Source organism: Nothoprocta perdicaria, unplaced genomic scaffold (genome assembly GCF_003342845.1).
Source record: "Nothoprocta perdicaria isolate Ctin4 unplaced genomic scaffold, notPer1 scaffold_0, whole genome shotgun sequence".
Taxonomy (NCBI): domain Eukaryota; kingdom Metazoa; phylum Chordata; class Aves; order Tinamiformes; family Tinamidae; genus Nothoprocta; species Nothoprocta perdicaria.
Genome location: NW_020454092.1, coordinates 942,945 through 1,008,522, shown reverse-complemented (window position 1 = coordinate 1,008,522; position 65,578 = coordinate 942,945). Strand labels below are relative to the sequence as shown.

Genomic DNA, 65,578 nt, shown 5'->3' with positions numbered 1-65,578 from the left:
GGCCGCTCCCTCGGGCACGGGCGCCACGTGCGGGGCCGCGCGCAGGCCGCGGGGCCGCGCGCAGCGGGGACCTGGCCCCCCCCCCCACACACACACACACGTTGCTGCCTCCGGGGCCGGAGGGCGCCCCGAGCCCCAGGGCGGCGTCGCGAGCCCGGGCGCCGGAGCCGCGTGCGGACAGAGCCGCCCCTGCACCCCCCGTTCACCCCTGTGCGCCCCGCAGCCCCCCCGGCGCGCCCAGGAACGCGGGGCGCGGGGGTGCCGGGTCCAGAACAAAGCCTTTTAATTTATAAGGGCACCTAAGGATGGTGATACCTTTGATTACTTAAAAATACCGTGGCTGGCAGGTCTGTACTATTGTGCAAACACAAGTCTTCTCCTCAGCAGGCACGGAAGTCATTTTACAGTTGCCGCGTGGATAAATCCTGGTCATCTACTAACCTATTTTATTGGGAATTTGCGAGGAGCAGGAGCAGATTCCTGAGACTGGGCTGCAGACCTGCTTGCAGCATGGGAACCACCAGCTCTTTCTCCTCCTTTTTAAGCGACATCTGTCAAATTATCTAAGATCTTCACCTCCCACAAGTATACCTCATAGCTGCATTTTTTTTTCTGAAGAAAAAACAGTGTGTTTACTTGCTAACTAGATTTGTTACAGAACATATATTTAGTTACAGATCAACTTTTTTTTTTCTCTCTTAGCAGAGAAGTGAGAGTATTCTGATGTTTTGGCCAAGACATGTTTGGCTTTTTAAGGGCTTTATCAAGGAGAAGATTTTTGAGGCTTTACCTATGCAAATTACACCCAGAAATTACTAGTATTCAGACATGAAGTGAAACAGCACCAGTTCACTCTGAATATTGATGTGCAATATTCATATTTAGCAGCTGGCACAGAAACTTCTAGCGAGGTTAAAAATAAAACAAACTCACAGTCCCACAATCCATACCATGGCACGAGCGAACATGTTCCTTGTTCCCTGATGAGTCGCTCCTCCTGCGGCAACGCTGCTCCTGAAATATGCCAAGCGAGGAGCAACACGTTAAGGAAATCCAGTGCCTCTGGAATGCTCGTTTGCATTCGCTTCAGACAAGCCCCTGCTCCCCCACAAGAGCGTACATAGACAAGCTTTGTTTGTGATACTTGTGCTTATATATATTTAATATACAGCTTAAGTATTCCAGGAATTCTGCAGTTTCTGCAAAGTGCCATCCATTAGCACTAAGGAAAATGACGGGATCTTGAGGACAGCAAGGGGGTGGCTGGGGGAGCAGGAAGCGAGCGCGTTCGCACCGCGGGGCTCCCCACGAGAGGGCTCGTAACGCGGCACCCGGGCCGGCTGAGGCGCTCGGGCAGCTCTGCGACACGTGCACAGCAGCTCGGGGGGCCGCAGAGCCCCTGTCTGCCCGTCGGAACATGGCAGCGGAACCGCAGCCCGTGCTCGTGTGAGGGGCTGATGCAGTTTGAAAGCAGGGTGTGAGTTATATCCTGACTCCAGATAAGACAGTCTACATGGCTTTTAGAAACAGGAAATAATCATATTTCATAGGAAACATACTTTTTAAAGGTTTTAGAGCTGACAGTGATTTACAGAAGCTCTTCATTTGCAGAACCATATTGCTCTAGTTTAATGATATCATGGCAAGTGAGAAGAAAAGCTTCTTTAACACCTTTTAGAAATGTTTATCCATGTTCTAAAAGACTTACCTTATTACAAGGCATCACAAATGCAAAAAAAAAAAAAAAAAAAATGCTTGTCAAAGTCATTGGCAATGTCCTGTCCCATTTTACACTAGTGTCCAGGCAGATAACCTCTTATGCACAGTGGTGAGCAATCAGCTCACTGTTACTCATGCAAATTTAAAAAAAACTAAATCAAATTCTCAAATAGCACTGAAGAAGTATTACTCTTTTATTGCTTATTTAAAATAATAAATACTTTTTTTTTTTCTTGGCCCTGTAGTTTCCAGGAGCAGAATAGTCTGCTACCAATATTTCCTGTGCCATCCTCACATATCATCAATGTTGTCCCTAACTTGGAATGTTATTTCAGTGGATGGCACTGGATAATAAAGAAGATGGTGTCACATACATACAAGGGAAATCTAAATTCTAAGGTAAACTCAAGGAAGATTTAGTTTTGCTAATTGCTAAAGAAGAGGATCTTAAAATCAGAACAAGGAGGAGTGAAGTGCTTATGTGCTATTCTCACATTAGAGGATGCCCAATGGAAGTTACCAAAGGCTCACCCCAGCACTGACCCTCAAAGCAAGGATCCTTGAAGAACAGAAAAGCATTATGAAATTTCATTATTCTAAAGACAAAAAAAGCCAAACAACAAACATTTGGAAACAAAATGGTGCAAACTGTGAACTCTCTCAGTAGAATTACTGTGTGTGTGTAACTCTCACTATTGTAACATCACAATCACAACCTGTAAATCTTTAAAAAGTAACAGGAGTGAAAAGAAGGAGTCAAAAGTAGGAGACAGGAAGGTAAAGAACTTAAGGAAGGGACTGTCAGGCCGCACAGGGAAAATAAGTGAGATTTCTGCTGGGGTTTTAGTCTCTAGAGCTATTCACGTTGCATCTGCAGAACAAACAGTGCAGTCAAGTTAAATGTAATTTAAAAAAAAAATTTTACATAGATTCTTTACAGAACAAAGAGACATAATTTCAATCATAAATTATGATAAAATACAAAGTATATCCCAAATGTTCTCAGGGAAGAATATTCTTTGTTCTTGGGACCAATTACAGAGGAATATTTTTCCCTGTTCTTAGACCTTCACCTTCACTGCTCTCAAGCACCAAGTAGAATTTGGTTTCCTCAGTTGCTATGCTGATACACCAGCATACATACCATGCAGACCAATTTTATACATATGTATATGCATAAATGTATGTCTATGCACACATATACACACCCACTCATACCTACCACATACACAGGACATACAAACACCCCATTACTACGTCCACACCAGCAGCCATCTGCTTTAATTTCATGGAAGAAAAAGATATTTTCCTAAAGCAGACATGCCAGTACAACAACTTGAATAGCAAATGCCTACATCACTTCATCATTAAAAGGATGTGTTTTTGACAGTTCTAGGTTAGATTGAATGTAGTATTCTGGAAAAGCATTGTTTGGGAGAAGAAAATAGTGCTTCCTGTCCTGGGGAATGCTGGAAGTCTGTAGCTCAAATGCTGTGTCCTTCCCATCCCTGAGCAGCCGAGCGCCCCAAGGACCGTCCCCACACCGCACGGACGTGCTCCTGCCCCGCAAGGCCCAACCAGCTCGAATCTTCCAGGCTGCGTCCTGGCATTCAGGAGACTAAAAATGCAGATTTGGCAGGAGCACAAAGTAGAGTGCCAAGCGACTTGTGACAGCAAATACATTACTGTGATAGAACACTGCCCCAGATTGTTAATGCCTTTCACACCCGATTCTCACAGTGGATTTCCGTTTTGGAGCAAGTAGGAATACTGTGCTAACCTTAATTTTTAGGTTTAGTTGAACTTTTCTAAAACAGATTCAAAATAATGATATTTTTATAAGGAGGAGATGTTATTCAGATCTTGATTAAATTAATTTTGAGGCTCAGTGAATCAGAGCTGTCTCCCTGAACCACATAGTGCACTACATGCTTCCTGCATTTTTTAATATAGCACTTGATAGACAACTCTGAATTAAAAGGTAACAAAAATATACATAAATAATATACCAGCAGAACTATCTTCTTTAAATATACCAGTATAGGAAAATGACAAGAAGCACAAATTAAAAAAATGGTATCACATTAAGCCTACTTTGAAGAAATAGACACAAATAGCACGTAAGCAAAGACCTATTTTTATCTGTGTAATTGTCATAAACTGTATTTATCATCTACCTTTCATATCATCAGCAGCAGTCAGATCTAGTGATCCAACCCTGCTAGGATTAGTTCTACACCAAATCTCCAAGAACCCTGCCAATAGCCTCCCTTCAAACCCAACACAAATATTAAACTCCTTGTCCTCCTGCCACAGAAGTGTTTCTCTTAACTTCAGTTTCCCTGCTCTAATCCACAAAAAAAAAGCCTCTTTTACAATCCTTTCTTGTGTGTCATTTAATAAAAATAATTTGGCTTTAAATGTTCTCTGGTGAAGAAAAACCTAATCCTCATGGATGCTACATACATTTTTTTATTCTCCCACCTGTTTGTTTTCATTTTCTCCTAATTCTTTTCTTCCTGCATCCCTAGCAAGCTACTTGTCTGCTACTCTCTCCAATTTTTCCTGCACTTAGACTACTCCTTTTATAATGCTGCTCTCAGGTAAACAGTCCCCTCTGTCGGGCTTCTTCTCTGTTGTTTTGTTTTAGGCTCATACTTTTCCATATATCTTTCATACTTGTGTCTCACTCTTTACACCCAGTATCTCCTTTCCTGAAGCATCTGTCTCGCCTAGAGCTTATTTTGTTGCCTTTGATTTCAAGCCATTAGAGACGGACAATGTTTGTTGAGAGCCATGTGATTTCTAATGGTAATGGTCTTGAAGCTTTATGCAGACAAAAGTCATATTGACTTAGTTTCCCCCCGCAAAAATTTTCTTGGGTAAGGACTTCAAATTATGGCCAAATAAAATCAACGATAGGTCTGTCAGATAACAAAACTTTATATATTAAAATGACAGCATCTTCAGATTCAGCGTGTGTTTCCTTACAGATTTAGCTCAGTTGGTCTGCCACTTTTTTTTCAGGATGCCCCTGTGCCAGGAATAGGGGAACTGCTTGATCTGATTTGACAGCCACCCAGTCCAGTGTCTTGTCCCTGCTTCTGTCCAGAGATGTCATATCCTTCCCAGAGAAAGCTAACAACCCCATAGTCAGCAAATCCAGGACAATCTTTCTTCCTTTATCCTCCCCCCACAACAAGGTCCCCTGGCAATACCTGAAGGTACTGAAAATAAATTTTATTTCAGAGAGTTGAGGAGGTGATAAGGGAAAATGCTATTATATCTAACAGATATAATAGATAATATATTATCTAGCTTAATCATAGTATTAACTGATAAAATGGAAGGTTATATGTCTGATCACAACAGTAAAATTAATGAAGATAAAGAAGGCATGGAATAGCAGAAAGATGGGACTTCAAAAAGCAGATTTTAGTTGGCTTAGGAAATGAATGGGTGGGCAGATATTTTGGAAGAAATTCAGAAGGAAAAAGGAGCATAGGAGAGCTGACAGTTACTAAAAGAGGCACATTAAAGGCACAACAGCAGATTATCCTGATGGAAAGGAAGCACCAAGAGATAGCAGCAGGCTTCATCGGGAGCTCCTTAACTACCTGAAAAACAAGAATGAATCATACGAAAAAGTGGAAACAAGAACAGATGACTAAGGGCAAGTTTAAAGGAATAGTCACATGGGGATCAAGTCAAGAAGGCTAAGAGACAAAATGAGTTAAACTTGGAAAAGGCATGAAAGTCAATAAAAGATTATATACATACAGACATACATACACAGAGTAGATATAGCAGGAAGACAGTGGAAGGTTCCTATTCATTACATAGTACAAAAAACTGCAAGTAACAGATGTCACAGAGAAGACTAAAATATTCAATGCTCTTTTCTGCTTAATGTGTCTACCAAAAAAAAAAAAAAAGAAAAAATACTTACTATCAGATATGCAAAGCTATTACTTTTAACAAAGGTCAAGAAGCACACACCAAGAAAGGGAGGGAATGGGTTAAACGATATTAAGAAATGACAGACAGTTTCAGATCTTGCTGACTAGAAAGCACAGTTGAGATAAAGTGTAGCATGGATAAACCTGCTTCCCTGTAGCCTTATGTCTCCTGCTCAGCTTAGCTCATAGTGAAAGCTCTCACTGAGATTTATACGGGATATTCATAAGAAGATCCATCCATATGAATTTTCCTGTACTAAATATCATGGTTTCATTCATACTGAATTCTCTCCTGCCATGGAGGACTCCCTCTGCACATGCTTTTTTTCAGAAAGCCTGTAGCAATGTGATACCTTTGAGACCCTACTATCTAGTCCAATGTGGCTGGAAAGCAACTAACCAATTCAGAAGTTATGGTGCAGCCTGACAGGCAAGTACATAGTGTGATCACATAAATGGTGGTCCCATCAGGAAACAGGCTAAACATTACCCTGGAGTGCTTAAGAAGAAAGAAAAAAGAAAAAAACAAAACCAAAAAAACAACCTCTGAATGATGATTCATGCTTTGCAAATTCACAGCATTTACAAGGAAGATCCTAGAGGACTGGAAAGGATGAAAATACACCTCATGTTTTTGGAGTTAAGAGTTCAATTGACCTACATTTCATATATAATTCATCCATCTCTGAAAGATACAATCATAGGCTATTAGGCAGTTAGTGTATTAGGCAGTTAGCATGATGCGATAATAATGATAAAAGAGAATTAAGCAATAAGACATTAGGATGTAATCATTATTGCAACAAACCAGCCTAATTTCCTTCTTAGGGTAACAGGCTATTGAAGAAGAAGGAAGCAGTAAATACAATATCTGTGCTTTAGCAAAGCTTTTGGTTTTGGTCTCTCTAATTTTGCCTGCAGTAAAATATAAAAAAAAAGATGCAGACGAAATCAAGTAACAGTTGACACACAAGTGGTTAAATATTTTTCCCATGAGACATTTATCACAGTTTCCTGAAAAATCAGAATGGCACTGCAGTTACCATCCTTCAGGGCTTTCTCTTGGGTCTTATTCTATTCAATCTTCCATTTAACAGCTGGTTAATAGAACGGGGAGTAAACTTGTTAAAATTTGCAGAAAATCTGGAAAGGTTTACAGACACATTACAACACAGATCAGAATTCAAAACATCTATATAAAGTTAGACTGTTAAGTTAACACGCTCAAATTACAGATACCATGACAAACAATAAAGCAGAACCTATCAACATAATAGCGTGACAGTTTCACAGGGCTACAGCATTACAGAAAAGGATATGAAGGCTAGAATGGATATCAAATATGAGTCAACAGCATGATGATGCTGCAAAAAGCCATTTCTCATTCCAGGATGTAGTAAGAAGTGAGCATTATATGAGATGCAGGACCTAATTATTTTGCAATCTGCACTGCTACCGAGACCTCAACTGAAGCATTCTGAAAAATTTTAGGCAACACATTCCAAGAAAAATTTTAAAAAGTTTGGATAGAGTTGAAATAAAATCAACAAGAATGATAAGCTGTTTTGAAAATACAGTTTATAAGGAAAGGCTGAAGGAATGGGGTTTGGTTAGTTTAGAAAAAAAAATACCGAGAGGATAATATGTATTTTCAAAGACATCACACAATAGGCAATGATCAACAGTTCTTTGTACCCACCTGAATTTTAATGCCTAATTGGCTTAATTTGCAGAAAAGAAGAGTAGATTAAAAAAAAAGGAAAAAGAAAAAAAACCCCACAAAACTCTTTCAACCTTAAGTCTAGATTAGATGGAATGGATTTATGGAAGTTGTGGAATCCCCTTCATTTGTGGTTTTTAACAGCAGCCTACACAAACATCAGTCAGGGATGACCTAGTTACCCATTTCCTGCCTGGGAACAAGGATAGACTAGATGATCATTGAATGATCATTTAAGATCTTTTCCTGCCTCTCTACTTTTTTTGCCCTCTGTAACAATTTCTGGACTAGAGGACCTGTTTCCTCTAAAGCGGTTGCTACAGGTAAAGCAGTACAACTGTTGTGTGCAGTCAAGGCCTTAAAAAAACCCAATCTCCATTTAAAATAAGAAATAATTAGGAAAAAAGAACATTGAGTTTAGCAACTTTAAAATACAAACATGAAGAACACAGAAAGAGATTTCTTAATGACAAGCACTATCAGTACTTTTTTTACCCATCTTGCACTTAGATGCTCTTGCAAATCTTTCATCCCATACTCACTGTACTCTGTTAATAGTGGTGTCAGAGTTAACTGTTATGTAATCAGAATGAACAAAAAATCACAGTGCTGTCCTGAATTTAACTAAAGAAAACTCTGTCATTGATTAATTACTTGTTTTTTAAAATCCAGATCTATTGACCAAAAACAGCCACTAAAATATCAAATGAGCTGTTGAATTCCTTTAAAATCACCAAGGCAGTAAGAGGTAATTTTAAAAATTCTTAATTTTAATCTGGTCTTATTTGAACAGAAAAATTATTTCTGTTTCTTCGCAACAAAGAGAGATGATACATGAAATGCAGAAAAACAACTCATAGGGAAACGAAGAATGAAGCTCTGTCAGCACCCTCGGATTGTGATGATACCATAAACCACATGAGAACTTTTCTCCTGTGCTTAGGATGCTGCCATCAGAAACCTTCAATGTTTATCCATGGTAGCCTCAGGTATTGCTGTTTTCAGTACTTAGATAACATCAAGCTACGCACATGCACAGAGGTACAAAGTGTCGAGCTATAGTTACAGTTGAGCTGCTCACGCTTTCATCCTGAGAGCTAATGCAAACTCTTTTAAAGAAAAAAGAATAACATTTGAGTCTTCATGCCTACTGTTAAAGTTCTAGATGATTTCTAAGGGTTAATTTAAAAAAATCTTTTTTATTTCTTTTTCCACTTTTTTTATAAATGCCAAGAGGGCCTCTTCTAATTACCCAACCATAAAATAAAGATTCTGTTCCAGTAACATTTTCAAATATTTGTTTAAAATTACTTTCCTAGAACTCGGTAATGGTTATGTTTTGAGAGTTTACAAAATATACCACAGCATAATAGTTTTTGATGTGTTGCAACCAATGAAACAAAGAAAAGGATCCTATTCCATAGACTTGGCCAAAGATGGATAAAAGGAAACAAATCAGTTAAACACAGACATTAGTTCAAAATATGAGATGTGTGACCATGAGCTATACATAACGTATCCCATATTGCCCCAAAACAAATCCGATCCAGCACTTGATAGTACTATGAATCATTAGAACCAAACTAACCAGTAATTTATCCAAGTTCAATGCAATTCTTACGTTTGGGTCTCTCATTTTGGTAGACAGGCATGTTTACTTCTGAATATATTTAATTCTGAGTGCTGCTGGCTGAGGACAACTTAAGAAGTAACCTAAAAAAGCAGTAAGACGAGAAAGCAACGTGTCCACCTCTTCAGTTGAGAGGTGGGAATATTTGTAAGGCAACCAAGGAACTAATTAGTTGTAATTTCCAGTCTTAATACACAATTGGAGGCAGGAGTTTTACAATGCACAAACATGAGTTTTACTGGAACACTGACATATATCAACTTCACCAACAATTTTCTGCATGCCAAAGGGTATGCCTTTTTTTTTTTTTTTTTTTTTCCTTCTTATCTCAACCTTGTTTAAAGCTCACGGAAGGTATAGACTATCTAATGTAAGAATTAGTGTAACTGTTTGGGAAATATTGAGAAGCAAGTACAATGATTGTGCCTTAAATAACAAGTCCTTACTCAAAAAAACAAATACACACAAGAAATTTTTCAGACTGTACTCACAGAATGGAAGTTTGCTTTTGTGGTAAGGTGTACGCAGAATTGCTTCTTTTAAAATCAGCTCAAATTGGGATCGAATTTTAGATCTTCCCATCTTTCCACCCCTCTGCAATAATGCTGCATATAGAGTGAATGGCATCACAGGGGAATTTGGTTTTATCGCATCTCTTTTTTTTTTTTTTTTTCCACCGAATTGTATTCCCAGACTGTTCCCAGCAGCTGTTCATCTAATTCATCAGCAAGAACCATAGAATACATTCAACGAGATTATATTGCTTCACTCTGCCCCTTTGGAGAAGCAGAGGAAAAGCAGAGAGTAGGAGAGGTAAGAATGCAATACACGAGCGCATAGGAAAATACAAAATTCCCACAGGCCAGCAACACAGCTAGCCCTTAGTTATAGGCACAGCCCCACAAACTGCCCTTTGATGTGTCAATTGAAACCTAGCTTTCCACATGGTTCCATTTTCTTCTCAGCACAAGGGACACTCGCTGCTCTTGAGAAAGAAAAAAAAACTAAATGCTTGTCATACAGCTTTTCCTTGCTTACTTCAGGAACAAAGAGTCAAGACAGGCATTTAGAAAGCATCCAAGAGGGTATATAGAAACTAAAGATTAGATAAACAAATAAAAATGCTCATGTATCTGCATATGAGAGTAAGACAATTCCCTGACATCTTTCCCTCTCCTGTGCTCCAGCATGGACAAAAGACAGTGTCAAGCCTGCTAGGCCTCCTCCCTGTCTTTTCTATGGCAGCCTTCAGGGAGCATAAGGCTTGTGAGTACCACAACAAGCAGGCACTCTGTAGTTCAAGTGAATCCATTCTTCTGGGGTATAATCAAAGGCTAAATCAAAATCAGGTCACAAGTTAAAGACTCAAACTGCAAAGCAACCCAGATAATAACAGCAGATATTAAAACATGCTACAGTATGCAGAAATGACATCGACTTTTCCCAGCACTTTATGAAAGAGGCACATAGATCAAACCAAACTCATTCATCTCTTGCTTGTAATCTGCTCAATGGCTGTCCAGCAGTGTTTCACAGAAGTATTAACAATCATAAAAAATAGACATGGACAAGGATTCCATCCATCCTTCAGTCCATGAAGATTTTTGTTACATTTTCCAAATATATAACAGTATCAAATTCCATATTGAGTAGAAGTGGGTTTTAGTAGGTGAATCTGCAGCCCGGTAAGTTCTCAGTACCCTCCAGCATTCTTCTTTATGGTCTGGCAGTGTTAGCTTTTATCTTTTTTTTTTTTTTCTGCATTTTCTCTTTAACCTATTTTTCCAAATACTGTCCACTAAAAACAAATACTTGAATTTGCAGAATAGTTTATTGTCCCTACTAACTTCTGTAAGGTAAGCAGGTGCTGTCTTGACCCACCTTTAAAGCTAGTCTACAGTTTTAAATTTTATTGCATAATTCTTAGAAAAATTTTAAAGTCCTTCTGATTTACTCCATTCATGTAACCAAAAATATTATGTTACCTCTTAACTCAAGGTTGTTCTTTTCACAAACAATTCACATTTCTTGCATTGTAAGCATCACTCTCAGTATATAGATATTGTTACATATCTTGAATATGCTCTGTTGCTGCTTGTGCATTTGTGCATTGTGCTCTGTTGTAGATGTGCATTTTAAGTCCTTCATTACAACCTTATTTTAAGATACTCTCTATTTCCCATTATGTTATATTTCAATCCCTCTTTTTTTTTTTTTTTAGCTTGTCTCCAATCTGTTGCCCCCATTCTGGTAAGGAAGTGTCTATAACTGAATGTTTTCAGTCCGATCTGATGTATGCCAGGAGGAATTTGGTATCATAGTTTACATATTAGAGAAAAAGATAGAAATTGCATCCTCAGCAAGATTGATTAAGGGACAGCTTGAATCCATAAAGGCTAAAGAAAACACACGTAAGAATAGGAAAAATCAATCTTTTACACATCTTAAAATAAGCCACATGCTGGAGACATTGGCCAAATACTGGCTCACTAGTTAGAAAAGCACTAGCATGAAATGAGGTAATTAAGTGGTCAATGTACCCAGCTAAAAATCTATGGATAGTGACCTGTAACTTTGCAAAGAAGATCTCTGCCCAGTCTTGAACAATACTTCTCCTTTGCTTTGAGCCTCCTACAGAACTGCGTCACCTCACATAGCTGTCTTGCTTCTTTGTGTTTTGATATACTTTTTTTCAGTTTATATTGGAAAGTTATTTAATAATCATCTCTTTCTTCCTTTTTTAAGTACTTTCAGCCATGTGCAGACATGCCTTCAAGAGTTTTCCTATTTGCACTCAAGGATGCTTAAGCTTCTCAGGGTGGATCACAACAAAGAAATTCCAAGGTCAGTTTCAGTACCAGTCTTATTTTACTACTTACAGTGAGAAGAGTTTGCTAAAACAGACAGCAGTCTCAGGACAATTGATCTTAAATGTGCAATCAAAGCAGGAAAAACTAGGACTAACATGTCAGCCCCGCCTTTAAAAGAAAAGACCACACAGTGCACCGAAGCTGCCACTACAGCTGTTATTGCCACGTGCGTGTTCAAGTTCAGCAGAAGGTGATCTCTGTTGCTTTGGCAGGAGGGACCCAGATACTATTCAGAAGAAGAACAAGTGCTTCCATGTCATCAATCCAGTTGAATCCAGCTGAGACAAGCAATCAGAAGTATAAAGTAGAGATCCAATTTCATAGGGAGAGGCTGAATTACATTTTGGACTGCCCTGCACAAGTATCTGGGGAGCTGCAGGAAATTACTATGCGCTACAATTTTATCTACAGGATACCTTCTCGTGCAAGCATCTCAAGTTTTTTCTTAGCTGATACCTAAACAGCCCTATCAGAAAAGACAGTATGCTAGTTTTATTTGGAAGAGATTGAGCAACAGTTTTCAATCCATGATGTGTAGGCAACACACTGCCCAACAGCAGTCGGTGACACTGCATGTGTCCACAGCATGCTACCTACCGAGCAGTGGGTCAGGGAAAGCTGGGATCCAGGCATGGCTCCCTAGCTCCTGAGAGGGAGGATACCTCACAGATGTGTGTCCACAACAGTATCTGCTTTAAAAAAGGCCTGTGGAGAGGATAGAGCCAGACAGAGCCACATGATGAGAGCTGAAAAATCAGACTGAAAGGCCTTAAAAAGTCATTCAGCTATAAATTATATGATTTATTAATAAAAATCAAATAAAGTCTACCACATCAGACATTCTTTTCAGAGTTTTTTAAAAAAAGTTTTTTTAAAAAAATGTTCTGCAAAGAACTCTAACTCATCCTGAGCCTATCTCACCCAGGTATGAAGAAAATAGCTGGTGACTAAATTAATACACTGCTCTACAGGATGCTTGAAGTAGCTATTATTGGCTGTGGATGTCATTCAGTGTGATCCTCTTTCTATGCAGTGCATTGATGATGTGCTGGCAGAGACTCTATTTTATGCATTAGCTTTCCCAGGAAAGCACAGCTGCACCTTAGGGGTAAAATTCAGATCCTACTGAAGTCAGTTGCAAAAATCTCATTGTTATAAATAGGGCTAAAATTTCACTTTAGGAGTTATTGTATGGAGAGATGTACTAATCCTTTCTTCCTCCTCTGTCTCCCTAGGGAAAACTTATTCTCACTTTTGCAAAATCTTATCTAATACTCAGTGCAGACACATGAAAGAGCATATCTATCACTCCTGACCACTAAAAGACAATGCTTCTCATTTTTTGTCTCCCAAAGACAGGTTCACTGTTCATATTCAACTGTCACAGAAAGAAGCCAAAAAAATGCCTATGTTAAGTGATAGGATTCAGTCAGGTTTAAGCAGCCTAGCTGCTTAGGAGAATATAGCATGTTATCAGATAAACCTAGTGTGTGGAGGTATTTGTTATTCATGTATTTAATGAAGCTCACAGAATCCAGAAGCAGACAGATTATTTGTTTCACTGCAATCAAAACTTTACCTTAAACCACTAAAATCAGTCATAAAGCCCACACAGACAACTCTCTATACAATTTCAATTTTTTTCATTAAAAATCCTACCCAATTTTACAATGAGACAGTTCGACTTCTAGTAGCAAGGACAAGTGCCTAATGGCAGACAGTCCCTTTGGCTGTCAGCACTCTAAAAACTTAAGTAATGTGCACACCTTTTTAAAGGAGACTACCTGCTTCCTATAATAATAGTCCTTCATGAGATGACATCTGTCATCATGATTTGTATGACACCCACTTCCATACCATAAATTCTCAATGGTAGTTGCACTCTGGATAATAAATGTACCTCATTTGTGCCATCCACTTTTGTGCCAGTTCTTCCATTTTTCTAGTCACTATTTTGATCTTTTTGTTGATAGTGTCATAGTATTCTAAGAATTCATATGCTAAGTTATTATAAAGTAAAAAAAAATCCCAAAGAAATTGTAAAATCCTCTGCATATCTTCTTCAAAATCAAGTTTTTAGATCTTCAGTGATAGAGAGTAATGTATGGTTACATACATATTCACATATTCATTATTTATAAGAAAACAATATTAAAGAAATACCCCTTTTCTGAAGCTTCTAGACAGAGTCCAACCATTCCTAAAGGAAACTCTGCTCTTACACAATCAGGTTTTGCTTTTACTGTGGAAGGATCCATTGCTGTAGATGGCACGTGTTTTACTTCTGAGCTTTGGCAGATCTCTTAAATTCTCCAAGATTCAGTCCTGGGGCACTTAGAGAAAATAGACTGAGACACTGATGTTGATTATTGTTTTTTCAAAGGCCACAGCAAAGAACAGAAGACAAATGGCTGTATCCTGTACCTCTGAGAAAATGCAGCATTGGTTTACATTAGCTGCAAGTCTTTAGTACCAGAGTTATTGCTATGCAAGTTATCATATTGCTGTAACCCAGCCACAAGCTGACAAAAAAGTGACAGAGATGAGATTATTATTCACCAGGATGGGACAATTTCTTAGTCAGACTCACATCCAATTACAGTTAAGTGGCTGTACTGAGTTCCAGGATTACTGATATGCCCTTTTTGCTGATGTGACAGGTACGAAATATCCAGGTTGTTTGAGAAACCTCTATTTATGGTTTAGGAGGCTTTATGGTTTTAGGACCACAGTTCTAGTGGTCCTGCATGATGGCAGTTATCCATGGCTGTCGGCCCTGATGTTCAAGAATGACCTACTGCTTGGTGGATAGCGTTTTGGGGTGGGATTCAGCATTTTGAAAGCAAAGTCTACAAGGGCTTGAAGGCTTTTACAGCAGCTAACACTTTTCAGTACTGTCATTCTGAACTCCAGCCCTTTTCTGGTGACCTTTATCTGCAGGGTCATGAAAGAAAGTCTATCTGGGGACCAGGAAGCCCCTGACTAAGGTAGCAAATGTCCAGAGTAACCCAGGAGATGCTGGGCTCTGGCTCAACAAAACAATTGCACTTGCATTGCAAAGTTCCCATAAAGAGAAAGTGACTGCGGAGTTCACATAAACAAAAAAGGTTTTTACAACTTTTCAGGATCACAGCTTAACCGTCATCTTCCCTTAACACAAGCAAGTAGCTATTGCTATAATAGACTCAGAATGCTACTTACAATCTGATGTGTCTAGTGCTGGGTATATTTAGTAGAATGTTAAAGCTCTAATGCTGTTAATGACTATGGGTATTTTCCCACAAAGTACTTCCCAAATATCATCACAAGCTGGATTCATATCTCATTTCAGCAGGATCTTGCTTTCGGACAAAGATAAAAAAAAAAAAAAAAAAAAAAAAAAAAANAAAAAAAAAAAAAAAGTTGTAAAACACTACAGGTCTCAAGCACCTTGCAAGATACTATCTGGTCCATAAAGACTTTGTATAAGATACTTGAGAGATCTACACGGAAATGCTGAAACTGAAAGGGATTGGAATAGGCAGATTATATATAGGTCCCACATCACGGGCAGCTAGATTTCTCTTACCCTTCAGATAGATATACAGTTTTTGGTGTGACTTGCAGGGCAAAACTTCTGATCACTACCTATAAGAAAAATTTACTGTAAACATATACTGTACGCCAGAGGGGAAAAAAATGAGCACAGACCACATTCACACCAACCCCCCTGGTGCCCGAGTGCTCTCATTTTCAAAATATGTTTGTTCAGTAACATGAGCTTTGTTTCAAGTTTGACAAGTCAGTAGAATCAAGATGAGGGGAGGCTTGCTAAATACTCCATGCACTTGTCCTCTTTTCAATTTCTCAAGGGAATTAAAAAGGTAGTGAGTTTTTCCTCCTTTGGCATCATGCTCGGCTCTCATAGATTACTGAAATAAGGACTTATGAGTGCTGTTTCAAACATGTTCTTGCACATAGGAACAATGCTAACTCCTGTCACTCCCCACATCCAAATGCAATTGTTGTGAAAATCGCTCCTAAAGGACCAGGGAATTTGTGTCATTTAGTTCAAAGAATTTACCACCCCTATTATACTAAACACAAATGTAATATAGCCAAGCCAAATTCCAAAGGTTAGTGTTCCATTTAGGCAAAGTACTGGGGATGCAAAAGCTGTACAGCATTTATAGGAATCTTAACACAGATTCAATAAACCAATTGAATGGGAAAAGAACATCCTTTCTAAATGCAAATTATTCAGGTGAGATTTGAGTTCCTTAAAGGTTACTCTTCAGTTCCCTTTCTCTGTCTAATAAATGAGAACACAGTCCAGCTTAGCATCTTTTTTTTTTTTTTTTTTTCCAGAATTCTTTGTATTAAGTCATCCTGCTGCTTCTATTATAGACCTTTTCTACAAGGAGCAGATACAAGCTCTGGCTGCTTCTGTCCTGTGACTGCTGAACACCAACATTAATCTTCTACCAAAGCACCTCTGAGAAGAACTGAAAAACTAATTTTAAAAAGTAGTCCTGACGATGCAGCAAAGTACATGCTTACTGAAGCTGCCAGATTGTCTCTTTCCTTTTCATGTAGCCAAAACATTCCACATTTTACTATCTGAAAGAGTAAAACCACAAATATCAAGAACTTGCAGAAAATGTGGCCCAACAATACACTGTATTAAATTGGTCAAAGTGTCAGCAGATCTACCTGAGCAAGTGTACACAATAGCTTCAGACCTGAGTATTAAATATCTTTATGACAAAGTCTTACCTCAAGAGACGTTGGTGGCAGAACTTTCGATGGGTTCATCTACTCTTAAGTAGTATTTGTTATATCTTGAGCCTGGTTATTAGGAATCATGCAAAACAGCTATTGTATTTAAAACATGTCAGATTAGAGATGCTCTACAGGAGGGACTACATTTGTGCATAATTTAAATGCTCTATAATAGCAGCCACAGACTAGGAAGCTGTTGTCCTCTTTGCCATTGTTTTTTGGCAGTTTTGTGTAATGCCCCTTTTTGGCACTGGCACATTTGCTAGAGAAATTACAAGCATATTTCATACTGATAGACAGTTTGCGCTTGTTATATAAATCTACTTTCATCAAAGCTCACAAAGCAAGATCTTCCAAATTAACAGAGATGACAGACTTTGGAGCTTTCAGATCAATAGAAAAGACCAAAATAAAATGGCAGAAAATTCCACAAAAATCAAATGAAATTATGGGGAATTCTTACTGATGCCTGACTGCAGATATCTTACTGTTACAGACAAGGAAACCATTTTCACTGCAGAAAAAAAGCACTAGTGGTTAAATAGATATGGAAAATAATTTGCATTTTCCATGTTTCTTTTTATACAAGGATGAAACACAGCAACTGATCATGCAGTGTTAGATTTTAGGCCTGAGTCGTGGCTAGATATCAGATAATCACTAAGTCAGATTCCATATCTCCTTCTCATCTCAGCTGCATTCTTTGTTTTTAAAGTTGCATTAAGGTCTTATCGATAATCTATTAATGATAGCACACATGAAATAGGTAGTGTTTTAAAAGTTGTGGGTGTAAAATAGACAAATAACAGTGTGAAGTTCAATTTAAAGAAAAAAAAAAAACAGACATATTCCGTTTTTGATCTTGTGCAAAGCCAGCATCTGAAATAAAGGCAATTACAATAAAGATTGAGAGTGGTAACAAAGTCCCAAATAACTACCTTCAGCATATCACCCATAACTCAAAGTAGGACTCAGGCTTTTCCAAAGGATTTTAGAAAGTCCCACTATAGAGAGCTGGATAACATAGTATTTTTGTGTTTTTTCCTAGTGGAAGAAATCATGACTACTACTGCAGAAATTCACCCATAAGTCAAGTATTAGGCATTTGTCTTTTAGAATCCAGTATCTTGACTCAATCTCCAGGCTGCTGAGATGCTCTGAGAGTTCAGCAGGTGTTCACAGAAGTGAACAGGCTAGAAGTCAGGCTAGGGGCAGACTATTTCTATTTTAAGGCAAGTGTCAGTCAAACCTTGGCCTAATCGAAGGGTCTGGTTAGCACCCTGCTGTAATATTTGCAAGAAACCCCACTTTATTGTAAAACTCTCTTACTTATGTCTTACAATAGATGGAAGGAAGCTGATCAGACAGGTTTTGAGTTAGAAGCAAATAAAAAATACACATTACAAATTTTAACATAAGTTTCTAACTCGTTGTGGTTTTGCAACTCACATATGGCTGACTAACTTTTAAAACCACAAACTTTGCATGTTGTGAGTTCTCATGGAAAATGAGGGCACAGTCTCATCTTGAAGCTCACATCTCATAAGAGAAATGACTTCTTTTTCAGCAAACCAATCTGCAGCAGGTGAACTGCCATGGCACAAAACGGCTGCACGCGTGATGTGATGGCTCGTCCTTCAAAGCTCACCACACCACCCTGCTTTCTGCACCCACTAAAACTCCTCTCTCCAGCTCTTTTCCTTGCAAAAACTAGCTCCTGAAAGACAATGTGCATATTTGGGATTAAAACTTGAAAGTTTTTGGAAAACACTATCTTCCTTCAAAGCAATCTTTCTCCTTGTTGCTATTCAGCTGCTGGATAGGCACCCCTGAATGCCAGACCATGCAGAGCAGAGGAGCAGCCTGCCCGAGCACGGAGGTGACTTCCCACCTGCTGCAGCGACTGTGTTTAGTCGCGCTGCCATAACTAGTAACCTAACAGCATCACTGTGTTTCCCCTCCTCTCACGTGCGGAAGTACTGAGAAAACATTCCTTGATCTAGGATTCATACAGGAGGCACAGAATATTGTAATAACAAACCACCGAAGCTCCAATGTGAAATTTCATTGTTTACAAAGAAATTCCTACTGAAAAACTCTGTATTATACAAATTTATCTATATTGAATACAAAAAGAAGCCAGTTTCTTTTTTTTGTAATTCTAATTTCCTGACATGGCATTTTCAGTGGAAAATAAAGTCCAAGCTTAGCAAAGTTCCAAACCGTGGGCAGAAGTACAGATATATATTAAAAAAAAATTAAAAACAAAACAAAACAAAAAAAAAACTCTGGATTTTGCTACTGGATTTTGCTGTAATTTATCAACTGCAAATAGAAAGTTAATACAAGCTTCCTCTGATCATATTTATTTAGAGGACTGATAATCATCAGGCAGCCTGCCACAAACTCAGGCTTTTCAACCCCTGAAGACAACAGCTGCAACCCAATCAGATAGCTGGAATTCACCCGTCATGGGGTTATAACCTTTTCAGAAAACAAATCTTACCTAAGTCTTCTTCCTTGACTTAGGTACTCTTCTGCTCCCTCCCTAAAGGTGTATTTGTTCCATCTCTTCTGGATAAAGTGAGAGCACATGAGTCCTCCTGCAAGAGTTTTGATGCTTGCTAAGAGACTGTAACCTGCCACTCTCCTATAGCTTTTATTTTCTTCATTTTTGTTACACTAAATAATAGTAGTTTGTCACAGAATCGATGATTTTCAGGCACAAGTAAGGTTATGATAGGAGCACTGTTAAGAGTGAAATCATTCAGGTCACCAAAGTTTCCCAAATTGGGGCTTTGAAAGTTCACCTCTATATTTAAAAACCTAAAACCAGATGGCCAACTTTCCTGATGACTCAGCAACCAGACCAACTGCAGAAGAATACGGATGCTCAGGCCCCATACATAAAAGTGCTTAGAAAATCCAAACATGAAAGTTACGGCTTATATTCTTCCAGACCAAAATCTGAAAGTTCATTAATATTCTTCCATTTACTTCTGATGCCATAGTATTATTGGTTTTAAGAAGAACGTGCAGCCTGGACTCTAGTTGGATGCCTGCCAATTCTACCTCCCCTACCTCCCAGACTACTGATATTCCCTATGTTCTCAAATATCTATCTATCTATCTATCTATAGATATCTGTTTATCTAAGCCCTTAGGGCTTCTCTTTGGCAAGATTTTGGCAAGAACTTTTTAATAAAAATTCAGGAGGCACTGAAATATTTGGCAGTACTCTCATATAGATTAAAAAAAAAAGGCCGCTCTAGGCTCTCTTGGGGAAGGTTTGCAAGTTCATTGCTGATCTCACCTAGTAAGCGGTGGATGAAAAGCAAGAAGCCTGAAGCTGTCCTTGCTCATGTAGTTACATGTGGAGATTTTATGTTTTTTTTTTTTTGTTTTTTTCCACTTTCTGAATACAAAAAGTAATACTTAACACATTCTACTTAAGAATCTCCAAAAGCTGTTTAATACAACTTGAAAAGTAAGAATAGCTGGAAATAAGAATGTGAAAATGATAAAGTATCACAGACTACATCTCCCCTAAAAAAAAAAAAAAAAAACACCCTAATATTTTTTAGGTAAATTACTTAGATTTCTAGACAGACTGCACCACTCGATCTCCAGATGGAAGAGAAATCTTATGATTTCTCTTAAGATTTTCCTCTGGCTATTCAAAGGGCTGTGAAGTTTAGGAATAGACATATTTCCTCACAAATGCTTTTTCAAGCATTTGAATGAGAACTACATAGGAAAATGAATAACTTAAATAGTTTTATGGTGAATCACATATCTTAATCAATTGGGCTCATTTAGTTACCTGTCAGGTTTCATAATAGTACCCATTACTGAAAGTTGTAGGATAAAAAAGCCTGACAATTCGACGTTAAAATATAAACACAAAAAATGAGGATCTCAAACCAAAAATAATTTCATCCCTTAAAGCAAAATAACAAAAGTAGTAAACCTATTGTCTCTGTGCAAGTGACTTTCTTTCATTTTTCTTTCATATTTAACCTTGAGACCTTTTACTAAACATTAATTGTTTCAAAGCAAAGCAAATATTTACTGTTTCTGATACACTGCCTCAAGCCAATTGATGTAAGAAGAAAAGAGCATGGTTTGGTAATTTGTTAAATATCTTAAAAGATGTAATAATACTTATATGTTTTGCAGAATTATCTGCCATGTCTTCCTTTTTCATTTATCTTATTCGTTATTAAAATAAATACATACAAAACAAAAAGAAACCAAAAGCAAAATTCTTACAGAATATATCAACTGACTCCTTGTAAATCTCAATAAAATAAAATACAGACTTACTGCCAGTACAATTTTGTTTTTCCCTCTTGTATAAGCAAGCTGAGGTCGTTTCCAATTTAAAATAGACCTTACTTCATATTGTAGGTACCATCATTGAGTATTTATTCAACTCACTAATATTTGTTCTTAAGTAAAAAGATAAAGTATTTAATTTGTCTAGAATGACATCATTAGCAGATTTGTTACCATTTTTCCTTATTTAAAACAAGTCATGCTAAATGGTAATCACAGCTTTGGCACACTTTCTCTTATTAGCACAAACTTCTTTAGTTGTTAGATTACAAAAATTCAGAAAGAATTAAGTGATTGATTTTGAACGATACTGAACTAAGCTTTGGGCTGAGGTTAGTCCCACTGTAAACAGGCTTTGTATTGGTATCATAGAGAATTACTCCCATTTATGCCAGGGATTAATGTGCCAGGGTCTCTCTCTGTGAACTTGCAGTTACAGATGCAGCAGCTTCTAGCTACTGTTATTTTCTCCTCATTTTAAATAAATGCTTAATAAAGGTTGCAGGGGCTGTTCGCAGGGATGGAGATCAAACCCAGGTGAATGCAGAAGATTCAGCTCAGCTCCACATCGGAGCAAAAAATCATTTCGCAGCAGGGTCTTCACCCACATGCAAGTGCTGGAGTGCAAACCTCCTCCTGGAAATGCCTCACATTGTCTTTTCATTTCTCCTCCCACCGTTCTTTCTCATCCTCCTCTCACTGCTGAGCATAATCTGTGTCAGTGGAAACTATGCCGCCCGATTCCTCAGAATGACATCTGATTACTGTGCTTAATAGCGTACGTAGCAAACAGAGCCATTAAAAGGGGCAACGCTTTCCATAGCGCTGAATAAAAGACTAGTAGTAAGTTCGGATTCCTTAGCCCATCTGCTAAACCCTGCACTGCACAATGACCCTTTTATTCAAGTTCAAAGATGTGGCTCCTCCATTTAAAGAGCACTTGTTATTTGGGAGGAAATGGAGGCCAGAATGTGCCTGACACCGAAGAAAGAGAAAATGAATATTGGCTCTGCAGCAGAGCCCTCCTATACAGCCAGCCTGACCTAAGCATAATTAATCAATTGCTTGTTCTTTTAGCAAACCAATTCTTTCTATTCCTTAGCTGTTAGCTACTCCAAATGTACAGTGATATCATCCTAAGGCAAAAGTGTGCTAAAACTCATGCAAAGCACTGAATTTGTCATTCTCAGTGAAATAGTAACTTCTGTATGATTGTTACAGATCATTACACATTGTCACAGCAATTACTATTTTCCTTTTTTTTTCTCTTATTTCTACTTAGTTCAGTAAAACTTGCCTACTAGACCAATTTTGCATTCAGCTTTATTCTCCAGCAATATCATCTGAAAACGTGCCCATTATGTTTTCAGTTGCTCGCTGCTTCTTCACTGCTGCAGCAGGCAAGGTCCAGTTGGCTAACATGAGAGCTACAAAGATTCGTCATGCAGGTAACAGGTTTAATATCCTTGACGCAGTACATCATACCTTGAAGAATACCCTAAATTTCCAGGCCTTGGGTTGGGTACCCCTCTGTAACTCTGAAAGTCTGGGGCCTTCTGTTGTTTAAAAAAAAAAAAAAAAAAAAAAAAAGAAAAAGAAAAAAAAAGAAAGAGACTCCGACTTTAAATTGTTGTAGTCCCACATGAGGCCAATGGACTGTTCAGGCATGTTTTCCTTCTAAGTTGTATTTCTACTTTATAGAAAAATCATTTAATTCTGTTGAACAGATGCAAGTATAACAAACAGAGACTGGGAGGCACTTCAATGTGATGATCTGCAGCTATGGTCTTGATTTAGATGGGACATCAGAACATACAGAGTAAATTTAACTGTCCTACCTTGACTGCAAATAATCAGAGTGCAGAGATTTCCTTATTTTTGTGTATTTGCCTCTCAGGTTGGGATTGTAGCTTCTGTCACTTCAAAGTTCTGCCTGAAAGAAGGTAAAAACGTTTTTCCCTAAGGAAAAAGCAAAAGCAGGTGTATCATAAACCCACCTTCACTGTTCTAAACACATGTGCACAGCACATATAAATGAAAACAAATGAAACATTCCATCTTTGCAATAAATAGAAATATATTATGTATATACGGATGAAAGACAAATCCTACAATATTACACTAAGATGCTAAAGTACAGCACCACTTGTGAGATACAGCCTTCGAAAGAACATTTTCCCTCTCAAATCCTTACCCCTATTTGTTTGTCAGAGTTTCACCCTATTTTTATAACAGATCAGTGCCCCTTTCCCTAACACATCCTTCATTTTATTTAAATGGTTCCTAGGCCTAATGAAAACTCTTAATATTATATAATGTGTATATTTACACATTCTTTCCAATGCTATTTAACCATCAATTAAAAGAAAGAATGATTGACAGAGGAAGTGTCTCCTAATATCGCTGCCTTTACACATAATATACCTTAGCATATATTGGGCTTAAAATAATAAAAAAGGTGAATATCACTATATTGAGCATCTATACAATTCATTTCATTCATATAGAAAGAGAAAGAAATCTGTTTTACACAGAAGGAAAAATCCTACATCCTACAAACAACCTCGCCAGCAATCTTTACTGCAAATGCTCATGTCTATAGTGGAAACTGCTTAATCATCCACTGTGCATAGGAAAAAGAGAAATGGGAGCTGTCACAGTGTCACACAGAGTGCAGCAAAGCAGTGGCTGAAGATCACACCATGAATCACAACAAAGTAGTAAAATCTATGTTGAATGATTTCTGTTGAAGCTTAATACAAATTTCAGGATTGTTTGTTCCATGTTTCTATGGGTTAGAGAAGAAACATTTTAACATGGCTTATTGAATAGATACTTCAGAACTAGAATAAAAAAAGACAATCACTTTGTTTACTATAAAACTGTTTTCTGCACATGCTTAAAAATTCCACGAGACAGAAGAATCCTTGGTCTGAACTACAGCTACCATTTTCACATATCCCTATGCATAAACTCAATTCAATAACTGTGGAACATGGGCAAGAAGTACACTCTAATGGTAAAAACAAGCCAAAGCCAGTGAAGACAAAACTTAATTCTAACATGATCATTTTTCTACAATTGCTATTTTTAATCACAATTCTGCTTTGCAAGCATAGGAAGTCATGGTGAAACAACATAAAAAAGTTTCCTGGTTCCATTTAAGAGCCCATCCATATATCTTATATAAAAACAAGTAATTTCAGAATTTGTAAGTAAAATTTAACATTCTTCTAAACCAAGCACATTTTGCCTGTAATATCCCAATTTTTCTTTTTATATGTTAATAAACAGTAAGTCATTTTAAAAAGTGCATTTTCAATATGATTGTTTCATGTGCTTTTATTTCTCTTATTTCAATTTTACTGGTTCTTCTTTTGGCAATATTATAGCTCTGTTTTTCTCAGGTAGCACAGATTATTTAAAAATAATTAAAGAAACATACCCTTCATTAAGCTTTTCAAAAAAACAGAATTCCACAAAGCTAAAAAGATGGAAAGTCCTCTCTAGTTCAACCTCCTATTGGGAAAGAAAATATGTCTTCTTCTTTTCCCCCTTTATCAAGTTTGCAACTCTTCAGACTAGTTACAAATTCTCTTTACAGTGGATAGTCTACAGTCCTACAAATAGCAGCTGAACTTACCACTTCTAAAAGGGGCACAATTTATACAACACAAACTGTAAGGTATGGAACATAGAGCATCAATTTTGTTCAAGGACAGAGGAGAATTGGTTTCTTGTGATGTCACATTTTTGTTTAATTAACGTAGCACATTAAAATCCTCTCAAAATCAATATATCAGTGTGAGAATAAAAGTAAACAGAATTTTATTTTATTATGGAAAATCTACATCACACAGAGATAAGATTTTACAACACTCGAGAAGCTACCTCCATTATCAACCCCTGACAAAATTATATAGCTGAATATGCTTTGCATTAGGCTCAGAGTTATGTATATCAAAAAGCATATTTAATAGCATAGGGTAGCAACTTCTTTAAAATATAAGCAGAAATTTATTTACATTTCCCTTGCAGATTCTACAGTATCCTAAAATTAGAGCTTTAAAAAATACTGTGATGTTTTAATCTTTAATCTGATTTACACCATAAATGTTCCTAAACGTTTTAATTCATAAAATAGTATCTTACTCTAGTGGAAGTTTGGAAAGCAGCAGAAACACAAGTCCTGCCCTCAAAGACTCCTTTTTGCACCCGACTTCATGTAAGGCATTTGATTTTATGGAAAATAAGCAGGTCCTTCATTCTGCCAAAGGTGATGAAGATACTTAAGCATTCAAATGTACATTTTTCTTCCTTCTGGAAGACAATCACTTACACTTATCTTAATAGTTAACAATTGGCAAAAAAATGGGTTGTCAATTGTGATGTGCTTATCCTTCAGATTAAAAGTGGTTTTGAGAATGACACTCAAAACAGCATGTTCTAAATTATATGTGTTCTATATCCTTGTTAAAGTAACACAGACACCTGTTTCTTGTACTATCTTCCTTGTGGTTTAGTGATTTTAAAATTAGATTAAAAAAAAAGATATGGCATGTTTCAATACCTGCTGAAGTGTCTCAATATCACAGTCAACCTCTCAAAACAGTGTTTGCATTTTGTTTTTCTCCTTAAAAGCATCTGAAATATTAGTGCATTCTCATCTTCTTACTATCTCTCCATAGCATCAGTAGAAGATGATGGTGTCCTGTTTCTAAAACTCAAACCCTGAAGAAATCCATTTTTGGTATTTTCAGGTCTATGTAAATACCAAAAATATCTCAGCTGCCATGTATATAGTCATTATAGCACTGATCACACTATCCCGTAACAACAAAGACGCTGAATTGCGCTTTTTGATCTTCCCTCTAGTGTCTCTGATTAAATATCATGAAAACTAACATTTCTATTCATCCAGACAAATGGTGAACTATTTGATTTAGGCATTCTTTTCTGATTTCCTATATGATACGATGTTCATTCAACAACTTAGGATACTTTAAACATAATGTATGTGTTACCTGTTGCACACACTCCAGTTTGGCATGTTTCTTTTGAGCTTGTACGTGGAAAGTAGAGACTTCAGAGAAATAAGCCAGTCACACTGCAAAATGGTAATCACTAATCTGGAACCACACATACACCACATGCAGCTGGCATGAAATAATAATTTTAATGTAAATCAGATTCTGTCAAAACTTTCCTTCTGCTGAATGTAGAAAGTAATGGTTTGTGTTTATGCACCAAAATATTTCCTCCAAAAGAGGAAATACAGTGGTTAAAGGAGACACAACTCAAAAATTAAGCCAGCAACCCTTGTTGTGTAAATGAGAACATATATCCTCATTCTCCAAAATTCTGAAAGAAATGTAATCAGTATAATACTTGTTAACACATCACAAATTTCAACAAGAAACTGGATACATTCTAATTTTTATTAAGCATTCATATTCAAGGCAGTAAAATAGTTCAAGGTCATAGTTTTGAGCAGATTAATGTATGTCCCTTTATATAAAGCAGAAGTTAGAAAAGCAACTTTTTCAAGATCATTTTCAAATACATACATTTATAAAACATCAAGGAAGGGTTCTTAGTTCAATAGTTTTCTCCTTTTCAGTAGCCAATACAAGATTTATAGTGAACATACATACTCAAATTTGCTTCCATTTCTGGAGGTTATGGTATATTTAACCATACGGGTCCTTTTTGGTTGTTTCTTCAGGATTATTCAGAGGCAGCAGCAATGGTTTCTGGAACTTGCTCTGTATCCAGACTCGCTGCATTTTGACTTTTTTCTTTCTGTTGACTTGTAATCGCCGATCAACTAAATTTTGTACTTCAGTTAATCCAGCCAAGCTGAACATGCTCCATACCTCATCTGTTTTTTCATATGAAGAATTATAATAATTTAAGGAAAATTGCAGAATAGAATGTAGTAATTAACAACCTGCAGTTCATTCAAAGATGAAACTAATTCTATTTTACTATTTGAAAGATCATGAAAATGACAGGAAAAAAATTTCTGTTAATAAATCCACTTTCCTAGTTTTCAGGTATATTACAGAAGAAATGTCATGCTGAGACCCAAAGCACATAGGTTATTATTTATGGCATTTATAGATCTCTCTCTTAGACGATTCAGCTAAGCTAGGGTTGAGGAAAACAAACACACACCACTCGGTCATTGTTTTCATATTATCAATTTAAAATACAATAAAAAATACTGATTTAATCTGCCAATCCACACATCTATGACAATGTAATTATCTCATTTACAGTCACAACTGAACACCTTTTAAAGTTTCTCTTTCATTAGTACATATAGAACATCTTTTCAAAAATTGAGAAGGCTCTTAGAATTAAAGTGGTTTCCTAGACATGTCCTAGATCCTCTTTCTCACCTCTAAAATTACCCTAGCTGTGAGAAATTCTGATCCATCTCAATTATTTACAGTCTAGTTTACAGAAAAGTAGTGTAAAGCTAACTTTTACAACTTTCAGCTGCTGGCTGTCAGACTAAGCTGACCGTCAACAGAACCAGGTGAGTAGAAGAGAAAAGGGCAATAATCATCCATGGCCAAGAACTGAGCTTAGCTCCCAGAGAAAGGGCAGCCACATGTATATAGCCAGGGCTTATCAACATGGCAGACAAATATCAGGCCCTGACCATTATTTTTCCAGGCCTGTTTGTCTGAATTTTAAAAATACTTCAACAGTATTTGATAATCTCACAAGATGTTTAAACAAAGAGAAATTCTGGCAGTAGCTGCAAGCAATCCTGTAGATCCTCAGATCTAACAAATGATGTCATTGACAACAACCAAGAAAAAGTTATGAACCTATAAAAAGCTTCTTGTTAAATCAAGATGGCAATTTCATGGCACCTTAACCAGGAGAAGGCAACATGCAAGACACAACTGCACCAGGTAAACCTGAAGATAAACAAAATTCAGTCCAAGAAATTTAACACTAATTCAGATTTGGTGTTGCTTACTGGCAAAAAAAAAGAAAAAAAAAAGGCAAAAAAATTTACTCTGGCTTATTATTTATACCTAGAAATTTAGAATCAAAGTAGATGTACATTGCTGGTCAGATTTTGTGTTCTCCTTAGGGCTCTGCTATTGTGATTTTCTAAGCTCACAGATCTGATGTAATTATGCTGTTATAAGGAAAATGCGTCTTGCCAAATAGAGACAAAAAACAACTAAATAAAAATTATTTATTTATAGTAACTCTAGCTGCTCCTTTCTGACCTCAACCATTCTATAATTCTGTGTAATTCTGTGAAGACAGACAGATAAAGAAACAATATTGTCTGAAAATGGAAACACAAGAGCTTTGGGCTTTTTAAAAGCAGAAAATAGGAGAAGAAAAAAACTTTAAAATTCTGTTTTAATATGAGCTTTTGTAACTCAAATCATCTTGGGAAACAGTCAACACTTTCTATAAAACTAAATCATTTCATACCTTTGGTAAAGAAATAAACTCTGGTTCCATCTCCTCGTACATAAAAATTTTCTGACAAGCAATGACCTAGGAAATTAAAAGAGTAAAAAGGCAAGCCATGTTTTCAAAGAGAGTTTAAATTAAATAGTAAAATATAAAAACATTCAGTAGTTACCTTTTTTAAAACGAAGTTGAGACATATCATATCTTCCATAATCTCGAAATAACAACATTCCTCCAGGTTTCAGTAGTTTAGCCAACCTATTTACAACTCTTTGCATCCTTAGAAAATAGAGGGAATAGTAGTGAAATTTCCAAAGAAGACTGTTTAACATTTTTTTCCCCCTAGATGTTTGGAATATACACAGATTTCTGAAATCAAGATGAGAATGTGTGTTTATTTTTACTACGGAAAGCCGAGATACCGCAAACCCAGTTCAAACCCTTCCTTCCTCAGAGAAGTAGAAGGGCAGAGTGAGAGATGTGGAAGCAGGGGGAGGGTAATTTAATGGATAAGTAAGGTAGGCTGCTGTATCTGAAAAGAACTAGAGAAAATAAATTCCTCCTTAAATATGCAAGATCAGCATTACTGCATAACAAGCTCCTGCATCTTAGTCAGCTTTCTCCCATTTGGTACTTATCTAACAGCAATGCAGACATCCTACCTTGATGTTTATGGGACTGAATTAGGAGATTATTCAATATATACTTTTGGAGCATGAGATCTCTTGTTTTTCATGCATGATATTGGCAACAAAAGAAAAAAAGATAGTTCCACATAAGAATAATGGACCGGTCAAGAAAATGCATAGCACTACACACTTTGCCTACACAAACATAAGTTTGGGGCAAAAACAATGCACAGAAATTGAAGTGCTGTGAGAAATCTGGTCTTTTAGGATTAAATCACACTAACCACAAAGCATGAGGAAAGTTTAATATCTTTCAAATTCTGAGACCAACTTTAAGAGGGGACTTATCAGAAGACAAGTGTGTTACCTTTTAGATACAAAACCAATCACAGGAGCCCAAAGAGAAACCACTAGGTAACAGTGGTGCAGATCACAGCTGCGCATCTCTTACACATGTTTTCCAGGTCTCCTAAATACATATATTTGAAGTTTGCCACCATCACTCTCAGTTTTCTTTTCCAATATCCTTCATTCCAAAATTCCGGTATTTGAATATTAAGCAACAAGGGGCTGGATTACACTTTTCTTTATAATTTTAATTCTGGATGATTTTATCACACAAATGAATTACACGGGTATTTCTACACAGGTATTTGCAAAAACAGTGATGTCAGCCTTTGGCTGTTAACACAGGGAGAAACATAGACAAATACTTTTATTCTCAAATAATTAACAGAAAAAGACCCACAGAAGTTTAGATAGAACATCTGATTACTGCTTCTCCCAGCAAAGGGATTCAATGAATGCGTCTCTATTGTCTAATTTCCTCCTGGCTGCATCACTGTAGTTACAGAGATCTGAGATCTACTGCTTGTTTTTTTTTTTTACTTTTTTTTTTTTTTYTTTTTTTTTTTYTTTTTTTTTAAATCTGGACCCAGGCATTGCATGACTCATACGCTCATCTCTGAACAAACAGGAAGGAGCAATATCCTATATGGGATAGATTTTTTTCTGTAAAGCTAATCATTAATAACGCAAGCAGGCAGGCAAACAAGCCTCAGATTTAGGCAAATAGTGCTCTCTTTGCCAAGCCCATTTTAATGATATTCTTAAAGCAATAAATGCCCTATCATACACAGGGAACACATTTCCCTTCTTAAGGTCTAGTTAAAGAAAGAGTCAAGTAGTTTAATTTACATGTGGTCTTTCACACTTTCCCCATTAAAAAGTGTATTTTCAAAACTAGCTAGCTTTAACCACCATGAAGTTTAGTTCATTAGACATTGCCAAGCATTTAGTAATAAAGCTAATAGCTCTCAACATAATACTATGCAAGCAAATTAGATTAACTTTTCCTAATCCAAATAAACCAAAACACACACAGAACTGTGTAGCTTAAGAGGCCATCTTATATACATCTATGGGGGGCTTAATCAGCAACCTAAATCTTTATCAATATATTGTAAGATATTAAAACAAGAATGTTTGCTTTTGATCACTAAGAATAATTTCCTTTTGAAGGGCTAGCAGTCAGTTTCTGGATTTGTAATTTTCTTGAAGCACTGTCAGTTTGAATAGGAATGTGTTTTGTTAGAAACCAATTTTATTGGTTTAATTTGGAGACAGGAGGTTTCCTAATTAAGTAGTCTGACCAGCTTGTCTTTCTAGCCTGAAAATGGGAAACAGCATTTAAAATACCTTGTTTTATATACATCATATCTTACTAAATAATAAATTAAAGATTCATCATCTTCCTTTGATATTCTTGAAAATCTTTAGTGATAAAAGAGATTTAACCTATTTGCTTTGCCCTTTAGTCTTCATTTACCTGTCAGGATGAATAGCAGAGAGCACAAAGACAAGGAGAATGACATCCAGGATCTCATCAGGAAAAGGATAGGGTAAAGCATCATCACACACATCATGAACAAAGGCAAAACACCAGGCTGAACTGTAGGACGAATGTGACTGTCAGGAAAAAGATGAAAAGAGGCCCAGAGATAACAGTAGTAGTTAATACGTTTACTATGACTCAAGAAACTTTTTTTCCTTCAATTATTGAGTATTGTAAAACATTTCATACAAAAGCCTATTCTGACTGGTATCTTGCTCAAGCTGAGACGCAAGCTCACTGATGGTATTCATTCCTCCCTTGTACAGAGTAAGACTTTGTTCTTTGGAATACTGAAAACTTCAGTTGAAAGTTGTCAAAGCCATCATGTTCTTTTTCATAAAGATGGCTTCCTGGCAGCCTCCTGAATTACAGGCTTACAAGATACTAAAGTGAGCATATGAATTACCTTTACCAGATCCACTGCTCCTGAAGCAAAATCACAACAGTAGAGAAAGGTACCAGGTGTATTGCTAGGAAAACAAAACCAACATCAGTTAAAGAATTATTATTGAAAAGATGAAAGTCTACATCACTAGTCTTGGCAGTACACATAGCCCTTTGGGGTTCTCTGCAGGTTTGATCAAGCATGCCTTATTGATGTCTAGCACCTGGAAAGCCACATAGCTTGTAATGAAGCAAGAGGGCAGACAGATTTGTAAGAATACCAACAGGCAGTTAGTATAAAAAGAATTATGGTCTTGTCAGGCAAGAAGTGGAAAGGAAAAGAAAGAAGGTCACAAAGGGCTGTCAGGATTGATGGCAATGTCCTAGTGCTGTATTACATAAATACACATGAATAGGTCATATTTTCTTACAGAAGCATTGAACTGGGTCTCTTTCATTAGCCCATGTAAGTAGGCTAATTAGCAATGAGTTTTGGGGGGCTTTTTTGTTGTCTTTTTCAGAGCTGAAAAGGTCATACACAGTTCTGTGGAGGCTTGGGATCCCAAGTGCCACATGCCTTATTTTGATTAAGATTAAGCAGTACTGGCTGTTTCCCTCTACTATCCTCTTTCTTTTATAACCAAGATGAATACAGGTTTTCTGTGGAAGATAGGAATATTGTTTTCTCCTCCTCCCATTCTAAGAGACTAAGCCAGCTGCAAATTTCCTTGTACATCAGACACTAGTAACTCTGTGGAGAAGCTTTTCTTAGCTCCTAAAAACCTCTCTAAAGGAAATTGAGCAAAGACATCAAGATCCAACTGTGGGACAGTCTCATGATTCCTGAACAGATACTTTCCCGTAAAATACTGGAGATTTTGGATAAAATTTTCCTTAGAAAGGAAAAGAGAGAAATAAGGTAGTGCCTGTGATATCTCATAGCGCACATAGCTAAACAAGTGACCTGCCTCTGAGCATTCCTCGGGTTGTAGACCAAATTCTACTTCAGTATTTATATCTGAACAAAAATTTCATTAGCTCTGTGACTATCATGAAAGTCTGTGAGCTTAGGTCTTAGATTACCAGGGATGAGCACAAGAAGCTAGGCTTTGGACCCAGTCAGATGCTTGAGAAAGATCAGGCCACTTACACACAAATGACTGTTAAGAGTGTAGGCTCGTATTCCAAACAGAATAGGAGCTCTGAGAAAGATCAATTTAAAACAAAGACACATCTTGATCTGGATGGATATTTCATGACGCTTTGTATTAAAAAGCACAGACAATTTCCAAGGAGAGGGTGTTTTAAGACTATGTTACAAACCTAGGTATATATTTTTTCCTAGCTAAAGTGGAACCATACTCGAATCAGGCTCTTTTTGCATGTATGCTAAAGGAAATTTTTATAAATCTGGTAATTTTACAGACTAGAAAAAACTGTGCTAAAAATTATTTAAGAGGCAAGAGATGCTTCCATCAGACAAAAGTGTCAGTTTTTCAATGCACTGATCTGATCATCTAAAAGATTTGCATAAGAATAGAGATCTCAAGGTAAAATACCAAATGAATGGATCCTTAATTATCAAAAATGCTAACCTATGACTAATGCCTCTCATGAGGCACAGCAGGAAAGTTTGTCTTCTGTTTTTCAATAGAAGCACTTGGGATCCTTCCAATTCCATTATGTAGTTATTTCTCAAACTTTTCATTGGACATAGGGCTCCCCTTTCCTTTTATGTGTCTGAAGCAAAGAATCTGTTTGGGGACAAAAATGACATGCTAGCATTGTAATAGGCTTCACGTATGATCCTAGTATACACACGTTTCCGTTTGTGTATCCACAAAACGGAGTACTTTCACACTCTGGTGATGCTAGTAATGGTACCAGGGTGCTTGACCAATAAGAACTCTACTGTATACATGGAGGCATAAAGAAACCTATTCCAACCTCCCTTGATACACACATCATCTTTCCAACAAAACCTGCCTGCCTGCCAGGAAGGGTATGCTGTCATAACACCTTTTTCTGAAAACAGAAGCTAACTGGATTAGTTGTCTCAAGGAATTAAGTAATGCAGTACAGGGCTTGTGCTTTCCTTGGCACTAAAACCTGAAGCAACATGACAAAGTATATTAGTCAAATTTGAAATAAAACTTCTTGCCAGTAATCATGTGCCATTATTTACTGTCTTTGATTTTGGTCCCTTGAAGAAACAATACCTGGTAACTGTTTGGAGACATGAGACAAAGGACAAGGAAATTTAACTTACCTGAGATTAACTACCAAAAGTCAATTTCATTCTGAAAACAAATATACTTCTTCAGCACACATGGTCACCTCAAGTCTAGAGCTGAACAGTGTAAGGAATATATTGTAAAGGCACTACCTGCAGGTTTTTTTTTGTTGTTGTTTGGTTGGTTTTTTTTTGTTTTTTGTTTTTGTGTGTGTGTGTGGTCTGGAATCAATCAGAAATTCAGGACTCTAAAGAAGTCCAGGCAACCCTCCTCGGTCTAGCACCAAGATTTGAAGAAGATATGGAAGAAGGCAACTTTTGTATTTGAAAATCTGACACTACCTACCATAGAACTTTCAAAATAGGAAAGACACTATTTCCAGCACCACAACCAACCTAGTATTGAAAGAGAAAGAGAAAGTTAAAATAAATAAGCAAATAAAGCATCATATTTTAATTTTTTGTTGTCTTAAAGATCCTGCTTACCAAGTAATTTAAGACTTGAAGATATCTTGGACAGGAAAGGAAAAAATTGCTTATGCAAAAATGCTCATATCACTCCTCCTATGACTAAATTTCCCCTCAATATCTTTCCAATGCTACGAAAGAACACAGCTCTGATGAACAATTGCATAGGAAAAAACAATATTCTTGTGTAATTTCACTATCTGGCAAGAACGTGTTGACTATGGAGAACAAAGCGTTTTAAGCAAGAACTTTCACTAGGCATTTAAAAACTCAGTATCTAGTGACTTTCAATGGAATATAGACATCCCAGATCCTAAATTGGAAGAAAATCTAAAGGAGAAACAAAACCTAGATCCTACGTTCTTCTGAAAGATATTGCCTTAATGAATGTAGTACTTAAATTTCTGAATGTTTACATTCTAGATAGTCATTAAGCATCTTTATCAATATTTTTGAGAAATTTCGTAGAGTTGTAAATCATAGGAGGCATGTTTGGAGTGCATTACCTCTAACACTCTATAAGCAGCACCACTACCAGGAAAGGATTCTAGCTTGCCAAGTTTTTCTCTACAGTCTTTACCCTGAGGATTCAGAGTAACAGATTTTGCTTGTTTTCTGCTATATTTTTGTCGTTGCACAGAAGTAGAGTGTTCCCCATAATTATTCCCCAAGTATTCTTTTCCTTTCTCAAATGTTCCAGGAAAATCCTTGTGAAGAAAACTGCTAGTAATATTTATTTTTATGGGTTCTGAAGATTTTTCCTCTGTTTTCAACTGTTCTCTCTTATTTTCTGGAAGAATTTCTGGGAACTCCAGAAACAACCAATTGCGATCCTTGAAAAAGTTATTCTTATGAGTCTTATAAAATTCATTCCAATATTTACTGGCTTCTCTCTCATATTTATCTGAAATGAAAAACAAAACAAAAATGGGGTTAATATGAGCTTAACTGCATAATAATGTAAACACCATAGAATTCGGACCCCAAACCTACAGTTTAAGAAGTGTGCTTCCCATATTCCACATCTTTAAATAAAAACACACAGATTCTGGGTATTTTGGGTTTCATCAAAAACTCTATGACAGTTTAATTAGATTTTATTACAGGATGGGACGGATGGCCTTTCTGCATCATCAATTCTGCTGGCATACAGTGACATAATAAGACAGCATCACTATCACTAGAACATGTAGTCATGAGTTTCTTAGACCATTTTTCACATCCCAAATTATAAAACCAATGGCTCTTTTCAATTACATATTTTCCATGATTTTTCCAATTTAAGAAATACTGAATTGAAATTTATTCCATGATTTATGAAACTACGTGAGCAACTGAAAATCTGACAGCAACATCCATCTTTCTAGAAACATCAGTTATAAATCTGTTTCCTTGAACTGATCAATGCTATTGCATAGCCAATAAGAAAAAAAAAAAAATTCACATCCATTCAAAAACCCCCTTTTGACAGAAAATAACAAAAAAGCAATAACAATTCAGAAACTATAGAATGGCTTCCTTATTGAAGTTTAAAAACTTCAAAAAAGTTTTATAATGGACCTTTGTGTAACTTTTAATTCATAAGATATATTCCTATGGAATAAAAAAAAGGCACTGGGAAGGACTTTGACTTGATTAAGTCAAAGAATTCACAATGCTTTCACCTAAAAGTTCGTTTAACCTGTTTTCTTTTAACCTAGAAGTTTAACACCTCCACTGATGGAGGTTGGACAACTTCCTTCTGTAATATATTCCAGTCTTTTACCACCTATACAGTTAGAAACTTTTTTCCATTACTCAACCTGATTTTTTTCCATTCTTGTCCCATTAACAGAGCAGATAGAGAAAAGATTAATCCCTTCTTTTTGCAAAAGCTATTTATTTGAAGACTTTCATTATGTTCTCCCTAAACAATCTCTTTTCTAGATTTTCTAAGTCTTGCACACATACCTACACCTAGAAACCATGATTCTAAGAGTTCTGATCATTTTTTTCTTTTCTAAATTCCAATTGATACACTTCTTGGTGCTGTACTTCAGGAAAAGACATTATCAACACAGAGCAAAAGGAATATTTAATGAGTCTTACAGGCTGTAATCCTTTTCATACATCTTGGCTTGCCATTTTGCAACAGCATGACACTGCTGATTCAGATGGTGATTCACCAAACCCTCAGATCTTCTGCAAAACTAATACCTAACCAATTGTTCCAGAACCCAGTAACCCAGTATTTTTTTTCCCAGGAAATTATTCCTAAGCGAAGTGTTTTGCACTTATCATCAGCAAATTTGATTCCATTTCTTTCATCTCATTATTCCAATTTGTCAAGGTCTTTCTCAGTTCTAATACTCTCACCATGCTCGAAACACCTCTTCACTTATTATCGTCTTCAAGTTTCCCATTCTTGAATTCACTAATGAAAATACCAAACAGCACTGGATACCAAACAAAATGGTGTTCTGCCCGTACCACCTTCCATTCTGAAAGAAACTCTCTAGCATTCATTCACTCAGCAGTAGTTTCATTAGACCTTTCTCATCTAACTTGCTTATATGATATCAAGTAAAACCCAGTTGAAAGCCTAATTAAGGAGCAGTTTTAGAACATCTGCTGTTTTTTCCTTATCTTCAGGGCTCACAATCTTCTCCAAGAATGAAATTAGCCTGATTTTATATGATTTATTCTTGAAAAATATTTGTTGGCCAGTATTCATCTCCCTTGTTTTTCCAAACCCAGTGTCTGCAAGCACTTGATTATTTCTTCCAGTATTTTTCCAGGATTTAAAACTGTAATTCTCTAACTCTTCTCTGTCTGTTTCCTATTAAAAAAAAAAAAAAAAAAAAAAAAGTAATTTTGGTCATCCATATACCTACGGATGTGCTTTGTAACCTGTGCTTTCTCGCTAATGAATAAGTCATCTTCTCACCCGCACTAACAGCGCTAGCCACTAGACTGCATCTACCCCCTACAAAGGGAGACTGATAAAAACGTAAGAATTTCAGCTTTTTCAGCATCTCATCTGTTGAGAATTTGCCCTTTTTCGTCTCTCCTGCTAAGAGAGAACAAATCTTTTTCTTGTTTTTCTCTCATTCCCAAAGCTTTTACAGAAGTATTTCTTGTTACCCTTGACATCTCCTGCCAGCTTTACCTCCTAAAATGTAATATCTTTTTGATTCTGCCCCTATCTACTCATATTATTTGTTTAGGTACTCTTTAAAAATACAGTACATATATTCACTTATTATGCTCACTTAAATCTTAATGCACTTGTTTCTAAATTGCTACTGTTTTCAAAAGATAATTCTGAGATAAGACACAGTGATAAGTAGTGGGAACTGGCAAGGAAGTGGAAGCATGCTTTGTCTTAAAAATCTGAGTAATTTTTAAAATTTAACATTTAATGCATTCTATTGTATTACTAAAGGACAAAACTCAGGCATGTTGAATAACTGTACAGAGCTATTTCACAGTGTAAGTGAAGAGTTAATTGAGGTCATCTATATAAGACTTCAGTAGTCTTATGTTGCATATTTATAGAGATTGCTCAGCTCAAAGATAAAAATAAATCTTTTACTCAAAAGATTCATAAATCATCATCACCCCTTGCTATAGTTACTATTTTTTCTACAGGTTTGTTCAGAACTCTGTATTTAAATTCCCAGCATGTTTTCTAGATTTCAGAATGGATTTAATAAACGAAAGTAATGACTAAAGTCTTCAGTACTTAGTACTAGTACTTAGTAAAGAAAAGACTTTACTAATAGTTATTTTCTGAATTCATTAGAAGATAAGGTTAAATATTACTTGCCAAATTCAACAACTCTGTAGTCTTATTTTGTTAGTCTCCAAAAGTTTCCTAAAATGGGGTGGACAGTTATACTCTTGGCACCTGGGGTTTGCTGAAGGAGAGGGGAGGTTTGCTCATTTCATTTTAAAAAGCTGCTTGACAACTGAATTTTCTAAAGAATTGATGAATGTGCCCTTCTGAAGTAAAAGCAATCTTTTACTTGGTCCTTTTTTTTTTTTAATTTTCTTAATAGAGTTTGTTATGATATGTATTTGATACTACACCAGTTGTCATGTCTGAGAAAAAAACAGGACACATTAATAAGTATTTCAAGTACATAAAATTAGTATCAGAAGTTGATTCGGTTTTACTTCTGTTTTACTGAGGCTGACCAGAACTACTCTGTTTTAGTGATATCATAGTATTATGGAAATCTTTTTTCTCCTTTTTATTGTAATTTCTAAGGCCCCAAAATAATCTGCTCATTAGCCTCAGTCTAGTTCATTGTGAACACAAATAGACCAAAATGTACTTCCACTTGGAGAATGAAGCTGAAGCTATTTGAAGGAATAATGTCAGCAGTGCTCACCTATTCAAGCTTTAAACAGAGACGCATTCATGGGAAATGTCTTTGGATTCTTGTATGTCTTGGTAATAGACAAAAGCTTGATTATTTCATTTCTAACAAGCATGAACTACGTTCTAATTGACTGTAGATGAAGAGGAAAAGGTTCCTTGAGCCGCATGGTTAAACAGCTTACTTGTCAGCCATGAGCTCATTTTCAACTGTTTCATACAAAAACAATGAAAATATTAGATGTCAATTTTGAAAAACAAGTATTGTCGTCCTGGATTAAGACAAAGAGAGACAAGAACATAAAAGGGCAGGATGAATGGAAGGTCCAGAATAGGGTCAGTTTCAGCTTAGTATGCAAAGACTGCTTCTCACCAGCTATCTTCCAAAGAGATTGTCTATTTGCTGTACTAAAGCACACAAAGAAGTAGGTGTTAGGAAAAAAGAGGTCTCCAGGGCATCCAAACTGAAGAAGGGCACACAATCCAAGATACCTTCAGAGGTATCTTTCAAATACAGTCCAGCAGGCACCCTAGTTGTATCAATTAAACTGAACAGAGAGTCATCAAGAAACTATCCAATTTGACAGCTTCGAGACACACCAAGTAAACTGATGGCAAGGCCACACAAAATAATTATCTTCAGAATGTCTATCTAACAAAAGAAAATAAAAATCCACTTTTTAAAATGTTACAATCAACTTAGTACTCCAGTTTTGACAAAAAGATTTGGTCTGGAGTTTAATACGCCAGTTTGAACCTAAAGCTATCATTCTACAGAAACAGAAAATAAAATGGAAGTTTCCCCTCTACGGAGAAGCATGAAATTCCTTAGTCATTTATAGAGTGGACTCTGCACGATGCATGGGAACACCTTCCACATGAAGTGGGCACGTTGCATCCTGAAGTACTTTCAGCTGCCCAAAGCACCAAGCAGGAACCAGTAACATAACTTTTATGGTACCTACCTGAAATATGGTATTATGTAGAAACACTAGCCCTCTGAACAGGGCAGATTTCTTGCAAAGTATTTGCATATTGTATAGGGGAACTTTAGATCCGAATTCACCTGCCTGTGAATTCACTCCTTTTGGTGAAGGTAACAGTCTGTGTGATGGAAGGTTTATTCTGCAATACTGCAAAATGAGGGACAGAACTGGCAATCTCAACATGCCGACTTCATTATCTTACCTAAAGCCTGTTGCGCCCCAAAAAAAGACAAAATTGCTCCATTAAGTGAATTGCAAGCAAAATGCACTTTGTAACAAACCTCTCAGATAACAAAGAAAATTACAAAAGATAGATCTAGTATGAAACATTTAAAATGAAAGGAATGCTGTTGAACTTTTAAAGTATCTTCAAATGCTTTAATACCTGTTGTTAAAATAGGAATTTTTAAACCATTATGCAATTTGTTACCTTGGTCTTCTAATTGGACTTTAACAAGCGAATTCTCCGCTGCTTTGTCCTTGGCATGCTGCTCCTCTTCTTGTGACCAGTGCATGTGGTCCCTGCAAAAAGGTAGTTGAAGAATATGCCTTTAAATACTTTTTTTTTTTTTTTTTTGAGGGGTGGGGCGCAAGAGAGCAGTCTCAAATTAGCTACGTTGTTTATTCCAATATTACAAAACTACATGCTGATGCAAGATGCTCATTCAGTTGAGCCCAAACCCAAGGAAATCTGGAACTCCAACAGATTCAATCTAAAAAAAAAAAAAAAAAAAAAAAAGATTTTTTTTTCTTTTTGCTTTCCTCTTACCTCCAACTGCCACTATGCTGACAGACAGTTCTCCTAGCCAACAATCTTAGCTGATTATTTTCACTAACTCCATTGTACACCATCTTTTTTTTTTCCTTTGAGATACTCTCTAGACTTCCTTTTGCTCAATAATTCATCACTTTAGCAGTGACAAAAAATGTAGTATCATTTCTTTGTTTTCTCATATTAGCCTTCATTTTCTAACTATATGAAAGAAATCCATTTTGTTCAAGTAATGCAATATATAGTATATTCCAGCAAAAACATTGCATTGGCTTAGCTTTTCCACTGAGCTGACAGTCACAGTATTTGGTATTAGATAACCTGAAATGTGTCAAATAGAACCATACTTCCTTTGAACTCACTCAACAATTTCATGATAGGCAGGGGTTAGCGAGATGTTTTGCAGTGCCTATGCTTGTTTATCTATTTGGAATCAGTATCATAGAAAACAGTGCTATAGTGTTAACTTAATAAAATATTTAGCTATGATCTGCAAACAGCCACTATGGCAGGAGTCAAGATTTCAAAAATTGTTATTCCTATGTTTCAAATACTTCTATTGTTTGTAGTGCAAACAAATGACCACAAGGAGACTGGCAGTTAAAAACAGACTTCAGTCTATTACAGATAAAAACAAATTACATTGATAAAACTCAAGTGAAACAACCAAGAAAAACTTTCCATCTACAAAGGGGCTGAAGTGGTAGGCACCTTTGTCTTAAGAATGGAATTACTATATAGGATACAGGGTTTATAGGAGTGTGTTTCAAGTCTCCCATTAGATTTGTACTTGACTTGGATATAGACCTATTAGCAAAGATCTGATGCAAGAAGCCTCTCATATTAGTAATGTTTATGGTAGGAGGAACAAAGGTCACTTAGCTAGGTAATCAGCTATTCATGAAACAGAACCTACTCCACCTATTCAAGCAGAGTAAGCGGAATTGCTGGAACAAGATTTTACCTATTCAGGGAACAGAAAGAGGATTCTATTGAAAAACGGAGAACAAGACATCTGTAAGAAAAAACAAGCACTGCTATGATGGTTCCAGAGTCTATGCTATGCATTTGTGTGAAGTCATTCACTTAACATTATATTAATTCATTAAATATACACAGAATCAAGCCAAGACCTCATCCTAATGGCCTAGCTCCTGCATTCCCTGCAGATTCTGTGTTTGCATCAGGTCACAATGAGGAGTGCCCCAAAATGTCCTGGCAGCTTTTTGAAATGAAGCAGCTGCCCAAGATGCCGCAAAATCTTTCAGGCTAAAGACTGAAAAGCTATGAAGTCAGACAACAGAATTCAAGCAATCTATTAGACCCTAATGTTAATTAAATCATTTTACTGAAAACCTATGACCAAAATCCCACAGATTTCAGTGGGAAAGGGAACAATATAATAACTTGAAAAGGGCTGATGGTGTCCACAATTTATCTAGCATCTTCTCATTCTATTCTTGCTGACAAAAAGGTAGCTTAGGCCTTGAGTGCTTCTCTTGGTTAATTGTGGTAGACTAATTGGCATGTATTTGTCTGCTTGCCTCAGACTTCCTTGTGTTTCCTCCTTTTTGCCTCAGATTTTCTCATTTCTACTGAAATATTTCTCATTGTTATCCTGTGAAGGTTTCCTTTTTTCTTTTCTCTATTTGTTCATATACAGAGTACTCCTGTGCAGCATTAAGGCTCTCATGATGTGCTGTAGCAGAACAGAACTGAGCCACTGAAGCCACCCTCTTGGAAAAACTTGCTTCCCTCATTGAATTTTTGACCTTGCCCATTCTAGCAAGTTGAAACCAAGGACTAGTCAGAGGCCCATAGTATCTGTCAGAAGGGCTCACTGCATGCTTGCATGCTTGATGAATTTTAACACATCATCATGTGTCTGGTAGAACTCTTATGTACTGGACATACATTATTGTATGTGTCTGAGGTTCTCCATCTTAATTAAAAATTCTTTTTTTCTTTTTGTCTTTCCAAGTTTTTTTCTGTTGCTGAGGAAATATCTTTGGCTCTTTCCTAGAACATCTATATGACAGACATCACAAGCAACAATGGGGCAGTAGCAGCATCAAGTCTTGACCAAAATCTGTGAGCAAGTGGAAACAGCGTAGTTCTAATAAACTATTTAAATAGCTTCAGTGCTTAAAATGAGAGCTCCTTCAGCGTTGTAAACTAGCATAAATACAGAATAACTTTAAGCATGGAAGTGTTTAAATTTAGAAGTGTTTTAAGCTGAACTTTGAAAGTGGCAAAGCAATGTCTCCATTTTAACCACATCAGAAACTGCTAACATGAGTTGACCTGACATAAGATTAGACAGTGCTACTTTCATTTCAGCTTGCTCAGGTTCTCTCTTTTCCATTAGTCTGTTTGCCAACATAAGGTCTAATTATCGCCGAGCCTCTAACACATGAAGACTAAGCCAATTACTAACCTGAATGGAAGAAGAAACTTTTTGCTCCAATATTCAGATTATTCTCGCTCTGAATGACAGAAAAATACCATGGCGAATATCTAAAGCTTAGTACCCAAATTTAATTTTTTACTAGTACTCCTAGTAGCCATGGCGGAGGCTCCTGGTTCCCCGTCAAAAGATGAGTGTCATTTTATAAAATACTTAACAAAATGAATGGAAAACAGGAGGATGTAGTAATCCTCACATAGAATACTGCGGAAGATCTGTCCCTTATGCCTACTCTACATGAATAGATCATGTAGGGTATCTATTCACCCTATTCATGTAGGGTGACCTATTGAGTTCAACTGCTGCTCACGCTGATTCTCCTATCTCCCAAAGGAGAACTCTGATGCATCAGCCAGCTTCAGATCCAAGCAGCCCCACCCAGTTTCAAAGCCTTGTTCTTGATCTATCAGCCCTATGGATTCACCTACAGGTCACTGCCTGAACAATGCTGTTCCCAACAGACCTTTGTACGTCCCCTCCTCACACCACAATCCACCCAGACACGTCTATCACAGTTTGAGAACTCCATATTAGATGGTCCTGAAAGCAGGAAAAACTGAAGCTATACATCAGCAGCTATTTGGAAGAAAATATAAAAAAATGAAACAAAACTGAGTTTTGCTGAGGCATAATGTTACAGAAAAAGGGTGGCCTTATTCTTAAAACCTATTTCTATCTAAAAAATAGTCTACWTTTGAATCAGCTTTWAMAAAAAAAAAAAAAAAAAAAMCYTTTYCMATTAACAGAAGGTACTAAGTCTGCAAGATGCTCAGACACTACACTAAATAAAGATTTATAGAACAAAGACACTTTACACTCAAATACAATTACCATTTATCTTCCAGCTTCCTTGAACAAAAAGCTTACAGGAGTTTGGTCTTTATGCAAGTCACTGACAGCTCCATTACCGTCAGGTCAGTTCTGACGGTCTCATGTTCTCCCTAGCACTACCTTGACAGACACACACACACATAGGTACACGTACACACGTGTGTGAGAAGACAGTGCTAGACATATGTGTGTGTGCGTGCACGCGCGCGTGTGTGTGTAAATCCACCTTAACAGCTATCTTACCACATGTTATGCTCAAAAACCTTGGAAGAATCAGTCAAAATCCGTGATCCAAGTGGAACAGCTGGTCGTCTACTACTCCTGTACCTCTGCTGCATCTTGTTTTTCCTCAGACATAAAGCAGAAAACTTTGTAATGAAATTCATTTTGTTCAGAGACCTACAAAACACAATTAAAGCAAATTACAGTTTTGTGGTAACATAATTGTTTATGTCACTTAAACGAGAAACTGGTCAAATAGTTAAGCACCAATATCAACTTTAAGAATAATCTTTAACTATAATATCAATTCAAATGCTCTGTTTCTTTTCAAATAGCAATGTCCCCTGAGTGTGCTGAAAGCCCAAATAAGCCAAAAGTAGGCTACTGCAAAAAGAGCATCTGAAAGATAAACCATTTTTCTGGTGCAGTTTCAGAGTTCTATCAGGCAGTGAAAAAATAAATAAAACAATAAAACAAATTCGACCTTGTACCTTTAAAAAGACAAGCAAAAAGCAATCAGTAAAGAAACCACTTGTTCTAGCAGGAACATGCTGTCATTGGGCTTGACATTTTTCACCCCACCTCTGAAGGTTACAGTCTTCCAAAGATTTAATTCTGGAGTTTTGACTGTGGTTTTGTGCTTTTATATAGGAAATGAAAGATCCAAACAAGCATTTGTAAAAATTATGCATGACAAGTCATCCCAAAACTTCTACTAAGTACTGTTGGAATCCCTGTTTAGTTTTTCCTTTGATAAGGAATGATTTAAAACATTACATTCATATTCACAATAATTAGAAAGTGCTTTAGATTTTTCTATTATATGTATGATTCTTTCTTATATTGTTGTATTTTTTGGAGTCTCTTCATACAGTATTAATAATGAACAATAACAAGTGTGTATATCTACTACCAGCATTTTGTCTTGTTGGTTTCTTTGGCATATTCTTGTTCATATAGGCTTTCTAGCAGATGAATAAAATAAAATACTCCACCTACTACTTTTACTCTGATGTGCCTTTGTTCTTTTTTCCTCCAAGTGTTCTGCACAAGACTTAAAAAAAAAAAAAAATAAAAAAAAAATAAAAATCACTTTTAGATTGCTTCTTCTGTATAAAGCATGCATACAAATAAAATATATTGGAAATACAAAATATGTTTAAAGAGAAATCACACAGTATAAATACTGACATTATTAAAAAAACATTCTGTGCAAATTGGCTACAAAATGAAGGGGTTTTTTTCTTGAGAAAAATAGTACTACTTGATCATAAGCCTTGTACTGCGAATAAAAAAAGATTAATCTATACACATCAGTACAAAATCTGGCAAAGGAATTGCTTCAATTAACCGAACAATTCCTCATTTAACGTGTACTTTTGAATGAGTCATGTTTTTTAAAAGGCCGTTGTTTATTCATTGTAAGCCCACAAAGGAAGAAAAAAATGAGAGAAAAAAATTCAAATAATAACTTTTCTATTTCCTCTATTTGTCAATGATTTTTTTTCTGCCTTTTGGCTGTCAGTACTAAATATGAATCATGTTACTTTTCATCTCCCGGGACTGCATCATATTACTGGGTTATGGGGCTTCACATTATAGAGAAAATGTAGCACTTAGTCTCATTTAAAAAAAAACTATTTTAAGCATTTCTATTTTTAACAAGTTTATTACAGCTCTTTTTTTAATGTAGTTGAACAACTAAAATAATACCAGTTTACAAGTAATTTTTTTAGAGTTATTATAAACCATCCATACTCTCTTTCTGAAAATATACATACATTACTATTCATAAAATAATGCATAATTATTAGAGTATATGGAATACTATCAAGTAATAGCTATGAGGCATAAAAATTAATACACCTGAGCAATTTCTGCAAACTGTGTGATTTACACAAAGACAAAAGATCATTCTCAAACACACACAAACACACACAAAAAGAAAACCATGATCATAAAATATTATTAAATTATTGAAATGCCTGGATAAAAGAAATCCATGACCACATTGCAAACTGTTTACAAATTTGCTTCCTAAAGACATGAGTTAAGATGCTGCATTTTCTGTACCTGCACTAATATTCAACATAAAATACAATGATTCAGCTACTAGGCTAGTCAAATAATTCTGGTTGGCTTTCTGTATATCTCAGTAAGAACATAAAAAGATGCACAGATGGGAAATACAGTCAGATGCCTAAGATGATCTGGCATCAGTAAGAATCCAAAGATGGAGCTGCTCTTCTGACAATATGACCTTTTCAATGGTAATTGCACAAGTTTAGATGCTAAATCTTGACACATCAAGATAATGCAAGGATAGTGGGGTGGGTGGGGAATTAATTTTCCCGTTGTGTTGAGTGTTTGTCGTAAGGGATCTCCCTGGAGACCTGCACACATCCCTGAGAGCCAGAGAGATCCACAGATCATGAGATGAATGGGCAATCTGGCTACCAACAGTTCATAAAACACCTAAGCAACTGAGAAGCTGAAACGATATTTTAAGAAGTGAGTCATTGTTCCCTTGTTAATTTTGTTAATGAAAAAAGTAACCACCCTTTCTCTTTGTCAGATTAGATGATCATATCTTCAAGAAATGACAACAAGGAATATTGTCCCCTGAAAGAATTAGAACCATTTTTCAGGAAAAAAATAAGGAAATAGAACAAGAGAAACAACCCACTCACTAGTGATGCTCAAAAGTCAAATAGATTTTTTTCCCTCTATAGAGGGCTGCATTTTGGCCTTTTGAACTTGGCCATTTTTACAAAAACAGATCAGATCCTCAGCTTTAGTTGGGAATTTTACAGAAAGTAGCCTTAACAAGCACCTCCCCTCCCCTAGCAATCTATCTTCACACCATTAGTGCAGTTTGGTGAAGGTGGGCACACAAAAACAAGGTTTAACACATTAACTGTCACCTAGATCAGCAATAATACTTTTTGTAATTGATATCAGCAATGAAATCTTCAAAGGATCTCCATAAAGAAAAATTAAAGACGTAAGAGAAAATGATTGTTCTAATCTTGTTCTTAAATAGTAAATTATGCACTAAAATATTTTGTAATCCAGTGATGCACAAAAATGTTTGGGAAGTACAGTTCGGAAACAAATGTCAGAAAAAAAAAAAGGTCATTTTTGACTGAGAATGTAGTTCCTGTGAGCTTCTTGGGTGAAAACGTGTGGACATTTCACGGATTTCTGACAACAAAGTTAGCAGCTCCTCCCATCCTGCAGCCATGAAGGCTAACTCTACAAGTTGTTGAGAAATATTCTGAAAACAATGAACTTCATGCAATTAATTCCCCTATTTAGTACTGGGAAGCTTATCTACACATTTGCCAGTTATTTTCCAGGGCTCTCCTGTAAAACATATATTGATTGCTTTTATTACCACTGAATATCACCAAAACTCTGAACGCCTTAGCTACAAAAAACAGATGCACAAGGTCAAAGAACAATCATAAACACACAGTAAAAAAACAACCTTAAAAAAAAGACAATACAAAAAAAGGTAGTTATGAGTTATCTGTGTATATTTTAAAAATACACTTATACTAATATTTGAAATCTAGATATAACCCAAGAATAACCCAAATCGAGTAACAAAATGATATAGTGGAAGAAGCAGGAAGAGAAGAAATACACGCCCTTTCTGGGCCTCATCCACAGAGCAGGCAACTGAAAGAAGTCTTTAAACACTCTAGAAAATAAAGATAACATTTTCTCCACAGAACTGATACAGCTGAATAATAGTTAAGAAAATCAAGTCAAGAAACTAGAAAATAATACAGATGATCTGGGAAGAAATTAAGGGGTTTGCATCTTATGCAACAAAGTAGCATAGGAATTTGGAAGAGGGAAGTAGAAATGGTGGAAAACCACATGAGAGGCAGCATATGAGCTCTGGGAAACTTCAGAGTTTTCCAGGAGCATTTCCCTATGCATTAGACTATGCGGAGCTTGGCACGAAAGTCTTCTTTGAGAACACCTAATATAACATTTACAGAAAGACAAGCTGAAGGCTTAAAATGCTATTAAAATGTTACTATATTTTACAAAGTGAATAAATGTGCCCTCCTGAGGCTTCATGATTAGTCTTCCAATTATGTTGTTTCTAAAGTGCACCTATTTTTTTTTTCAAGTATGAGATACTGCACAGCTTTTCAAACCCAGCATATCTACAACTCCAAACTGTTTTTCCTACAGGATGCATTATCCCTGGGAATGACAGGGCCTTCTGCGAGACACACAGTGACCTTAGTAAAACTTAACTACATGACTCTGACTACCAACAGTGAAAGAAAAACGAAACAAACAATATATAAATTTTGATTAATAAGGGCAGAGTATTTTATTATTATGACTCCTTAGTTAAAAAAAAGGTTGCTTTTTGACTAGTGTTAATATATGAAAGCAACAAATGCGATTCTAAACTAATACAGAAACATGGAGTAAAAAGACTCTGTTCTTAACACCACTTTTCAGGTAGATCATTAAAAAGCTTTTTGTATTCCTTTGACCATAACTTTCAAATCAAGAAGAAGAAAATAAATCCAATAAGACTACCCATTTACTGAGAACATCTACTGGAGTTATATATGCAGAAGATGAATTTAATTCGAGAAACATTCTTTGGAACAAAATAATTCATGTACATACTATATAATCACTTCTGAAAGCAAGAAAGCAAACAGAATGCTACCGTGGACAATTATTACTGTCCTTACTATCAAAGGGTATTTTAATTTTATAATGGAGTTTCAGGCGTTTAGTCAAGTTCAACATACTTGTGAAAAATATCATGATTTCAACTTCCAAGCCAACTGAAGTTAAAACTATATTTTGATAGCCTAAACTCCATCTTGTAACGAAATTTTCACTTTTGTGCTGGCAGTATAATCGGAAGCTGCACTTATAAATACTATGAACTACAAAAAATTGAAAATGGAAATTAGAAAGATACTGTTCACTTTGTATAAAAATCCTAAATAATACACAGTAATATAAAAAGTGAAATTCACAGAAAATGCCTTAGGTCATAATCCGGCAAACACCTAAACGCCTTTGTTTAACTTAACAGACAAATTGTCCCCTTACTTAACAAGGATTATCTGACAGACATAAAAATTAAATACATAAAGATTCTGTGCGATCCACTCAAAATAAAAGGAATTCTTAACTTTCCCCCACCTTTTTTATCCTTTTTTTTTTCTTTTTCTCCCATGAGGCACTTCACTTCCCTTTCAGTTATTTATACAGTAGAACGTAACACGGAACTGACTCAACAAAATAATCTGCTCACCAGTTCAGCATCAAGAGGAAGCCATCTACGCTAAACACAGCTCAGGAATGAGGGTTCCTAGCGAACCTGTGCACCCTCTGCTGGTTGCTGCTTTGGTAGGGAGGAGGAAAAAAAAAAAGAAAAAAAGTTGAATTTATGTATATATACCATGAAGCTACATTTAAATCTCTTCTTTCAGTCACTGAAACTGCTTTTCAGCTATAGCTTCTACAAAGTACTGGACATATAACTAGACTAACTGACAGATAATGATTTGTCTTTTTTTTTTTTTTTTTAATGATCTTAAAGGGTGCTTAGAACAGAGATGGCAACACGTATTTTACAAGGACCATTATTTACTCTGAAGAACCTCTTCAGAGGTTCTGTACATTTCTACAAGACTCTGTTAAGTCTAAATGGACTTCACTGAGGCGCAGCTTAAAAGTTATTTCAAATCCCATGCACATGCCCCTGCACGTTCAGTCCAACCCAACAGTCGCCACAATCACTGCTAACCACAACTGTGCAGCTGAGCATCGCCTGCGACCGAAAGCTCAGGGTTTTACACGCAGGAACCAGCCGTGCAGACACGAAGCAGCTCCCCCACACAGCGGTACCACCCCCAGCCACGCACCCACCGCACAGCAAGAGCCCGGCAGGCTCGGCCTAACCCTGCAGGGAGTCAGGAAGACCAACGGCCGCCCCCGGCGCCAGGGAGGCCGCTGCAGCCCAGCGCGGGGGCTCGAGCCCCCTCAAGCTGCCGGGAGGCGCCTACTGCTCATCGGGAAGCGGGAAAAAAGGAAGAATGAACCGCCCGTTTAAGTTCTTTTTTAAGCTCCGCTATCCCTACAGCAGCGAGCGGTGGCTCCCCCGCTTTTGCGGAGGGAACCCGAGCTGGAGCACTTACATTCCCACGTGTGGCGCGCGGAGCGCCCTCGGCCGCTCCCGCCGCGCGCTCGCGGGCGGCCATGCGGCCCGCAGCCCGCCCCGCCGGCGCGGCCCGGCCCCCGGGCGGGGCGCGAAGCTCCCGGAACTACCGTGCCCGGCCGGCGGAGCGGCCCCGCGCAGCCGGGCATGGCGCCGCGCAACGCCTGCCGCCTCCTCAGCAGCAGGGCGCGCGGCTTCTACGCCAGAGACGCCGGAGTGGCGCACAGGGCCAACATGGGGCTGCTGCGGAGCATCGTGTGCCAGGTAATGGCGGGCAGGCCGAGCTCGGAGCCCGCCCCGCGGGAGGAGCCCGGGGGTGCTCCTAACCCCTGCAAATCCAACATCTTATTTCATTTTAGTTTTCAATACCCGTATGTATTCAGCAGCGTAAATTCAACTACAGTAAATTATGAAGGTGCAGGAGCTAAATGAAATATTTTCCAAAAGCGTGGTTTGTTCTAAAGCCTTCACTGTTACAGTCACTATCTGTTTCAGGAAAGTACTAAATTCAAGAATGTTTGGACAACTCATTCTACATCTCCTATTGCTTATGAAAGAGGAAGAATTTACTTTGACAATTACCGGTGCTGTATTAGCAGGTAATGGGCTTATAGTTTAATTCTGATCTAGACGTGTGACTAACTTTACTCATCCAAGACTCCACAAGTCTTGTGTGAACCAGAAAATAAGCAGTTGCATAAGTCTATGTTTAATTACTGTCAGCATTGTAGGATTTCTACTGAAAGGCAGAGTGACCAGCAGTTATTTCCACTGTGGTCCTAAAGAACATGTCACAAAATCAGTTTATAAATTCTGCATTAGAACAAATTACTGTTCACTTAAAGGTGCAGTTTGCAGAGTGCTCGCAGTTCCTGTGTCTCATGTACAAGTCAGGTCTCTGCCCTCTCCTGCTCCACACTGAGCTGCAGTAACGGAGCTTGGGGGCAGCGCAGGCAGGGCTCAGCCCAAACCACTTCTTGCCCCTCTCTCTGGTGAGACAAGAAGCATTTCATATCATTAAAGTAAGAATTCATATCATTAAAGTAAGAATGTTACTCTAAAGACTTCCATTTCAAAAATGACCCCCAAGACAGAAAAGTTTGTCTTTTAAATATTATTTTATATTAATCATTATTTATTACGCTGTATTTTGAGACCAGTTTTGGGTGATACTTGTAAAAGTAAAAACAAGCTGTTTTAGAGTTGTGACCTTCCTAAGGAGAAGATTCATAAAAGCGTATGGAAGTAGTTCATAAAGTAGATTAACTATAAGCAATCTTTTTTTTTTTTTCCAGCATTGCACAAGAGCCAAGAATACTTTACCAAAAGCCAAAGTCTCCTAAATCAGAAAAAATAGAAGATGCTTTATTATTGGAATGCTCACTGGTAAGATCGCTTTTCACTGGAGTATTGTTCTGCAAATGCAAATTAGTATTAAAAAAAAAAGGGCATTCTCTCCCTGTGAATTGGTTTTCAACAGTTTAGAGGAGTTTAAGGTCATTTAAGGTTTGAAATACAGGCTTATTTATTTTGATTGAGTGGTATATTCTCCTACTGATACATATTTCACCTCTCTAAATTTCTTAACAGCGTAGTTGAATGCTTTTATGTGGTGTTCTGTGGAAGATTTAAAAATGTAGTGCCTTATGCTTGTACAACTCTAATGCCTTACAATGTAAATTCTGAATTTTTTTTGCTTGTTTTGTTTTATTTTTGAATTGGCAAGCACGGTAGATGCTCTAAGCTGGGCAGTTGCTGCTGAGTAATCACTTAGTCTGTGATTCTTGCATTGACTTTTTTCATAAAGACTGATAACAGTTAGATCCATGAGCAGGTATACTTGCAATTATTCATACTGGTCAAGAACGTTTTCAAAAGTAATTGTTTTGTAAAAAAGGTGATGACAGATATTTTGTGGTAGTCAGATGATTATATAGCACAGACATGAGCTTGGATAGCCCGATGTGATTAGCAGGCTACTTTCTACCTTTAGTTTTAGGAATATGTGTTCACTTTTGTTTTCTTGTTATTGTGTTAACATGTTATGTATAGTCCTGGTGTAATTTTTTTTTTTTCTCTGATAAACCTCTGTTACATAGGGGGAGACACTGCCAAGTCCATCAGACTATAAATCTTCCCTGGTAGTCTTAACAGCTCAGAACTGGCTTCTACGTCTTTCTGCTGATAGTGGAGAAATATTGGAAAAAATATACCTTGCTGGTTCCTGTTGCAAATTCAGGTATTAAATATCAAATTTATATAAATGTGGTTTTTAACTTAGGAGCATTCTTTTCTATAACAGTATCCATTTTTTTGCTGTTTAAAAACCGAGCAGTTACTGCTTCTGGTAAACTGAATAGATGGTGGGTGGATTTTTTTTCACTTCTTAGAGGAAATTATCTACTCTTAGGCTGAAAGATTAAAAAAAAAAGAAATTTTAAAAAATGAAAGCAAGGAGAAAAACTACAACAGCTAATATATTTGGAAGTTTTCTCGTGATCATATGTGAAATATGCCATTTCTGGTATGTAGTTCATTACTTTTGCATAGTTACAGGCACTGAGCATCTTGGGGACTTCTCCCAAATCAGGTACTGATAAAGTCTGCCTGGACAGGTATCTGCCTAGTTCTAACAGATGATATTTTATGTGAAATACTGTATTTCTTATTAGGTGATTTAATAATGATTAAGATTTCACCTTCCCTCTTCTCACAAATAGATACCTGAGCTGGGATACACCTCAAGAGGTAATGGTTATAAAGTCATCTCAGAATAAGCTACCTGCAGCAGCACAGCAGGTAGGTTTTTTGGAAAAATATCTGTTATTGTTAAATATTTACAAATTAATCAAAAATTTTGCAGGTATGGAGATACTATGCTTTCTTATGCTAGATGATGAAAATAGCCAATGGCCTAAAGAATAATTCAGTGTTGTTCCTTTCCAGGCAGGTATCCAACAATCTGCATTGTTCCATCTTGCTGTATTCCAAGTTTTACCCCTTTCATTTATTGGAATGTTAGAAATAAACAAAAAGGTAAGTTAATTCCTTTGTTAACCATGGTCTTTACTGTGTTATATGATGGGTATCATTATATAGCAAGTGTTCCAGTATTGCAAAGGTCATTCATAAGCTTAGAAAGGCCTATTGTCTAGAAACATTAATGAAGAGAGTCCATTTTATGTCTGATGGAGGGTGAAAAAGAGTCTTAATTCAGAAAGGTCAAACCAGAAAATATATGTGCGTTCTGTTACTGGGCTGTTTCTTTACATGCAGAAAGACTTTTTAACTAGCCTTTGCTTACAGGAATCATTAGAATTAGGGATCTGTAAAAATTAGGGAAACATAAAGTTTGCAGACTTTTCTTTTACTCCTCAAGAAAGATAGATATGCCTCTGTATCTGCTTGTAATAATAGTCTCTGAAGTCTGTATACAGTGACAAATGATTGTATGGAAGCATAAAATAGAAGGTAAATGTGCACCTTGTTTTATAAACAGATGGGATACTTTCTAAGCTGTTTTAAAGTTTGGTTTGTCAACTGAAAAGAGGAGTACGTACATTCGGAGACTCAAGCTTGATGACAAGTCCCAGGGTTCCAGTGAAAAAACAAGTATGCTTAAGGTCAAGAAAGTTCTGGATGCAGCTTATAAATAGTATAGTGCAAATGTTCAGGCTCTATCTAGGCTGGTGGTATGAAGGCTCTGTGAGCTACAGTTTCATTTGGGTTCTAGAGCTGCCAGTAGGTTAGGATTGTAAAACAACGATTTTATAAGTATCAAAGATGTTCTCAATCTGATTACAGGTGGGTTACCAAATTCATCATGAATGTAGTACAAGCCATGTAGAAAAGTACATTTTCATCTGTCCCTGTACTGATCACTAGAGTAACTGTTAGTGTCTGATGGGGGTACTCTCAAATCCCAATTTCCAAAATTTACTGTAATTTCAAGTGTAATTTTAATTTTATTAAGAAGGAAAGAAAAATGAAATGGGGCTACTGGACTTAAGTTTAGAATTTGGACTAGTTCAGTTCTTAGTAATACTTTTATTTCCCTAACTTTGTTATTGAGCTTTGAATTGTGTTAGTCCTTTGGTTAGGGTGACAGTTCAGAATTGGAAAATGAGAACATCCAATTTTGACTTGATAAAGCTGTCAGACCAAGAATTGGGAAGGGAACAGGTACGGACTCGAGGTTACTTTTAAGTTTTTGTCCTACAGAGGACCAAATACTGTCAAATAGATTTAGGGCAAATATTTAGAATTGGGTAAATTCAGCCTATGATGTTATGAATTTCTTGAGAAGAGGCTACATGTATGGCTTATACCAGGTAGCTTTTCAATAGACATTTATATTTTGGGCTCACAATGTGAGTACTGTACTGTACTCACAGTGCTGTAAGCATGGTTAGTACTTAAAGATTAAAAATGTCTTAGTCAGTCAGGACTCAATAAAAAGCCTGGTTACAGCTAAGTTCTCAAGTATACGTTTACTTTTTTTGTCTTTAACTGTTCCTGAGATATACCTGTTGATATTCAAGTTAGGATTAGGTTTATCATTCAGGATTGTAGAATGCAGCTATACAACACTTCTATTGAGAAGAACGTACAATAAATACTAAGCTGACACTAAGTTCTCAGGTGTAATAGTTTGAGAAGAGAAAACTGTTTTAATCTAAGAAATATATTAAGAGGCACAAGACTAAATAAAAGCTCAGGATTTCAGAAGCACATTTTAATCTCAAGATGAAACTGACCACAAGATTGCTGACAGTGTTAGGATTTAGGAATATTTCACCTTTTTTATTGATTTTGTATCTGTTAATGCTGTTTTAATTTCTGCATAATAATTCCAGCTAAGAGATAAAAACTGCTCCAAATTCTTTATAAAAAGAACTCTACCATCTTCATGTGTTATTCATTAAATATTAAGAATTGCTTGTTTTCCTTTTTCAGTGGAGCTATGCTAAGCGCTAGCAAAAATGAATACAGTGTAATCATTAAAAGGGGTAGTCAGCTTCTCATGCTTGTGTCTAATTGGAATTCAGCAGAGGATTCTGTGTTCTGACAGCTGGATAATGTAGTTTTACTGCAGCTGTGCGCAGTCACAGAGCCATGATTAGACTTATATTTTTCTCCTGGTGATGAAGAAAGAACAGTAGATGTGAAATCAGTATTTTCAGATTGAAGTGTTAGCTTTGCTATTGACTATCTGTTGGATACTGGGTAATATCATCTATTCATGTATTGCCATAACTGGGTAACATGATTTGGAGACATACTGAGACTTAATAGGGGAATGAATGTGCTTACAGGGGGTGATTTATCCAACCTTAGGTGTTACTGTAACGCAAAGTATTACAGAAACTCAGCAGAACACAGATGAGCTACAAAAGCCTTCTGCCACTAAAACACTTGTCATCACTTTTGGTCATAGTCAAAATGAAGGTGATTGTAAAATTAAGAAAATAATCTCAGTATTTTTTGTCATCTCTCAATTATGTCTTCCCCAACAAAATATTTTTCTCTTCCTTTTTCCAGATATTTGGCAATAGTGTGACGGATGTTGCTGTTTCTAATGGAGTTCTGATCATAATGCATAGTATGGGTCTGGTCAGGCTCTATAACTTCCAGGCCATCTCTGAAAAGGTAATAGAACAGGAAATTTTTCATACAGTTCACACTGTTTTGGTACAGCAGGGCATTAATATTCATAGCCACGTGGGTGCATGGGGCATGTGCCAAAGGGAGGTATTCTTGCCTAAATGTGTTTACAGTCTGAAGATGCAAATGGAGACGCTATCAGAAAATTCTACCCAACACCAGTCAGAGGAGGCAGAACATAAGAGGAAAAGGGCTGGGATGCACTTAAGTACCCACTCAGAGTACCTATGAAAACACAAAAGCCAAGAATGCTGGTCTTTACTCACCTGCTCCGTAACTGCAGGAGAAAGTGTTAAGTTTAGAAACTGATAGACATGGAAGATTTTTTTTTAAAACTTGAAACAGAATTGCAGGGGGATTTTAATTTCTTTCCAATAAAAAACTGATGTTAATTCAAAAATAAAACTTCAAGAGGACATTAATAAATGCAGTAACAATAGAGTAGTAAAACTAAACAAGTAAATATATTTCAATAAAACTAAATTGTTCTGCATTATTATAGTTCATGGAAGAGACATTTGATTTGGGAAACAAATTCAACTGGAATGGTCAAGTGGGAATTGTAGGAAAGTATCCGTTTGGTCTTCCGTGTAACATTAAAATAACAGGTATTTATGATCTTTGTTTTATCCTGGCTGGTGGCTTTTATGGTTTATTTATGACTATTTCACTCCAAGGAGCATTAAAATTATTGTACTCTTATTTTAATTGTTTAGTGACTCTACTAAACAAACTGTCTACTAAACTGTCTGATTTTACATTATATATAAAAAAGTGCTTTGACTCTAATTGCAACAATTAATTAAATAAGGCTTTCCTAGAAAATTGGAAGAGAAATTAAGCTATTTCAAATATTTTAAGCAGTTTATGAAGCAGAATCCCTGACTTGTTCCTGAGACACAGCTGCTTTGGGAGGCAAGAGAGGCCTAGGACAACTATTATATAAACCCAGAATAAATACACTGATACATTTTTTTTCTTTCTATAAACACAAGACACGAGACAGCCTGCAGAAGGAAGTCAAGGAGACAGAATATAATTTGCCGAGTTTGCATTTTGATGATTCTTCTTGTTGCAAATAAACTTAATCCTTGAGATTATCTCTGAAAACAACTCCTATGCCTGAAATCATTAACTTATGAATGTTATCTCTTATTTTGGAGATTTGATTTCTTTAATTTCTCTGACACCAAACAACTGAACAGTCACGTTTGATGGTGCATTTGAGATCTAGAATGTGGTGCTAAGACTGAGACTCTGTGTGAAACATTTTTTCCTTTAGAAGTACATTCTTGCAAATTCACTTACGTGCTTTGATAAATGGTCGTTCACTGATACCAAATATGCGTGCTTTTTTTTTAATCTTTGACTATTTCTGTATTAAATATTTTTACAAGAGAACCTCCCTGTAAAAAAAAAAAAAAAAAAACCCAAAACCAAACAAAATAAACAAATTGACAGATTGACATTAAATGGAGGGTGCACAAAGTGCACGCTTAGCTAGTTAATGCTTTCAGTTACAATGCAATACTTCATCAAAACAAAGAGAGGGAGCTATGATCTATGTCTTGGGTCCCGCAAAGGGATATTTCTGTTCATTTTCCTCCCTGGCTCAGTTTGGTAAACGACAATTTAGTGTTAGGGGCCGAGTGGAAAACATGCTGTGGCAGCTTTAAAAGGCAGCTGATACCAAGTATTTTTCAGACTTCAGTTTAAAGTCAAAAGTACTGTGGAAGAATGTTTTTGATCTTGAATTGTATTGAAGAATTTGTAGTTAAGTCTTGAAAATAATGACAAACATTTTCCGTAGCTGCTGTTTCCGATAGCTGCATTCCTGTGGCTTTTGAGTTGTTTTCTTCTAAGAAATGAGATGGCTGACTGAGTATTCAGCATAATGTAACTCCTTCAGTGAAGGAGCTTTTAGAGTTGCGCAGTTGAAGCTTACACTTACTGTAATTCAACTGTTTGTAAGTACCCAAGAGGAAATGTATAGAGATCAAAACATGTAGGTTCACAAGCAGTTATTGACTGGTAAGGAGTTTTAGATATTGCTGACTTTGATTTTAGTCACAGTTGAAAGAATGAAAATGTGATGTGACATCTTAATATCATCAGTTAGGGTCTGGCTAACTATATAGAATAAGCAGAGCAAGACCAAGTCAAAATTGGAGGAATCCTTGAGGAAAGTTCAAGATACTTCAGAGTGATACAGGTTGTTCCATAATTTTCAGTCAGCCTCCTAGGAAAAGTATGACTGTAAATTGAATCTTCAGAAGACATAAAATTAAAGTCAGACTTAATTCTAATAATTACAAACACAGAGACTAGATGAGAACCATATTCTCCACACAATACTTCAACTTGGATATTTATATCTTGCCTGTTTAAATGCCTTTTGTAATTCTCCTGTAATGGCTTTTTTTTTTTTTTTTCCACAGCACTTCTGTGAGAGATGGGTTTCTTGGACTAAAATTGACATATTTTTAGTTGTAGAAACATGTACTAGAATTTGTAGCTGAAAACGTGTATTCTTACTTTTGCTTAGTACACAAAACATTTGTAGGAATGGCAAATTATCTCTATGTTTTTCCCACTGAATTAAAAGGAGAACTAGATTCCTTTCACAATTAATTAAAAAATTCCTTTGTTTTATGAACTCCACTGTTGATTACATTATGACCCATAATGTTTGCTGTATTAGGCAAAAAGGGAAGGAGCACTCAGATTCAGACATCTTTCTATGTTTAATTCTGCAAATTTCTTCAACTATATTTCCTAATACACGTGAACGCCCACATGAGTAATGACATGTGATGTTTGGTGTCATATTCTTTTTCACCAAGCCAGCTTTTAAAGAGATTGCCTCTGTTAGCCTGTTTCCCAAGATCACAACGTTCCTTTAGCTTTGTTGTTTGATCTGCCCACATGAATGTCCCTTCTCCTGTTTCATTCAAATGGCTGGATTAGCTTTAGTCATGTTTTCTAAGCCTTTGCTTACCCAGCTCATGTGGAATGCATAAGTCAAAGACCTTGGAAGAGAAATTCAGCACGAAGATGTGAGAAGGCAGTAACCTTCCTTAGGGAAGTGCAGGTGTACCCCTCTATGCTAGGTGAGGTGGTGTGGCAGGTGCTGGAGAAATTATTGCTACCTGGGTGTTTCAATCAGTCCTCAAATGTTCTGAAGAATTAGTCATTTTATTGGCATTTAGAATTGTAAGCATCAATGAAATGATGCATATTCTGCTACTAATGCTCTTAACATTACCCAATATTTGCAGATACACCACCTTTGCTATTTGAAGTATCTTCCCTGGAGAATGCATTTCAAATTGGAGGTTACCCTTGGCATTATATCATCACACCTAACAAGAAAAAACATAAAGGAGTCTTCCATATTTGTTCTCTGAAAGACAAGACTTTGGTAATACATTCAGCAGCGTCTCTGTTTGTCCTCATTGTTTGTCCTCATTGTTTGTCCTCATTTCTCCTTCTGATTAGTGCGTGAAGAATCAGTGTCTTTTTCCAGTGTGGTGCTCTCATAGGGATCATCTTGTAGTTGTGTCTGCAGTCCAGTGCAGTCATCTCTAAAATACTTTGTTTTGAATTAGGATTGCTTCTGATACATCATTCAGACCTAGCAGTGCCAGTGCTATATAACATACTACCTCCCAGCTTAAAAGTGAAGGTTTAAGCAGGTCCTTGCACCTGAGTTCCTTACACGGGGTTATCTTACTGCCCTCTCACTACTCAGCCTGCCAAATGGCATGACTGAGGAAACACGCCAAGTTTAAAGAAACTGAGGAATGTTTCTTTAATGTGTATGGTTTATAGTAGTTTTGAATCTTCTTTCTTGAAAGATATCATTAATCCAGCATCCTTGGGTGTATTTATTTTTATTAAATTACTGTTTATCATATATTCTTTTCTGTAAGCTGTTCATTTCAGCTTTTATTTTGGGTCAGCATTTGACCTGAAAATATTTCTGTAGTAAAGGCAGCTCCTGGGCCTGTCAGTTAAGGATTCTTCACTAAAAACTTACTATTTCTGAATGGCCTCATCTCTTACTAGCCTGATCAAATCAGTGTTTTCTCTCCTGTCTCTTTTATCTTAGAACAGATTTTTCACAACTATTACTGCAATTTGATTCAAAGGGACTTACGCATACCTTTCACATAGGTTTTTTTTTTTGTATGGGTTCATGCATTTGAAATTCTGAATGATCAGGTTCAGATGAATTCAATGACAACAAACAAAAAATACGAAAATCTTGAGGTTTTAAGCAGTTAGCAGCTGAAATCACGAACTATCACAGGCTTGCACATAGTGCAAACATTTGCACAACAGAGACTGCACCTGAAGTTTGCAGCAGAACCAGAAGTTTGTAGAAATGTTTTTCTGAAGGCATTAAACAACACATATTGCTAGAATTGCTTAAGTGTTTGCAGAGCCTAAGCTTCATTGTGCCATCATTTTAGGAGAGGCAAGAGGAGATGTATAAAGTCATTGGTTATTATTTAATAAAAAATGCAGAAGCTTTTGTTCCTTTAGAATTGGAATTGTCCTAGTCTGTTTTCTCATAATTGTCTCACTGCCATCCTTTCTGGTCAAATTATCAGTAATCTTTATAATCCTTCAGATACATGTGGAAAGGAACTAAGCACTTCCTCTTTAATTACATCTATGAGACTTTCAGAATATTAATATTCTAAGCTTTCCCTTTTTTTCTTCAGGCAAAAAATGGCATACAAGATATGAAATGCTGTTCACTGGAACCTGATTGGATATATTTCCATCCAGATATGTCAGGTAGAATAATCCACGCTGGACCAAATTTGATAAAGTATGAGCATTTTTTCTCAAATCTTATTTTTGTTAGGAAGTTGGTCAACTTGTAATAAGTATTTGTATTTTAGAATATTACATGGGAGTTAGACAAGGGTCGGAGTAGGCCTGCTGTGGTTGTGTGTGCTGGGTCAGGGAAATGTCTTTAATTAAGAAAAAACTGTATACAGTTTCATAGAAAATCTGTTCTTCTGGCACAACTGTGTAAACTTGTACATCTGATAATTATGTACCTGCCCATGCATAGATTTATAGGAATGAGTTGGACTGTGGATTATGAAGAGTCAGAACAGGTTCTAGATTACTGTTCGCATGTGTATGCAGATGCATATGTGAGAAATAGTAAGTTATTAACTGTACGGTAAAGTAACAGTAAAAAAAAAAAAGTGTTTTTAATCATAAATATAGAACTATGGTATCAGGTGGGTTACATGATTGATTTTGTATCTTCTGTTTCTTTTGCAGAGTTTTGAAGTTTAAGGAGGTTGAAAATAATATAACTCAAATGGAAATTGCAGAAGATTTTATGATTGTTGCCAACAGAGAAAACAGTGTGAGTTGGTAACAGTATTTTCTAATGTCCAGGATTTCAATGTATGATTTTTGAGCAGTGCACAGAGGGCTTGTGCGTATGAGTTTTATAAGCTGCATCCTGTGAGCCTAATTGAGCCTAAAGGTGCAATAACCTTTGGATTTCCACTAAGCTAATATGAAAGAAATTTTGAAAATGAACTGTGTTTTCGGGATAGCTTTCTGAAGCCTTCAATCTTTCAAGTTCTCAGAAAACATTATGGTGAACAGTATAACAGTGTGTTCACTGATGTTTTCAAAACATACTTAGAAGATGGTGACAGATTTTCTTCAACAGATGGTGCCAGCAAGAGATAATTGTGTGCACGTCTGGTACTTTGGTGAAGTCTTTAAATTAATCATACAAATGGCCAAAATGTTTCAAGTCTCTTATTACTTAAGCTTATAAGCTTATAAGACAACAAAGGCAGCACATTGTTGCTGCTGAAAGGATGATTCTCCTGACCATGCACAATTCACTCTCCTGTGACGCATTTGGCACTCATCTGATCATGGGTGTGCCAATTTAGTGCACTAAAATAGCACAATAGTCCAGTAAAAAAAAAGGTGAGTACTCAGCTGCTGTCTTGGTGAGAGGAATTGAAGCTGAAATGGACCAGAACTGAATCATCAATGGGTCAGAAGACTGCAGAAAGGTAGAACACAGTGACAAGGGGGTGATCTGAGCATTTTGGTAGATGAGCTGTTAAATTACCTCAGTTGTATCATGAAATCTTTTTGGATAGAAAATCACATAAGGGATTAAATAACAGAAAAGGTCAAACAGCAAATCTTAAAAGAAAAATTTATGATTGCCCCTAGAACTATTGCTTTGTTTCAGCATGCAAAGTCATATGTTCAGAAGCAACTGCTTTATAGTTTGAATACTAATGAATTTTGATTTCTAATTTTGACACTACCTTAGAAGAAAAGTATGTATATGAAAAATCTGTACTAACTGAGAAATAGAACTTGTACTGAACTTAGAACAAACAATGTTTGACAGGTAGTGACTTAGTGTGTTTATTATGATTTGTTTAGGAAAGATATTTTTTCTTGGAATAATGGCTAAGAAATACAAGTTCTAGTGGTGTCTGTGCTGTAGCTTTTCCTTGTGAATTCTGTTAAGACAGTGCTATCCTAATTTTGAGTTTTTTCAGTATTAGTGATATCCAGTAGAAACAACTGTGGTTAAGATACTTTCCTCATCTGGAGCAGTTTAAGAAGCAAATTGGTGATCACACAGCTGTCTTAGGTACCATTCAGCATCTTGGCTTCAGCAAAGCTTCACCTTCTATTTTTCTGAAATTTGCAATAGCTGAGAAGTTGGCCTCTTCGGTTGACACCTCTAAAGGACCAAGATCTCTGAGTAGAGAGCAGTAGTATCTTAAAGCCACCAAGTTGACAAGCCCTCATAAGAAAACGATGGCAGCAACAGAGCCAGTTATAGCCATATATGAGTAACATGGTATCAAGAAGATGTTCATGAAACAGATGCTTTGTCAAATAGTTATTAGCAATTTAAAACATTGTATCATCTGAAGCCACTTTTTTTCCTCCCAAGGTGGACAGTGCTGTTACTGTAACAGCTTCTGGTCGAGTGGTGAAAAAACGTTACAACTTGCTGGATGATGACCCAGAGCAAGAGGTAACTGTTAGGTAGTGAAGAAAAGTGAATTAGGGGTTATTTAAAGTTTAGCTGACCAGAAGTCATTCTGACTTCAGGTGCTGTGCCTGGAAACATTATGTATGTTAACCATACTGTTAACAGGTTTGCTTCAGCAGAAGAGAACATGGAGTTTAAATGACACATTTCTTCTGTTGCTTTCGAAGTATTTTCAATGTATTTTTCTTCTATTTACTGCATATTATATAGGCATTTGCACATTAGGACTATTCAGAACATCATTTTCTTTTCTTTCTATCATAAGGAATTCTGTTGTGATACGATGAACAGTTTGTGTTTGGAAAGATATTTGCTCGGTATCTTTCAAATGGGCAAAGTTTATGATGCCATAAGACTTGAACTATATTTACTTTACATTTTCTAATTGTTCTTTCACTGGAAAGACCTATAGAATTCCTGGAAAAGGAAAAATAAAGTTATGTCTGATGTGTATATTTGAGCTTTTGTTTTTCCCAAGACATTTAAAATTGTGGACTACGAAGATGAACTGGATTTGTTATCCGTTGTAGCAGTTACTCAAATAGGAGCTGAGGGAAGAGCTCATCTTGATTTTCATTGTAATGATCGTGGGATTCTGCTAAAGAGTATTCCATTACTTGAGTCCTGGGATGTGGTGAGTAGAAATCTTATGCTTTATTCATGCTAATGTATCACCACACTCATTCTCTTTTCACTTCACATTCACTTCTTGTCCAGATTTGAAGCAGATGTATAAATTGTGTATAAATTGTATTATGGATAAGATTTGTACAACATAGTAATTATGACTTAAATTTCTAAGTATTCCATCACACAGTATCTGATCACCATCCCCATTGGTGTGAATTCAAAATGTTCTTTGATCTTTAGAATTTCTGATATATTTATCAATTTAAATAGCCGCTCCCTGGACAGTTACTGCAGATCAGCTTTGGAACTTGTCGCAGTAACTGCAAAGGCCTTCCCTACGTCTGTTTGGAGAGATGTGATGGGCAGTTCTTGCAGTTCAAATTTAGGTGTCAAACTTCAGTGGTCTAACTTGTTCCCTGAAGCACCTCCTTTAGCACTAATTGCATAACTAATTGTTACAGTTTTCTTCACCAGTTGTGAAAATTGAGACTGAAATCAAAATTACTTTTCTCATTTCAGACCTACAGTCATGAAGTTTACTTTGACAGGGACATTGTGTTACATATAGAACAGAAGCCGAACAGGAGATTCAGTTGTTATGTTTACCAAATGGTCTGCAGTACTGCAGAAGAAGAGGAATGCTCAAGCCATGAAAAAATGAGAAGAGTTTCTTGTAAAAAAGGAGGGAGACTTTTTGAATATTCTTAACTTACAGAGACTTGCCATGTGGATATTATTTAAGAACTTCATAAATTGGAAATAGTAGACTCCTGTCTCTCAACCAGTGTTTTATTTTATGCTACTCTCTGAGCATAAGAGGTTTTATTTCTTTTTATGTTTTTTTTTTTACACTGTGGTATAACATGGTATACTTATCTATAGTCCATAATTGCCTTTTCATGTATTCACCAGTCGCTCATCCTGCTGAGTATAGCATTTATTGCTCCTGTTCATCAACTGGAGTGAAATACAGGATAGCAAGAAGACAGACAGATTATCAACAGATTCCTGTCTACTGTGTTCTGTCGTAGTTTTATCCATGCAGTTTTAATACAGACTTTAATGTTAAAGTAAGTAAAATTGTATTGATAAATTTTATATACAATATAAAAATGACAGACTTACCATTAAACCACCTACACAAAATCTTACCTTTGTTTCTGTCGTGTGACATAGCTAGAAACCCTGAGCCATTTTCTATCTTGTTTTAGCTTTGGTATTTAGTATTAATCACCTAAATATCTTTACTGCTTTAAAATATACACACACACAAAACAAGCAGTTCTCTGATTCTTCCCATGTCATGTTCAGGAATTGTTCATTTTGAACCAAATATACCAGGCACCCAACCCAATCAGTGTGTGCAGCCTGTACAAGGCATGGGCGTCCCATGTGCTATACTCAGACCCTGCAGAATGCAAGCCTTCATTTGAAAAACAAACAAATAAACAAAACAGGGTCTGGACCTCATGGTCCCAAAGAATATTTTCAAATGCAGGCCACAAGTGGCCTTAGTTGAGTAGGTCTTGGTGGGAGGAGCGATGCTCTCTTTTCATTTCACACACAGAGTAACAAACCCAAATATTTACTTACCTTTTTTTTTCAGTGAAAGCCTTTCTAGTAAACTGACTATACTAATGCAGAAATTTCTCTTCTGAGTGAGCATTAGTTAGTTATTTGTAACTAACTTCCTTTCCCTAAGAATTTCTCACCTCTGTCAATGAAGACAAATCCAAAGCTGTTTACTGGGAAAAAAAAAGAAAATTATATTGAAAGGGGAAGAACATTTTTCTCAGTCAAAAGACCAACAACAAAGGAAAGCAGAAGTGCATCAGTAATTAACACAAACAAAAAATATTCCTCTCATTTGTTTTTCTCCCTGTTCTTGGGATAGCACAAATCGCTGCTTCTGTATTCTCCTCTCTCCCTATTCTCTTTCCAATAACTTATGAGCAGAAGTAAGAGCTAAGGGAAAACTGCTGCGGTTGGTTTTCACAATACTTCTTATATCTTATATCTATTATTTTGATATATGCAAAGTATTTTGTATAGCTGTTAACACAGCAATTTATTGTTTCAAGACAGATATAAGAATCTTTATTAATAAAGAGCCATTAAATTAAAATAGGCCAGTGACACTAAAATTATCCTTTTAAAGGAAAAGTCCAGTTTCCAGATGATCATTAATCTCCCCTTAGTGGCCGGAGTAGACAGAGAGAAACAGACATAATGAGGCTACTGCAAAGTTGCCTTTCTTTTTTTCCAAAAAAAAAAGGTAAGTGAACATTTTGCTT

The 65,578-nt window shown here is 36.6% G+C and overlaps 2 protein-coding genes across 8 annotated transcripts; one reads left to right on the top strand and one right to left on the bottom strand.

Annotated features, from left to right (window-relative positions):
* Positions 1-26,336: 26,336 nt before the first annotated feature.
* On the bottom strand, positions 26,337-49,945 carry METTL8 (methyltransferase like 8). 7 transcript variants are annotated; one of them, XM_026044852.1, is made up of 12 exons: positions 49,893-49,945; positions 49,007-49,093; positions 44,694-44,752; positions 43,720-43,875; positions 39,837-39,928; positions 34,564-34,961; positions 33,936-33,985; positions 31,379-31,442; positions 30,907-31,046; positions 28,622-28,728; positions 28,468-28,533; positions 26,337-26,878 (listed from the first exon to the last, which is right to left on the bottom strand). In XM_026044852.1, exons 4-12 carry the CDS (start codon positions 43,860-43,862, stop codon positions 26,688-26,690), a joined length of 1,251 nt encoding a protein of 416 aa, XP_025900637.1. In that variant the 5' UTR covers positions 43,863-43,875; positions 44,694-44,752; positions 49,007-49,093; positions 49,893-49,945; the 3' UTR covers positions 26,337-26,687. The 7 variants fall into 7 exon arrangements, with proteins under 7 accessions (XP_025900637.1, XP_025900715.1, XP_025900353.1 ...); XM_026044930.1 differs by having other exon boundaries at positions 44,698-44,752; XM_026044568.1 differs by lacking the exon at positions 44,694-44,752.
* A 113-nt stretch (positions 49,946-50,058) lies between these two features.
* DCAF17 (DDB1 and CUL4 associated factor 17) lies at positions 50,059-64,324 on the top strand. The gene is made up of 14 exons (XM_026033362.1): positions 50,059-50,176; positions 50,408-50,511; positions 51,208-51,298; positions 52,012-52,151; positions 52,633-52,711; positions 52,859-52,948; positions 55,454-55,561; positions 56,079-56,184; positions 58,855-58,997; positions 60,307-60,416; positions 60,884-60,971; positions 62,553-62,636; positions 63,133-63,288; positions 63,804-64,324. Exons 1-14 carry the CDS (start codon positions 50,060-50,062, stop codon positions 63,990-63,992), a joined length of 1,605 nt encoding a protein of 534 aa, XP_025889147.1. The 5' UTR covers position 50,059; the 3' UTR covers positions 63,993-64,324.
* Positions 64,325-65,578: the final 1,254 nt, after the last annotated feature.

Bases quoted from the DNA above. Each gene is read 5' to 3' on its own strand.
- METTL8 (XM_026044568.1), bottom strand. The intron at 34,962-39,836 runs GTAACAAATTGC...TTTTCATTTCAG, and splicing joins AGTCCAATTAGAAGACCAAG to ATAAATATGAGAGAGAAGCC. The intron at 28,534-28,621 runs GTAACTACTGAA...TTAATTTCCTAG, and splicing joins TCAACTTCGTTTTAAAAAAG to GTCATTGCTTGTCAGAAAAT.
- DCAF17 (XM_026033362.1), top strand. From the start codon at position 50,060: ATGGCGCCGCGCAACGCCTGCCGCCTCCTCAGCAGCAGGGCGCGCGGC. The intron at 52,712-52,858 runs GTAGGTTTTTTG...GTTCCTTTCCAG, and splicing joins TACCTGCAGCAGCACAGCAG to GCAGGTATCCAACAATCTGC. The intron at 60,417-60,883 runs GTATGAGCATTT...TTTCTTTTGCAG, and splicing joins GCTGGACCAAATTTGATAAA to AGTTTTGAAGTTTAAGGAGG.